The sequence below is a fragment of the Nycticebus coucang genome, chromosome 17 (assembly GCF_027406575.1).
Source record: "Nycticebus coucang isolate mNycCou1 chromosome 17, mNycCou1.pri, whole genome shotgun sequence".
NCBI lineage: Eukaryota > Metazoa > Chordata > Mammalia > Primates > Lorisidae > Nycticebus > Nycticebus coucang.
The window spans coordinates 32,218,595-32,289,604 of NC_069796.1; the positions used below are offsets into that span (position 1 = coordinate 32,218,595).

General features: G+C 45.5%; 3 protein-coding genes across 8 annotated transcripts; 1 reads left to right on the forward strand and 2 right to left on the reverse strand.

Annotated features, from left to right (window-relative positions):
- Positions 1–657: 657 nt before the first annotated feature.
- On the reverse strand, positions 658–17,816 carry C17H5orf15 (chromosome 17 C5orf15 homolog). Its single transcript, XM_053567462.1, has 3 exons — positions 17,640–17,816; positions 4,892–5,409; positions 658–2,114 (listed from the first exon to the last, which is right to left on the reverse strand). The coding sequence occupies exons 1-3, from the start codon at positions 17,773–17,775 to the stop codon at positions 1,983–1,985; spliced, it is 786 nt and encodes a 261-aa protein (XP_053423437.1). The 5' UTR covers positions 17,776–17,816; the 3' UTR covers positions 658–1,982.
- Positions 17,817–22,659: 4,843 nt separating this feature from the next.
- VDAC1 (voltage dependent anion channel 1) lies at positions 22,660–58,900 on the reverse strand. 6 transcript variants are annotated; one of them, XM_053567467.1, is made up of 9 exons: positions 58,885–58,900; positions 45,148–45,220; positions 41,820–41,869; positions 40,793–40,945; positions 40,646–40,698; positions 32,377–32,604; positions 27,233–27,383; positions 24,644–24,701; positions 22,660–23,607 (listed from the first exon to the last, which is right to left on the reverse strand). In XM_053567467.1, the coding sequence occupies exons 2-9, from the start codon at positions 45,212–45,214 to the stop codon at positions 23,516–23,518; spliced, it is 852 nt and encodes a 283-aa protein (XP_053423442.1). In that variant the 5' UTR covers positions 45,215–45,220; positions 58,885–58,900; the 3' UTR covers positions 22,660–23,515. The 6 variants fall into 6 exon arrangements, with proteins under 6 accessions (XP_053423442.1, XP_053423441.1, XP_053423438.1 ...); XM_053567466.1 differs by lacking the exon at positions 58,885–58,900 and adding an exon at positions 57,547–57,565; XM_053567463.1 differs by lacking the exon at positions 58,885–58,900 and adding an exon at positions 57,315–57,465.
- LOC128569306 (non-histone chromosomal protein HMG-17-like) lies at positions 46,524–46,926 on the forward strand. Its single transcript, XM_053567470.1, has one exon. The coding sequence runs from the start codon at positions 46,524–46,526 to the stop codon at positions 46,794–46,796; it is 273 nt and encodes a 90-aa protein (XP_053423445.1). The 3' UTR covers positions 46,797–46,926.
- Positions 58,901–71,010: the final 12,110 nt, after the last annotated feature.

Genomic DNA, 71,010 nt, shown 5'->3' on the forward strand with positions numbered 1-71,010 from the left:
TGAGGCAAGAGAATCACTGAAGCCCAAGAGTTGGAGGTTGTTGTGAGCTGTGACACCACAGCACTATACTAAGGGCGACAAAGTGAAACTCTTTTCTCTAAAAAAAAAAAAGAAAGAAAAATTTAGTATTGGGTCCCCAGTCCAGCAGCTCAAGCACCTCTAGTACCTCTGTAAGCATTTATTTTTTATTTTTTTTACAGCAACATTTTTAATCAATGTATAATCTGATGCCCCCAAAGTCTAAGACTATTTGATCATAGCACTGGGACTTAAGTGGCAAAGACTGTGCCACCAGGAAGTATCAAGAAGCCTAGATCCACTAAAGGGGATGATCCTTCAGGTTAAAGGAAGCATCCACCCAGGACAACAGGGACTCCAGGATCCTAAAAAGAACAGCTGCTGAATTAGCTGCTTTACTATTCTTTGCAATCCTACATTGATACAGTTTTTGCTAAACTTCACCTAATAGCAATTTGAATCGCAATAAGGATTTGGAAATGTAAGTGGAAGTCATAAAGGTAGAGCTCTATCTTGTTGATCCTCCATTATTTAGAGGAACAATGCAAGCTAGTCAGGTTAGCTTCCTCCCTGACTTAACACTATTCCCATTTACACCCAAATGTCATCACTGAAATGAAACACACTTGTAAAATCAGGGATTTGTCTCTTTGCCATTTATTTTTTAAAATCTTATTCAAAATATTAAATAATACAATTTCATATATGAAAAAAATTACTGCAAAAAACAGTTCAGGTCTATTTCCATTGTGCTTCCTCTCCTTATCAGGAAAGTACACTGTCCACCTGAAAGACAGGATGGACAGCCTTCTCATCCCATCTCTAAACAAAGCACAAGCCCTGGCTCACCTGGGCCTTGATTAACATATATTAGGGGTTACATTTTCTGAAAAGTTATAGTGACACTTGTAAGTCAACCATGGTTCAAATCACATATTTACACATTGATCAATTCTTTATGATAGAAATACAGACAAAAATAAAGTAAATAATTTCCAGTTCTGTTAAAAAAAAAAGAGAGAAAATAAAACAAGTATGGGGAGAAAAGGTCATTACCTTTATGTATACAAACAACTTCATTCAGGCATAAGTTTAATTTGAAAGACCTACATACAGTATTATTTAAGTGATAATGTCCCCTAAGAGTTATTCAAACTTACTATAAAATAATAAAGTGAACAAATGTGATATAATATTAAACTCTGCCCATTGCTTAAAACCTTGGAGGAACCCAGGCTACAATCAATTGCTAACTAAAAGTAACTCTGTATGTGTTTAATATTTTACCGCAGTTTCTACCTCTAAATTTAACTTAGTTAATTCAAACCAAAAAATGGTATCTCTTAACATTTTATCTATGTCTAAAGCAAACTGCAGTCTCTACTGCCAAAATTTCTAGAGTTATGTAATGGATTACCGAAAACTGGTCAGATTAAGTAATATCACTATCTTAAATTATGTTTAAAGTATCTAAAAATACCCAAAGCTGTTTTCTTGGAAGAAAAAATATGAAATGCGAAGCATTATCAACACATTTCCTTATACATTACAGTTTGGGACCACAGAGAAATGTGCACTTAAAAAAATAGTATTTGGATGGCAGGGGTGAATCTGAGTCAGCAGTAACCAGATCTGTTAGAATTTAGTTACAGGTTTGGGATCTTTTAAAAGTAGCATCACTAAATTCCATAAGTATAATAAACTAAAACAATAAAAACTAACAGTGTAAATATAAGGTAATGTTTAACTCAAAATTTTGGACACTTGATTAAATTCAACTCTAAAAGTATAGATAAAAAATTATATACTCCTTGTTTGTGACACTGAATTTCCAAAGCACCAAGGCAAAAGAGAGACCAACCTCTCATTTAAGTACCAATTGCCTAGGGCAAACATCTACACAATATCTTATAAAAAGTCAAGCAAATAAAATTACATAATAAGCAAACTCAAATCACAGTGCTTTAAAAAATATAATCATTGGTGATCTTCAAAGAAGGCATTGCCTCATTAACATTCTGGTCTAGACGATGATACTCCACTGTTTTGGAACACAGGCCATCACGCCATTTCCTACTTTGAACCAAAAGGAAAATCTGGAATAAAACAAAATTAATTAAATATACAAAATAGAAAACAAAGAATAAACATTTTTATAACAAGTGAAAAAAATTCTCTTCTATGTTCCCAGATTAAAAAAAAAAAAAAAAGTAACAACAAAAGGGTTAGTTTGTTTTCCACATTGTAAACAACGCTAGACAATGCTTCTCAAATTTTTTTTTTTTTTTTTTTTTTTTGTGGTTTTTGGCCAGGGCTAGGTTTGAACCCGCCACCTCCGGCATATGGGACCGGCGCCCTACTCCTTGAGCCACAGGCACCGCCTCAAATTTTAATGTACATAGGAACTTTTACTAAAGACTCAGATACCTGCATTCTACCTTCAAAGAGTGAGTTAGGGCTCGGTGCCCATAGCTCAGTGAGTAGGGCACTGGCCACATACACGGGGGGCTGACATGTCAATGACAACTGCAGCCAAAAAATAGCTGGGCATTGTAGCGGGCACCTGCAGTCCCAGCTATTTGGGAGGCTGAGGCAAGAGAATCACTTAGCCCAAGAGTTTAAGATTGCTGTGAGCTGTGTTGCCATGACACTCTACTGAGGGCAACACAGTAAGACTCGTCTCAAAAAAATAAATAAATAAAGGGTCAGCACCCATAGCTCAGTGAGTAGGGCACCAGCCACATACACTGAAGGTGGCGGGTTTGAGCCTGACCCAGGCCTACCAAACAACAACAACAACTGCAACCAAAAAAAGAAAAATAGCCGGGCATTGTGGCAGGTGCCTGTAGTCCCAGCTACTTGAGAGGCTGAGGCAAGAGAATTGCTTAAGCCCAAGAGTTGGACGTTGCTGTGAGCTGTGACATCATAGCACTCTACTGAGGGCAACAAAGTGAGACTCTGTCTTAAAAAAAAAAAAAAAATAGGGCAGGGCCTATGGCTCAAGGAGTAGGGCACTGGCCCCATATACCGGAGGTGGTGGGTTCAAACCCAGCCCTGGCCAAAAACTGCAAAAAAAATAAAAATTAAAATAAACATAAAATTTTTAAAAGAATGAGTTAGTATAGTCTGGTGGAGCCCAGGAACTTATTTGTTCACATTAGAGATGACCCAACACTAAATACTGGGATACAATATTATTGGCATTCAAAATTCTGTTCATCTACAAATACTTACAAAACTGGTGAACACTTAACTACAAATCACCAGAAGGGTTTGTGTGTTGGCTGTTTTCAGACTATTACTAGATTCGCAGATTCTCAAAAGCTGGAAGGCATTTTGAAATTATCTGGTCCAGTTTCACCATTTTTTTTGGTGGGGGGGCGGGGCTGGGTTTGAACCCACCACCTCTGGCATATGGGGCTAGCACCCCACTCGGTTGAGCCACAGGCACTGCCCCAGTTTCACCATTTATCAGGTAAGAAAATCAAGGCCCCAAAAGGAAAGTTGGCTTTCAGGGAATCACAAAGTTATAATATCATCAAGAAATGAGACTTCCTGACCGCTATGTATCCAAAAGGAAATTGTATATCTGATCTCCCTCTAAGTATTTTGAGAGGCTAAACTATTCAGCTGTGGGATTACACTGTACTGAGATGCACCCTTACACTAACTCATCCAGGCCTATTTTTAGCCTCTTCACTTCATGTAATCCAACAAACCCATTCCAGCATAGAAATTTTCATCACAATATTATTTCTGAAACAAAAATTAGAAACCATCTAAATGAAAAAATATATATATTAATGACATGAAAAATGCTCAAGATGTATTAGGTAAAAAGATATAAAACTCTATACCACAGCCGGGCGCTGTGGCGAGCGCCTGTAGTCCCAGCTACTCGGGAGGCTGAGGCAAGAGAATCACTTAAGCCCAGGAGTTGGAGGTTGCTGTGAGCTGTGTGAGGCCACAGCACTCTACCAAGGGCCATAAAGTGAGACTCTATCTCTACAAAAAAAAAAAAAAACTCTATACCAAATGTTAATAATGCCCTGGCTAAGAACTTCAATTTTCTTTTCTAAATGCATGTTTTCAGAATTCCCTAAAATAAACATGTAATAAATACTTTTATGTCCAGAAAAGGTTATTAACAAATCATTAAGTTGGGAGGCGCCTGTGGCTCAGTGGGTGGGGCGCTGGCCCCATTATACCGAGGGTGGTGGGTTCAAAGCCCCGGTCAAACTGCAACAACAACAACAACAAATTATTAAGTTGGCTCGGCACCTGTGGCTCAAGCGACTAAGGCGCCAGCCACATACACCTGAGCTGGCAGGTTCGAATCCAGCCTAGGCCCGCCAAACAATAATGACAGCTGCAACCAAAAAATAGCCGGGTGTTGTGGCAGGTGTCTGTAGTCCCAGCTACTTGAGAGGCTAAGGCAGGATAATCAATTGAGCCCAGGAGTTGGAGGTTGCTATGAGCTGTGATGCCATAGCACTCTACCCAGGGCAACAGCTTGAGCCTCTGTCTCAAAAGAAAAAAAAAAAAAAAATCATGAAGTTGGGCATTTCTCATAGCTCAGTTGGTAGGGTCCGGGCCGCATACACCCAGGCTGGCGGGTTCGAACCCAGCCCAGGCCAGCTAAACAGCAATGACAACTGCAACAACAAAAAAAAATAGCCGGGTGTTGTGGCGGATGCCACAACTTATTAAAATATACAACAGATTTATAAACTGATTAGACATTTCAATATTTTACCATCAATTTAAACTTAACTAAAAAAAAGAAAGCCCTGAATCATCAAAAAACATTAATTAAAAAACATGATTGAGATAGTAGAAGACAACTAGAGGGGCTGAAAAATCTCAGACTTACCTTCCTTTTGTTGTGATATGTAACATAAACAACAGCTATACAAAAAGCAAAAATAATAAGATGGAAAAAGAAATGGCTATCTTCCTCTTCTATATTTGAAGATGGGCTCTTAAAAGATTTCACTGACTGTTCAATTTCCATGTAACCCCTGTTTTCTTCCAAGGTGCCATCAGAGTCATCATCCTTGGGACTCGGGGTCCAGTCATAGTCTGTTTCTCCATAATCTCCATTGTCCAGAGTGTCCTTGGCTATGGATGGAGAACTGTTCAGCATGAGAAGATCCTCTTCCTCTATGCTAGGATCTTCATTGTTATCGGCTTCCTCTTGGAACAGAGTAGTGGGTGAGGGACGAGGGGCCACAGATACACCCCTACTTTTCTCTGTATTGGTTGTGGGAAGGAACATGGTACTGATTTGGGGTATAGATGGTTTCGTTTGGTTTTCATGTGTTAAAGCATTCACATTCAGGGTAGAAATATTTGAGTTGAGTACAGTTTGGTTTGATTTCAGTGACACAACTGAAATAAACAAAAAACATTAAACTGAAATCTCCAACTTTATCTTCACCAAGCTAAAAGCACATTTACCTAAATTTTTCACTAAGCATTTTTCTCTGCTAAATTCCTACAACTTTCTATTGAAAACCAATTATTAAATCTTAATAGCCAGCAATAAATTATATTTCTTAGTCAATTATTCATCAGATAACTACTTTGCTCTCAGATAATAACAATGTAAGGAGCATAAATGACCTACTGCATTACCATAACCTGGCACCAAAAGAAAAGAGAGGTGTCTGACCTTAGGTCACAATGGCAGAGTGACCCTTACCCATCCTGTTTTCATTTCACAAAGAGGTTGGACTTCAGTCATCCTTGTCCAGATACCACCCTAGCCTCAGAACAGAAAGATAAGTGGCTGATTCTGGCACAAGTCAGTCAAAAAAGATGGAATTTGTACCTAAATACTTTTAATACAATACAAAAAATTCCTTTTTTTTTTTTTTTGCAGCTTTTGGCCAGGGCCGGGTTTGAACCTGCCACCTCCGGTGTATGGGGCCAGCACCCCACTCCTTGAGCCACAGGTGCCACCCACAATACAACAAATTCAAGAGAAACTATAAGCAAGCTGTAGAGTCTTCTAGTTCAAGTATCACTTAGAAATACTACTGTATTAGTGAAACTCTGTACTGTATTTCTTTTCTTTTTTTTTTGAGACAGAGCCTCAAGCTGTTGCCCTGGGTAGAGTGCCATGGCATCACAGCTCACAACAACCTCCAATTCCTGGCGTAAGCAATTCTCTTGCCTCAGCCTCCCAAGTAGCTGGCACTACAGGCACCTGCCACAATGCCCGGCTACTTTTTGGTTGTAGTTGTCATTGTTGTTTGGCGGGCCCGGGCTGGATTCAAACCTACCAGCTCTGGTGTATGTGGCTGGCGCCTTAGCCGTTTGAGCTACAGGCGCCGAGCCATAAACTCTGTACTGTATTTCTAAGTGATACTTGAACTAGAAGACTCCTTTTCCTAAATATTAAAAAAAAAAAAAAAAAAAAGGCATCCTCAGGAAAAGAAAGGGAAAACAAAGGACAAAAGTCAGAAACTGTACCATTTTAAAGATTGGAAAAGGCAATGTAGGTATGGAAAATGACACCAAATACATCCAAATTCTTATGGCCTATACCTACTCAACATGTCTTACTAAAGTAAAATTATTACACAAGCAACTCTTAATACCAAGAAGAATTAATAGAGGAAGATTCAAGAGAGGAATCAGCCTCACAGAGTGCTAGGATTACAGGCATGAGCCACCATACCAGCCCATCAATTACACTTTTAAAAAAACCTCTCATGGGTGCAGTGGCTCACACCTATAATCCTAACACTCGGGAGGCCAAGGTGGGTAGACTGCCTGAGCTCAAGAGTTCAAGACCAGCCTGAGCCAGAGCGAGACCTTGTCTCTAAAAATAGCTGGGCATTGTGGCAGGCTCCTGTAGTCCCAGCTACTCAGGAGGCTGAGGCAAGAATTGCTTGAGCCCAAGAGTTGGAGGTTGCTGTGAGCTATGATGCTGTATCACTGTACCGAGGGCAACAATGTGAGACTCTGTCTGAAAAAAAAAAAAAAATCCTCTCTTGTGAGATGTAAATATATTCAGATATTTTAAAGTCTATCAAATAAAAGTAAAATATTTTGTAGGGGTAACAGTAAACCAAGTCATTCCAAGGCTTTCACAAATGTGTGCATTCACACAACAATCTAACAGAGTTCTTTATGTGAACACACTCTGGTTTGTATACCACAGCTGATATCTATTTTGTGTAGAAAAGGCAGTGCCTGGGGCTCAGTGAGTAGAGTGCCAGCCCCATATGCCAGAGGTGACAGGTTCAAACCTGGCCCCCGGCCAAAAACTGCAAAAAAAAAAAAAAAAAGATAGAAACTATTTTGTGTAGAAAAAAGAAATAGCTGATTTCAAATGGACAGAATAAGTCTCCCCCCCAAAAAAATTTAGTAAGTTAGTAAAAAAATTTAGTAAATTAGTAAAACTCTTTTCTTTTCTTTTTGATTTTGAGGGTTTTTGTTTGTTTTAGTAAAACTCTCTTAAAACATGTTTAATAGTTGGATTACTTAAAATTTTTAACTGGAAAAAAAGAAGAATAAAACAAGACCTACAAATGAGTACTCAGAAACTATTAAAAGACACTTCTGAAAAGAATTTTTGTATTTATCAACTTACAGTCACAATTCAGGAACTTGCAAATTACAATCTCTGATACATTTAATTTTCCTGCCAAAGTGTAGGAAAATGCATTTAAAATAAAATTTACAATTAAAATAACTAGAAGCCAGGCGGTGCCTGTGGCTCAAAGGGGTAGGGCGCCAGCCCCATATGCCGGAGGTGGTGGGTTCAAACCCAGCCCCGGCCAAAAACCGCAAAAAAAAAAAAAAAAACTGGAAGCCAACTAACCTTAACTTTTAAGAACTGTTTTTCTATGTTTGACTTTGGGATGTTATATCTTTAAAGAACACAAGCTGATAGGGATGAGAATGCTTGTAAAGAAACCCCTCCAAGACACACGCACAGAACCTTCTCTGAAAAAGACATGAAATAATGTTCATCATCCCTAATCGTCAGAAAAATGCAAATCAAAACCACCCTGCGATATCACCTAACCCCAGTAAGATTAGCCCACATCACAAAGTCCCAAAGCTGCAGGTGCTGGAGTTGATGTGGAGAAAAAGGAACTCTTTTACGCTGTTTTGGGATTGCAAACTAATGCAGCCTCTTGGGAAATAAGTAGAAGAATCCTCAAAAAACTCAAATTTGACTTTCCATTTGATCCTGCAATCCCATTACTAGGCATCTACCCAGAAGAAAAAAAATCATTTTATCATAAGGACATATGCACTAGATTATTTTTCACAGCTCAATTTCCAATTGCCAAGATGTGGAATCAATCCAAGTGACGATCAACCCATGAATGGATTAATAAACTGTGATATATGTATACCATGGAATACTATTTAGCCCTTTAAAAAGATGGAGACTTATCTTTTGCATTAACCTGGACAGAGTTGGAGAACATTCTCTTTAGTAAAGTATCACAAGGATAAAAAAACAAGTATCTAATGTATTCAAAACCAGTATGAAGCCAGAAGACAAACTAATACACACCTACGCAAGAGAAAAACTCAAATTAAGTTGGGGCTCAGCACCTGTAGCTCAGTGGGTAGGGCGGCAGCCACATACATTAAGGCAGACAGGTTCGAATCTGGCCCGGGCCTGTTAAACAACAATTACAACAACAACAAAAATAGCCAGGCATTGTGGCAGGTGCCTACAGTCCCAGCTACTTGGGAGGCTGAGGCAAGAGAATCGTTTAAGCCCAAGAGTTGGAGGTTGCTGTGAGCTGTGACGCCATGGCACTCTATGGAGGGTGACATAGTTAAGACTCTGTCTCAAAAAATAATAACAATAATAATAATAATAATTTAAATTGGGGGAAGGGGGAATGAGAGATGGGGAGAGAGGAAAAGGGAGGGTGCTATGCTCCCACCTAATAGGCACAATGTAAGGGTATATGGCAAGCCTCCTGGGTGCAGGACATAACTACAACAGGGACCTTTCCTAACAAATACAAACATTGTAACCTAATTCTTTGTACTCTCATGATAATCTGAATTTTAACAAAAGAAAAAAAAAAACCCTCCACCTTGCATTCATTAGCAAATCCCTTCTTTCACCCTTCCCTTTGTTATAACTAAAACCTGGCTCTCCTTAAGAACACACTTTCCCTACAGCCCTTTTAGGTAATAGCTGTTTTTTCTCCCACATCCTTGTACCCCTGAGTCTTGAGGAGACACATCTATCGTCCCTCACTGTCCCTTCCCGACTATTCTCTCACTCCTTTCACTAAACGCCTCTAGCTTTAATTCTCACATCTTTCTCCACTAACATTCATCCACCAACTCCAAGGTCATGCCCCCTAATTCTTTTTTTTTTTTTGCAGAGACAGAGTCTCACTTTATGGCCCTCAGTAGAGTGCCATGGCATCACACAGCTCACAGCAACCTCCAACTCCTGGGCTCAAGCGATTCTCTTGCCTCAGCCTCCCAAGTAGCTGGGACTACAGGCGCCCGCCACAACGCCCAGCTATTTTTTGGTTGCAGTTCAGCCGGGGCCGGGTTTGAACCCGCCACCCTCAGTATATGGGGCCGGCGCCTTACCGACTGAGCCACAGGCGCCGCCCAATGCCCCCTAATTCTTAATAATTTTGGCTCCTCGCTGTAGAGTTCACTACCTCCAAGACAAATACTCCTGTCTTGATTTCAAAATCCTTAACCTTGCACCTGCAGTCCCAGCTTCTCAGGAAGCAGAGGCAGGAAGATTGCTTGAGTGCAGGAATTCAAGGCTGTAATGAACTATTAAAATGCCACTTCACTCTAGGCTGGGCAATGGAGTGAGACCCTGTCTCAAAATTAAACTAATATAAAATTAGTTTAATGAATATTAAACTAAATAACTAAAATTAAAAATAACAAAATCCTTGACCTCCTCTGTTCTGATAAGCAAGCTCCTCTCCCTTAACTGCTTACTCCTATGATCATTACCTATTATCACAATTCCTCCAAATTCTCAATTTCATGCATTCTTGCACTACTAACATGACCTCCTCTCCTTCCAGTTCACTCCCTGGTATCCTCTATCCATCAAGACCTACAACCTCTGATCCTACCATCTTTACAATCCTTCACGGACATTACCAAACCCGGCCTGATACACTCTCTTGTTTCTTTATCCAGACTCAATACTATGATCAGCTTTTTAATTTGTTCTCTCACTTCATTTCCCTTCCCCCTCACTTACTTTGTCTCATTTGCTTGGTGAGGCTACATCCCTCCATAGTTAAATCAAGCTGACTGCTTACTTCCCATCTGGCCCAAGCAGCTTAACATGGCTGGAAATAAATATACAACCATGCCACTGTTTTCATTTCATTTCATTTTAAATTTGATGCCAAAGATTCTGGTGTATAATTAAAGTTGTTGGCAATTATACTGTATTTTCCTAGTCCATTTACCCTTCTAATCTCTTAGCAGACCATTTGCATTTGCCTCTATCTTCAAACTTCCGATATCACCTCTGTAATCTTCATTTTCTACTGATGACATCACCTCATAATTTCTCTGCGGTTCTCAACTTGTGGGTCACAACCCCTTTGGGGGTCGAACGACCCTTTCACAGGGGTCGCCTAAATACATCCTGCATGTCAGATATTTATAATACAATTCACAACAGTAACAACATTACAGTTATAAAGTAGCAACGAAAATAATTTTATGGTTGGGGGTCACCACAACATGAAGAACTGTATTAAAGGGTCACAGCATTAGGAAGATTAAGAACCCTGCTCCAAGAACTACCAGAACTCTAGACTCATAAATCCAACTGCCTACATGAAATCTCCTCTTAGATGTCTGACATTCAAATTACCAAGTTCAAAATGAATTTTAACTCATTTCCAGGAAGATGGAATTGATGTACTTTTCCCTACTTCTCTAAAAACTCTGGACATTATACATAAAGTAACATAAGACAACTCTGAAACGTGGAAAGACCAGGCAGTTAGAGACCTCATGACCTGAGAAGCGGCATGGTGGTGATTTCTCTGGGTTTTGTTTTTACCTCACGTATCCCAGACTTAGAGTTGAAGAAGCAAATAACTTAGAAATACCTGGGGAGCGCCTGTGGCTCAGTGGGTAGGGTGCCAGCCCCATATACTGAGGGTGGGGGTTTCAAACCCGGCCTCGGCCAAACTGCAACAAAAAAACAGCCAGGTCTTGTGGCGGGTGCCTGTAGTCCCAGCTACGTGGGAGGCTGAGACAAGAGAATCACCTAAGCCCAGGAGTTGGAGGTTGCTGTGAGCTGTGTGACGCCACAGCACTCTACCGAGGGCGATAAATTAAGACTCTGTCTCTACAAAAAGAAAAAAAGAAGGAAAAGAAAAGTCAGAAGAAATAATGGCAGGAAACTTCTCTAATTTGGCAAGTGAAACAGATGTACACATTCAAGAAACACAGAGAACCCCAAATAGGATAAACCCACAGAGATCCGCACCAAAACACATCACAAATAATTTTCTGAAAACTAAAGACAAAGAAAAAAATAAGACAGCTAACTTAAGCCATAAAGTATCAATAAATCATTAAATGTAAATGGCCTAAATAGATCAATTAAAAGATAGTGATTGCCAGAACCAACTACATGATGTCTATAAGAAGCTCATGTCAAATACAGCCATAAGCAGGTGGAAGTAAAAGGATGGAAAAAGATATAACATGTAAACATCAGCCTAAGGAAAGCAGAAGCCACTGACTTAATATAAGATTAAGTAGACTTCATAGCAAAGAAAATACAACACACGGAGAAAGAATCAATCATCCAAAAAGACATAGTAATCACAGGTGTGTATGCACCAAACAACAGAGCTGCAAAAATATGTGTAGCAAAAACTGAAGAGAACCAAAAAGAAAAAGACAAATCCACAATTATATTATAGTTGGAGAGTTCAACAACTATCTCTCAACGAATGATAGAACAACTTGACAGAAAAATCAGCAAAGACATAAAAGAACTCAACAATACCATCAACCAAAAGAAAATCTAATCAACATTTATAGGCTCTCCACTCTACAACAGCACAATATATATTCTTTTCATATGCCCACAGAACTTACACCAAGTTAGACCAATTCCTGGGCCTTAAGATAGACCTCAACAAATTAAAAGAACTAAAATTACACAGAGTGTGTCCTTAGACCACAATGGAATCAAAGCAGCTACTGGTAACAGAAAGGTTATTAAACAACACACTTCTAAATAGTTTATGGGTCAAAGAGGAAGAGGTTGTATTTTTTTAAATACATAAGCTGAATGCAAATGGAAATGCAACATGTCAAAATGTGTGGGATACAGCTGAGAGGAAAATTTATACTACTAAATGCAAATACTAGAAGAGAGGGAATGTCTCAAGCCAATTGTGTAAGCCCCTAGAAAAGAAGCAAAATAAACTCAAAGTCAGGAATGAAATAAAGGGTAAGAGCAGATATCAGTGAAATGGAAAACAGAAAAATGCAGAAAATCAATGAAACAAAGAATTGGTCTTTTGAAAAGATATGCATATTTGAAAGCTTTTTACTCTGCTAGTCCTCCTGGCTAATCCAAGCCACCATCACTTCACCTGAATTATTACAACAGCCTCCTCAATAATCCGCCTGCTTCCATCTCATCCCTACTGTCCATAAACACAGCAGCCAGAGCAATCCTATAAAAACTTCAATCAGATGTCACTCCTCTTACTTCCTCCACTGAGGCCAGGTACACTGGTTCATGCCTGTAATCCTAGCACTCTGGAAGGTCAAGCAGAAAGGGTCCCTGAGCTCAGGAGTTCAAGACTAGTCTGAGTGAGAACCAGACCCTGTATCTACAAAAAATAGAAAAATTAGTCCCAGCTACTTGAGAGGCTAAAGATGGGGGATCAGTTGAACCCAGGAGTTTGAAGTTGCAGTGAGCTATGAGGATGCCACTGCACTCTAGCTAGGATAAAAGAGTAAGACTACTCTGTCTCAAAACAAAAAGAAACAAAAATAAACAAACAAGAAAAACCTCCAGGGGCTCTCTGTTTCCCTCGAAAGTCAAAGTCTTGGCTTGGTGCCCTTAGCACAGTGGTTACAGTGCCACCCACATACACAAAGGCTGGCGGGTTCAAATCCAGCCCAGGCCAGCTAAACAACAATGACAACTACAACAAAAAAAATAGCCAAGTGTTGTGGTGGTGCCTGTAGTCCCAGCTACTTGGGAGACTGAGGCAAGAGAATCACTTAAACCCAAGAGTTTGAGGTTGCTGCGAGCTGTAACGCCACAGCACTCTACCGAGGGTGACAAAGTGAAGTGAGACTCTGTCTAAAAAAAAAAAAAAACAGTCAAAGCCTACATGATATGGTCCCCATTTATTCACTCTCATTATTTCTTACTAGTATATCTCCCTAAATGTTCTATCCCCTGTGCCTATTTAATATTAATAGATAGCAGACATTCAATAAATATTTACTCAATATGCTCTCGACTCAACTCTCACCACAAATTCCACACTACATCCCAAATAGCATCTCTGCACCTATGGCACTTCTTGCAAAGCCTTTCCCCTGGTTCTCAGCAAAACTCCATTCATTCTTCTAAGGATACGTCTAGTAGCATTCTTCATTGTTTAACTCCAATACCTAGCAACAAGTAGGAGTAGAATATATATTATTCAAGGAGTAAAACCTTGAAAGTAATAATACACAAATAAAACACAAGGAAATCAAGAATTTCTGAAAACTAAAGACAAAGTTTAGTTTGTCCAAATTTCTGAAACATGGGATAACAAAGTAGATCAACCTCCCTGACCTTCTCTCCTTCAAATCACAGAGTTGATCCAGTCAGATTATGAAGCGTATTCAGAACAAAGTGACAACTCTGACTGTATGGATTTAATTGTTGAGCTTCTACAAATGTATAAGTTACTTCAACTTCTAAATCTTCAATGTCTACCCTTTCCTAATTGATATTACCTCTCTCGTTATAAGTTAACATTTTAAAAATTAGAACTTTCTAAATTTAGGCTGATTGTGGTGGCTCAACCTGTAATCCTAGCACTCTAGGAGGCCAAGGTGGTGGACTACCTGAGCTCAAGAATTCCAGGCCAGCCTGAGTAAGAGCAAGACCCCGTCTCTACTAAAAATAGAAAAACTGAGGCAAAAGGATCACTTGAGCCCAAGAGTTGGAGGTTGCTGTGAGCTATGATGATGCTATGGTACTCTGTCTCAAAAAAAAAAAAAAAAAAAAACTTTCTAAATTTAATTCTCCTCTTCTATTAGTCTCTTCTTTTTAAACTACCTTTAAAAACTGCCTTAAAAGACTCAGTGCCTATAGCTCAGCGGCTAGAGCGCCAGCCACATACACAGGAGCTGGCAGGTTGGAATCCAGCCCAGGCCTGCCAAACAACAATGACAACTACAAGCAAAAAACAGCTGGGTGTTGTGGCGGGCACCTGTAGTCCCAGCTACTAGGGAGGCTGAGGTAAGAGAATCACTTAAGCCCAAGAGTGTGAGGTTGCTGTGAGCTGTGATGCCACAGCACTCTACCCAGGGCGACATAGTGAGACTCTGTCTCAAAAAATAAAAAAACCTGCCTTAAAATAAAACTGTATTGGCATTTCTCAAACTTGAGAATGGAGAGGACCTACTTACACATGGGTTTGAGAAACACCGCTGTAAAAATTAAATGCATTAGGGATTCAAGCAGGGCCTCATGCCTATAATCCTAGCACTCTGGGAGGCCAAAGTGGGTAGATCACTTGAGTGCAGAAGTTCAAGACCAGCCTGAGCAAGAATGAGACCCCTTCTCTAAAAAACAAAAAATAGTTGGGCGTTGTGGTGGATGCCTATAGTCCTAGCTACTTGGGAAGCTAAGGCAAGAGAATCACTTAACCTGAGAGTTTGAAGTTGCTGTGAGCTATGACGCCATAGCACTCTACCGAGGGCAACAAAGTAAAACTCTATCTCAAAAAAAAAAAAAAAAATTAAATGCATTAGAGCAAACAATCGCATCTATCACTGGGCAAAAAACATGAATAGAACCTTCTCTGCAGAAGACAGATGAATGGCTAACAAACATACGAAAAAATGTTCATCGTCCCTAATCATCAAAGAAATACAAATCAAAACCACCCTGAGATATCACCTAACCCCTACAAGATCATCCCACAGAACAAAGTCCCAAAGTTGCAGATAATCTTAAATTATTGGTGAGACTGCAAACTAACACAAACCTCTCTTTGGACAAAAGTATGGAGAATCCTCAAATAATTCAAAAAAGACTTCTATTTGATCCCGCAATCCCATTACTAGGCATCTACCCAGAAGAAAAAAAAATTATTTTATCATAAAGACATTTGCACTAGATTGAGTTTTTTTGTTTTTTGAGATAGTCTCAATCTGTTGCCCTCAGTAGAGTGCTGTGATGTCACAGCTCACAGCAACCTCAAACTCTTGGGTTTAAGTGATTCTCTTGCCTCAGCCTCCCAAGTAGCTGGAACTACAGGTGCCTGCCACAACATCTGGCTATTTTTTTGTTGCAGTTGTCATTGTTTAGCAGGCCCAGGCTAAACCCACCACCCTTGGTGTATGTGGCTGGCACCATAACCACTGTGCTACGGGTGCCAAGCCAACTTACATACTTTAATAACAGGAATAACTTCATGAACCAGAAAAATCATCATTACGCTTTACTAATGAAAATAAATGAAATGAAATGAAAATGGACCAAAGCTTTTTCCCACAGACTTGCAAAAACTCAGTACCAACAAGGAAGTGTTGCTGAGAAAATCTAAATACACAGTACTGTAGTCGAGGAATACAGGGCCAGACAGGTCCTGTGGGCAAGTAAGAAAACATTATCCCAGTTCACAACGTTTTGCATCTGAAAACTAAAAAAAAAAAAAAAAAATGTAAACACAGGATTGTGTCTTGGCCTGAAATTAAAATGGGACTACTTAACAAGATATCACTTAATATCATTATTAATCTTATTAGTGCATTTTCCCAAACTAGGTATCAGGCCCTGGTTTGCAGATTTCCTCATTTCTCAATAAAGCCTTCAATATCTAGATTTCACAATATAACATTTGCAAGAAAAGAAATCCTTTCTCACTCAAATCCTACAGATTCATTAAAATGAGGCAGGGTTATCCAGGTTAATCTAAGAAACAGGGGAAAGGGGAACCATGTTTGCAAAGAATCTCCTTTGTCCCCAAACTCCTCTCCCCTTTCCAAGTTCCTCAGGAGCCCAACGGCCCAGCGTTTGTTTTTGTTTGTTTGTTTGAGACAGAGCCTCAAGCTGTCGCCCTGGGTAGAGTGCTATACCATCACAGCTCACAGCAACCTCCAACTCCTGGGCTCAAGCGATTCTCCTGCCTCTGCCTCCCAAGTAGCTGGGATTACAGGCGCCTGCCACAACACCCGGCTATTTTTTGGTTGCAGCCGTCATTGTTGTCTGGCGGGCCCGGGCTGGATTCGAACCCGCCAACTCAGGTGTATGTGGCTGGCGCCCTAGCCGCGTGAGCCACAGGCGCCGGGCCGCCCCAGCTTTTTTGTTTTGTTTTGTTTTAAAGAGAGAGGGTCTCCCTCTGTTACCCAGGCTGAAATGCAGTGGCACGATGATGGCTCATTGTTAACCTGGAACTCCTGAGCTCAAGCGTTCCTCCCTCTGGGATTACAGGTTTGAGTGAGACTGCCCCAGCCGCCCCAACTATTCACCAAGCACCAGAACCCACCAGACCTCAGAGATGCGTCAGTACCTGAAGACAAATCTTCTCCCTTCACTTCCCCTCTTAGAAATATTCCATCGACTTAGTCTGATCACTGGGTCACTACCCCTGCCCACCATAGTCTTTACCACTGACCTCACTCCTTCTGGCTCTGCTAGATCTTTGACCCTAAATTCCCCACCTCAGGATCCTCTCTAGACACCACACCCCTTAATCCCCGCCCAGTGCTCGGCCCCTGTCCTCTCCGCCCTCTCCTCCTTCTAGATCCTCCTAACTTCCCACTGCAAGAAATTCTGGGGCGGCGCCTGTGGCTCAGTGGGTAGGGCGCCGGCTCCATATACCGAGGGTGGCCGGTTCAAACCACCTCCGGCCAAAACTGCAACAAAAAAGGCATAGCTAGGCGTTGTGGCGGGCGTACTCGGGATGCTGAGGCAAGAGAATAGCTTGAGCCCAAGAGTTTGACGTTGCCGTGAGCTATGATGCTACAGCTCTCTATGGAGGGCGACAAAGTGAGACTCTGTCTCTTAAAAAAAAAAAAAAGAAAAAAAGAAAAGAAATTCTGGAAACCCCCGCCACCGCCATTTCTCGAGGCTGTCCATTCTTGAAGGCTTTCTAGACACCACTCCTTCGTCCTCCGTCCTCCGCCCACTAGACGTTCTGGTCCCTGTATCACTTCCTCAGGACCCTCGGAAAGCCTACCACCTGGGACCCCTTCAGATACCATACTTTCCTCCTCGGGCCCTTGGAGACCCTGCCCCAGCTACACGTCGCTGCCTGCTCAGAACACTCGGAAGCGTCCGTTCCCAGGCCCGGTCTGTCTCCTGGACGGTGTCCGAGCCCTCCCCGCCTTCCCGCGTACCCGCCCTACCGGAGCGCCCCCTTTACCAGTGAAGGGGGCGTACGCAAGCAGGAGTGCCAGGACGAGCGGCTGCGCCAGCCCCGCAGGAACCCGGATGCCCGATTCGGGCAGCAGTTTCGCTTGCGCGATGCGCCTCATCCTTCCCAGGATGTCAGCAGCCATAACGGACCCGGTCTGGAGCCTGCGCTGTTGCTGGGGTCTACGTCATGATGTCAGACGCTGCGTAGAGCACCGCGGCCCTAGCACCTACGTCCCAGCGTGATGACGTCGCAGCTGATGCGAGGCTCCGGAGAAAGGACTAAGGAAGAAATATATAATGGGAGTTGCATTCTTTTTTTTTTTTTTTTTTGTAGAGACAGAGTCTCACTTTATGGCCCCCGGTAGAGTGCCGTGGCCTCACACAGCTCACAGCAACCTCCAACTCCTGGGCCCAAGCGATTCTCTTGCCTCAGCCTCCCAAGTAGCTGGGACTACAGGCGCCCGCCACAACGCCCGGCCATTTTTCGGTTGCAGTTCAGCCGGGGCCGGGTTTGAACCCGCCACCATCCGTATATGGGGACGGCGCCCTACCGACTGAGCCACAGGCGTTGCGGTAAAGGCCGTGTGGAGAGCGCGGCGAGGTGTCGCTGTTGGTCAGGGGTGTAGGGGGCTGGAAAGGGCCAAATTGAGCCCTTCCCGTCTCCCACGTGATGGGATATTATACAGCCAATAAAAGTATTTTTAGACACCATACTCTCCTTTAAAAGGAAGATCCAACTGTGTATAGTAGACTAATGACGAAAGCTAAATAACTGCCCTTCCATTCTCCGAAAGCAAAAGAAACAAATGTGGTCATATGTGGGTTGTGAAATTTAAGTAATTTGTGTTATCTTTCCTTACAATGATTATTTCAGCAAATATTTTGCACCTCTCTACGTTAAAGATGCAGTAGTTAATCGGGCGGCGCCTGTGGTTCAGTGGGTAGGGCGCTGGCCCCGTATACCGAGGTTGGCGGGTTCGAACCTGGCCCCGGCCAAACTGCAACAACAAAAAAATTATAGCTGGGCGGGCGCCAGTAGTCCCAGCTGCTCGGGAGGCTGAGGCAAGAGAATCGCTTAAACGCAAGAGCTGGAGGTTGCCGTGAGCTGTGATGTCACAGCACTCTACCAAGGGCGATAAAGTGAGACTCTGTCTCTAAAAAAAAATAATACAGTAGTTTAAAAAAGGAACCCCTGTGCCTTGTGGAGTTCATTTTAAGGGAGACTGTGGTGTACAACATACAGCATATAAGCCGGTATGCATGATGGAGGAAAAGCGGAGGAGTGGCTATGAAGTACGGGTAAGGAGTTGCCACGGTAAATAGCTTCCAGATTGCCTCAAATAAGCGTCTATTACTTTTTAAATTTTGTAACCTAAAACCCCCAGTCTATGAAAATAAAAATTTAAAATCTTCCAGGAAGTTCACTTAGGGCCTTGGCACTGTGCTTTGGTTTGTATGTAAGTTCTGGAAATGTTTCCTTAATAAACAGCTATAGGCATCAATGCTTTAAAGTTTCATTTGCTCGATTTTCAGGAAAATCAGTGTGGCATAAAGAGAGCCATTTATTGCACCCACAGCTTCACCACTCTGAGGGGTGTGTATAATTCCCTCGCAGAAGAGCTTGCTGCTATACCCCTGAGACACAGCTGAGCTGCCACTCTAAAAGGAGAAGAGCGAGTATTCTACTCCTGAATCTGGTTCCCCCAACTTTTATCTGACTCTCGTGACAGCTCAGAAACACACAAACTGTGTTAAGAAAAGTAAGAAGTAGGGCGGCGCCTATGGCTCAGTCGGTAGGGCGCTGGCCCCATATACCGAGGGTGGCGGGTTCAAACCCGCCCCGGCCAAACTGCAACCAAAAAATAGCCGGGCGTTGTGGCGGGCGCCTGTAGTCCCAGCTACTTGGGAGGCTGAGGCAAGAGAATCGCTTAGGCCTAGAAGTTGGAGGTTGCTGTGAGCTGGGTGAGGCCACGGCACTCTACCGAGGGCCATAAAGTGAGACTCTGTCTCTACAAAAAAAAAAAAAAAAGAAAAGTAAGAAGTTGGGGCAGCTCCTGTGGCTCAAGGAGCAGGGCGCCCGTCCCATATGCCGGAGGTGGTGGGTTCAAACCTAGCCCCGGCCAAAAAAAAAGAAAACTAAGAAGTCATCCACCTGCTCATTTTCCAAAATCCACCACAAGCCCCTACAGACTGTCCTTATTGCAAACCTTCCAGGTCAGCCGAGGTGCAAAGTCCTCCCAAGTGCCACAGGAGCTTTCACTTCTGCGAGTACAGAAAATAGCACTCAGTTTAACAAACAAGCCTCTCAATCCTAGCTTTTGCTTATTAGGAGATTGCTTCAGACTTAAAACAGTTTATCTGTAATAAAACACTGCAGTCCTCTTACCCAATTCTTTGTTCAAATTTGTCCGCATACCAGATTGTCTCAGTTTTCTTAACTGGTGAGATATTATGAACTCAAGGCAATTTGCACAATGATATTATAATTTACTGCATAGGACAGGCCGACCCTTAATAAGTAACAGTTCAGAGGAACTAGTCCCTCATACTCAGGTCGGTTATACACTTAAAAATATTTTAATACCGTATGTGGAATCTGCAACCACAATGCACCATAATCTGTGGACATAAACATTCACTTAGAAATACCTGTAACTCCTTATAAACCTCATGAAGACAGTATGACAAATAGTGAGGCCCACAATTTGGGGGTAGTTATAAAAAATGCTAAAAATAAACCTGATACCTGTTTTGAATATCATTTCCAAATATAGGAGAAAAAAAAGAATTCTGCCTAAAAACATAAATGAAAGGAGGGGGAAAGTTCCTATCTGTTAAAGTTAATGTATAGTTCATTACTTTTTTTTTTTTGTAGAGACAGAGTCTCACTTTATCGCCCTCGGTAGAGTGCTGTGGAGTCACAGTTCACATAAACCTCAAACTCCTGGGTTTAAGCAATTCTCTTGCCTCAGCCTCCCGAGTAGCTGGGACTACAGGTGCCCACCACAATGCCCAGCTATTTCTTTTTTTTTTGCAGTTTTTGGCCGGGCTGGGTTTGAACCTGCCACCTCCAGTATATGGGACCGGTGCCCTACTCCTTTGAGCCACAGGCACCGCCCTACGCCCGGCTATTTTTTGTTGCAGTTTGGCCAGGGCCGGGTTTAAACTTGCCACCTTCGGTATATGGGGCCGGCGCCCTACTCACTGAGCCACAGGCACCACCCCATTAGTATTCTTTGTATTTGAGATTTCCACAATCACTAGCCAGGCATTGTGGCAGGCACCTATAGTCCAAGCTACTCGGGAGACCGAGACAAGAAGATCACTTGAGCCCAAGAGTTTGAGGTTGCTATGATCTATGATGGCACACTACCCTAGAGTGACTGAGGTTGCCATGAGCTATAATGGCACACAACCCGGGAGTGACTGAGACTCTGTCTCAAAAAAAAAGGAAAGAAAAGAAAAATTTTCACAATCAAGTTATTAAAATATATATAAGACAGAATTTTAAAATGACCCCCCCAAAACCATGATCACAGGGAAGGACCTGTGAATATGGTGGAATATTATTCCCTTGATTAGGTTACTTTACCTGGCACGTTAAGAATGGTTAACATTGGGCGGCGCCTGTGGCTCAGTCGGTAAGGCGCCAGCCCCATATACCGAGGGTGGCGGGTTCAAACCCGGCCCCGGCCAAAATGCAAAACAACCAGAAAATAGCCGGGCGTTGTGGCGGGCGCCTGTAGTCCCAGCTGCTCGGGAGGCTGAGGCAAGAGAATCGCTTAAGCCCAAGAGTTGGAGGTTGCTGTGAGCTGTGTGAGGCCATGGCACTCTACCGAGGGCCATAAAGTGAGACTCTGTCTCTACAAAAAAAAAAAGAATGGTTAACATTAAGAATGGGAATTTATCTTTGCTACACCTAACCTAATCAAGTAAGTTCTTAAAAGCATTGGAACTCTTCCTGGAGGAGATTCCAAATATGAGAGTATAAGGTGGCGGCGCTTGTGGCTCAGTGGGTAGGGCTCCGGCCCATATACCAAGGGTGGCAGGTTCGAACCTGGCCCCAGCCAACTAAAACAGCAGTGGCAACTGCAACAAAAAATAGCCGGGCATTGTCACAGGCACCTATAGTCCCAGCTACTTGGGAGGCTGAGACAAGAGAATTGCTTAAGAGGTTGGAGGTTGCTGTGAGCTGTGACACCACGGCCCTCTACTGAGGGTAACAGAGTGAGACTCTGTCTCAAAAAAAAAAAAAAGTAAGAAAGAAAAGTATAAGGGAGTTTTTCTGTTCCTGGCTGTGGAGATGGAGGGAACCAGGTGGCGAAGAATACTAGTGGCCTCTAGGTGCTAAATGGCTCCCAGCTGACACTAGTAAGGAAGTAGGGAACTCTATCCTATAATCAAAAAGAGCTGAATTCTGCCACAACCATGTGAGAGAAGAGGACCCCAAACCTCCTAATGAAATGAGAACACAGCCTGGCCAATACCCTAATTTCAGCATTGTGAGAACCTGAGTGGAGCCCAAGCTACTGACCTGTAGAACTGTGAAATACAGCAGGGTGCAGTGGCAGGCACCTGAGGTCCTAGCTACTCAGGAGGCTGACACAAGAGGATTGCTTCGGCCCAAGAGACTGAGCTATGATGACGCCACAGCACTCTCCAGCTTTGATGCTGTGAGCTATGATGACGCCATAGCACTCTACCCAGGGTAATAGAGTGAGACTGTGTCTCAAAAAAAAAAGTAGAACTAGGAAATAAATGTTTTAAGCTGCTATGTTTATGATAATTTGTTACACAGCAAGTGAAAGATAATAGTGTATAATTCAAACATACACACAAAAAGAGGACAAAGAAAAACATCTAAATAAATGCCCTGCTTATTCACTTTATTATCAATAAAGACAACAGGGGCAGTGTCTGTGGCTCAACGGAGTAGGGCGCCGGCCCCATATGCCAGAGGTGGCGGGTTCAAACCCAGCCTTGGCCAAAAACTGCAAAATAAATAAATAAAGACAACAGAAGGAAGATGAGGTTTCAATATTTTATTCAAGTTTTAAGTGATGTTAATTACAGCATTTGAAGGGGAGGATCTAATTCCACACAAAATGGAAGACTCTAAAATATACCCATTAAACTGCTAAAAAATAAATTGAGTGGTAAGAATACAACGAAAGTCCAATTTAGATTCTGAGTGTTGTCACCATGTGATCACAATCACACAGACTTCCCAGCTTATAGCTGGGGATCCTAGAAGCTATTTCATACTCTTGTACAAGGGCAAAAAAACACAACACGAGAAGGAATTAAGTCCTGAATTATTGGCTTCACCACATCCACCCTCTCCACCCCAAAATGGCACAAAAGCAGCAGCTACCACACCCTGCAGACCTTTTGGTGTAAAAGAAGTGATAATGGACTGAGGTGGGAACAGGTCATGAATATCTGTCTATAAAAGTCCCTTTCAGGTGAGTTTGCACACACCATCAAGCAATGAGCCTCTCATTAATTAGGGTTAGAAAATCAAGGTTCAATTCTCAGGAAGTCACAATTTCATTCATTTACTCAGTATGAATTTACAAAGTGCCTACACATAATCAGCTTCCACTTGCAGCCATTTCTAGATAAAAAAGAAACCTGGCATCTCTAAGGAAGCCACCACGTTCCCCTCAAGTCTACAGCTGAGAAGACCTTTTTTGGAATCGGGTTTCTTCTGTACCTCTGAAAGGGTAACACCTTAAAGCTGAATCATCTTTAACCTGGAGGTCTAACATGATATTGAGCAATACTTGCATCCCAGACATACAACATTAAAAGATTACGCTAAATTCTGAAGGTAGCTATGCTGCAAAATAGTTTAAAATTAAACAAGTGTACAGTATTCATTTATGCTTGAAATTCCAGTCCTAGACCAAGCTTGTGGCCACCAGCATTGACATTCTTGCCATCCAGCAGAGCTGACAGTGTCAGTTTGATACCTGCAGGGAGAAAAAGCAGGGAGAAGAAAGGGAGGATGGAGGAAAGAAAAGAGAAGAAAGGTTAACGCAAATTCAGAACCTATTCCACGTGTTATCAACAGGACCAACCTACACAGCCCTTCAATCCTTCCTACTTAACACCACTTGAACAGGATCCTAGCGTGAGCGTATAAAACAACTATAATACAACCTCTGTAAGGTGACCACCCAGGGGACTGGAACAAACTTGTCAACATATGAAGGGGATCAACATGAGGAACTAGGCCTACTATACTGATACATAATGTGGCACATGTCCAGTCCGTGAAAATTCAATCAACTTAATGAGGTGGTCAACTATGGAGGTTCTACAGTATAATTATCCCACTGACCAGAGAGCCTATCCAAATCCACTCTTTCCTCTCATTGTCCCTTTGCTGCAGTTAGTGTCTCTGCCACTAGTACTGTGCAGTAAGCTGCTTCTGTGATCCTCCCCTGCAATGAACCCCAATCCTGAATCGGACCTGAGGCCTTACACTCATAGTTATAGTGTACACGTGCGCGCACACACCTAGCCTGCATGCATACCCACCGATGCACACAAGCTGACTCTCCCTGGAGTGGCCTGATTCCAGGAAATAGCCTCTAATCTTAGATTTCCAGGGTTCAAAGGAGATATTATCTCCTAGCCAATGGTGCAAAGAAAACACCACTTTTCCTATTTCTTTGTCTTTTTGAATGGGACTGATTTATAGGTTCATTTTGAGAACCTCCTAGAAATAAGGATTATGTACCCCCAGGAAAAGCGGATGGAAGAAAATAACCAAAAATGTAAAAATGCTGGACATGGCCTTTTGTTCTCCTCCTCCTACTTCCCATATTCTCCAAATGTTCTGTAATGACTTTGTACTCTTTTATAAACATTTTATTATAAACTTTACATACACTCATGTACAATGTACTACTTAACATTCCATAAGCAATGACATGAATCAGCAAACCAGCACTACAATTTTTTCAAAACAAGGAACTGATTTCACACACAACCAACACATACCTGGCTTTAGGGTCTGAGTATATCCTAAACCTATCAGGCTGGAGTTGTTCACTTTAGCCTAGTCAAGAAAAGACAAGACAGAAGGAAAATGTTATATACTTCACACTTTCATCTTCAAAACAAGTAAACTTTTTTTTTTTTTTTGTAGAGACAGAGTCTCACTTTATGGCCCTCGGTAGAGTGCCGTGGCCTCACACAGCTCACAGCAACCTCCAACTCCTGGGCTTAAGCGATTCTCTTGCCTCAGCCTCCCGAGTAGCTGGGACTACAGGCGCCCGTCACAACGCCCTGCTATTTTTTTTTTGGTTGCAGTTTGGCCGGGGCCGGGTTTGAACCCGCCACCCTCGGTATATGGGGCCGGCGCCTTACCGACTGAGCCACAGGCGCCGCCCAAAACAAGTAAACTTTTTAATCAACCAACTCTAGACTTTAGAATCAAATTATCCTTTTCCATGACCACCTTGTTTACAGGATTCATATTAAATTCAATTTGAAATATTTCAAATTTAGGTGCATGATTTCTACTCAAATGGTCTGCTGAGATCTGACATCCCTCATAAGAACAAAGCAAGGAGAAGGAAGAACTTGGCGACCAGTGTCCCTTCTGGCTGTTCCTTTTGTAGCCTTCCACCTAAATAACGGGCCCCCTTTCTCTTGTTTATAAGTGCCTAGCATTAAGGGAGCCAAATTCAGTTACCAGTTCAGGAAACTTGAAATAGACTTTCCATAAATTACACAAACCAGTACAGAATCCATTTTGCAATGTGAGAGCTCCTCATTCCATTCTATAGCCTACAATGCCCTGTGACAACATATATGAGCCCATCAGGATCCACTGAAAAAACTGTGGTGCAACTCAAGAGCCCAGGAGAAATGCTACAACTGACCACCGATTTCTTAACATGCAATGCAGCAGCTTAGACAGAAAATGAAAAATGAAGAGCAGGGTGGCACCCATAGCTCAGTCAGCAGGGAGCCAGCCACATACACTGAGCCTGGCGGGTTTGAACCCAGCCCAGGCCTGCTAAACAATGACAACTGCAACAAAAAATATAGCCAGGCGTTGTGGCGGGCACCTGTAGTCGCAGCTACTTAGGAGGCTGAGGCAAGAGAATCGCTTAAGCCCAAGAGTTTGACGTTGCTGTGAGCTGTGACGCCACAGCACTCTACCCAGGGTGACAGCTTGAGACTCTGTCTCAAAAAAAAAAGAAAGAAAAAAAAGAAAAGAAAAAAAAATGAAGGGCAAAAGGAACATTTAGGGGCAGCACCTGTGGCTCAGTGGGTAGGGCACCGGCCCCATATACCGAGGGTGGCAGGTTCGAACCCAGTCCCAGCCAAACTGCAAAAAAAAATAGCTGGGCATTGTGACGGGCACCTGTTACTCCCACCTGTTAATCCCAGTTACTCAGGAGGCTGAGGCAAAAGAATCACCTAAGCCCAGAAGTTGGAGGTTCTGTGAGCTGTGATGCCACGTCACTCTACGAAGGGTGATAAAGTGAGGTTCTGTCTCAAAAAAAAAAGGAACATTTAGAACCAAGGTTTCAGGCCCGGCACAGTGGCTCATGCCTGTAATCCCAGCACGCTAGGAGGCCAAGGCAGGTGGATTGCTTGAGCTCAGGAGTTCAAGACCAGCCCAAGCAAGAACAAGACTCCATCTCTAAAAAATAGCTGGGTGTTGTGGTGGGCACCTGTAGTCCCAGCTACTCGGGAGGCTGAGGCAAAAGGATCACTTGAGCCCAAGAGTTTGAGGTTGCTGTGAGCTATGAGAGCACAGCACTCTAACCAGAGTGACAACATGAGACTCTGTCTCAAAAAAAAAAAAAACTTGGGTTTCAGAGCACCCCTTTTTATCATTTACATCATGGAACAGGGACTGGATAAAGGAAGAGGTTCAAGAGCAGGCCAGGCTGGGTTAAATCCAGGCCCGAGCACTTAACTGCTATGTACCTTTAGGCAAGTTACTCCACCTCTTTAAGCCTCCAGCTCATTTGTAAAACTAGGGATAACTTTTAAAAACATTTTTTTAAAAAGCACACCTATCTGGCCGGGTGCAGTGGCTCACGCCTATAATCCTAGCACTCTGGGGGGTCAAGGTGGGTGGATTGCTTGAGCTCACAAGTTCAAGACCAGCCTGAGCAAAAGCGAGACCCCATCTCTACTTAAAAAAAAAAAAAAATAGAGAGAGAGAGAAAAACTGAGGCAAGAAGATTGCTTGAGCCCGAGTTGGAGGTTGCTGTGAGCTATGATGCCACAGCACTCTACCCAGAGCAACAGCTTGAGACTCTGTCTCAAAAAAAAAAAAAAAGCACACCTATCTCAAATGGGATTAAACCCAATAATGCACATATAAAAAGCTCTACACAGTGCCTGGAACCCACAGTCCATAGCAAGTATTATCACTATTATCATTGAATTCATTTGTAACTTGTTTCAAAGTAAAAAAAAATCTCTATTATTATACTCATTTAGAACTCTTCAAAGTAAGAAAATCTCTAATAATCTAAGATACGATAATACTCCAGCAATCCTGAAGAATTCCAACCGGGGGGGCAGGCAGGCCCATGGGATGAATACTCCACAGATACCCACCGAGAAGCAGGCATCAGGGTCGATCTGGTACTTGGCCGCTATTCCAAAGCGAGTGTTACTGTTTCCTGCTGTCCAGGCGAGATTGACAGCAGTCTCCAACTTCTTGTTCACTTTCTGGTAAATGGAGCCACCAAACTCTGTCCCGTCATTCCTGCAAACAAGCACAGCACAGATGCCAAGTTAGTCAGGGAGGTGGGCTGGAGCTCAGACAGAGCTGCTCAAGTCTGCCAGAAGGCAAGGATGCTAGAAACAGACCGATCCAATGACTGGTATTGAGAAGGCCAGAAGTTTGCCAAATTTCACAAAACAGGTACTAAAATACAGGAAGCCTGGTAAGACTAGAACAGACCCCAGAGCCAGAAAGGTACAGAAGGAGAGAAAAGCTACTTCAACCATCTCTGGGACACCTAGAGACAGCACGGTCAACTACCTAAGCCGCAGGGAACGTAAGTTTGCTGCCACATACTTTTTAAAACGGAACAGCAACTAGAGCCTTAGGATTCTAAATGATTTCTTTTGTCTGCTGCTAACGTTCTTACTTTCATAAATGATTCTATCAGTAAAAACAGTGTGGGAGGAAAAGCAAATGAGAGACCACATGAGAAAGGCTGGGCCACACGTGCTCCTCAGCAGACAGGTTGGAGGCATTAGCCCGGCACGCGGCAACCACGGCTGGGAGAGGCTCATCCACAGGTGCACACTGCTGCTCCATGCTGTGACCGCTAAGGTCCTGGGAGAATTGGAAAGGGAGCTTCTTGCTACATTACAAAATGTTTCTGTCTTTCAAAAATATTCAGAATGAAACCCCTACTGGCCAAACCCCCTCCTCTCTTCCAAATACACTGAATTGACTCCAGCTGCTGAGAATATCGCCCTCCCCCCAGCCACTCAAATCCTTCTCTTCCTCTTTTGGGTTCCTTACTCAAGCTCTTGGAATTTGGAAGTCTGCCCCGCCCAGCTTATCTTGCAGAACAACCAGTATACACTGCGCAGTCAATGCCACCCCAAAAAAGTACGTGAAGAGCTCCATGAGTCTACACTTTGTCCTTCTCTGCCAGGCTGCAGTCTGCACAGAGCACACACTGCCTATCACTGAAGCTTCTGAATTGTTCATGTGCACAGTGCATATTGGTGCCTGGTCAGAAGGATCCTTCCCCTTGGAGGGAACCACACAAAACAAAAATGGTTCAAGTGGCCGGGAAGCTGGGATGTGCAGGCAGAAGCAGGTTAGAATCACTTTAACCATTTTCCTAAACCCTTTGTACTGTTTGATTTTCTAACCATGGGCTCAGATTTTTTTTCATTAAAAATTGAAGAAAAATTTTAATGCTGCAATTTTTTTTAAAAAGGAATGATCATCCTTGTATCAGCTGGTCTTCAAGCTTTCCTACATCCTCTCAAACTTTTTTTTTTTTTTTTTTGTAGAGACAGAGTCTCACTTTTATAGCCCTCGGTAGAGTGCCGTGGCCTCACACAGCTCACAGCAACCTCCAACTCCTGGGCTTAAGCGATTCTCTTGCCTCAGCCTCCCGAGTAGCTGGGACTACAGGCGCCCGCCACAACACCCAGCTATTTTTGGTTGCAGTTTGGCCGGGGCTGGGTTTGAACCCACCACCCTCGGTATATGGGGTCGGCGCCTTACCGACTGAGCCATAGGCGCCGCCCCCTCTCAAACATTTTTATCATAAAATCAGTGTCAAAGTTCGGCCTTGTTATTTTGGGCATTTCCGGTAGAAATGGCACTGGTCAGAACCCATGTGCTCTGGAATCCAGCAAAGGCTTAAGGACCTAAGAACAAATTGTTGCTGTTTCATTGTCAACTCTGCTCTTCACAAAATGCTCTCCTCAAAGCAGATGCTCATAAAATATATTCTAAATTCTTAAGTTTTCCCCTGAAATTCAGCCAGACAGATACTGTGCTTTCAGGAAATACAGGGAGACTATAGGCACTGTCTGATTTACAGGTGATCCTGTCTTCTTCAGATAGCCCAGCCTGCTACCAAACAGCAGCTTATCAAAAATAATAGATTTCTGAGTGAGTAATACAAGAGGACCTCATAGTTGACCATCTCCCTACATGGACCATCTCAAGTTGACCTCATTTTCATAGACAGGACATGTACCACACATACATATCAGTACAATAGGCCTACTTCCTTATTTGACCATCTCCATATGTTCACCAGTTTGTTCCAGTCCCTGAGGTGCTCATCTTATAGAGGTTCAACTGTATATTCAAATGGGGAAGGTTTTTTAAAAGGTCAGATCTTTCAGAATATTTTAAAACCAGAAACTCAATACTGCCTTCCTGTAGTGAGCTTTCAAAACCAGAAATAGGAGACTGATTGTCCAAATTCATCTATATGAAGCTCAAAGAACATCAGTTACACATCGGGGCCTCTGCAAGCACCAAGGCAACCCAGAGGAGCTGTGTCAGCTGCCTCCATGCCAGTTCCAAAAATAAACCATGTCCACTTGTTACTTATTAGAAATATTAAAGCTCAGGTATGTGACGGAAATGCCTGACAGCTGTTGTTCTTCTTAAAGTTGGTGCCAATTCCCAATTCTAAACCAAGGAAACACTTCTCATTCCAATAAGAATTCTAAATTAAAAAACTATGCTTGTGATATTTTTCCTGTGACTTTTCTATGTTACCTTTTTTAAACTAACATACAATAAAATTGACGTTTTGTTGGTGTACATTTCTATGGTTTTTATTAACACATGTACAGATTTGTGTAATGCTACCACAATCAGCATACAGAACAGGTCCATTCCCCCAAACCCACTCAGCTACCCTGTTGCAGCCACACCATCCCCACACCTCCAGCAACCACTAGACTGTCCATCTCTATAGTTTTCCTCTGACTTTTTAGTTGTAAAAAGATTCAAAAAAATTTTTTAGTGTCAAGTTGTCCCCCTGAGTAGAACACCATGGCTTCAGAGCTCACAGCAACCTGCAACTCTTAGGCTCAAGTGATCTTCTTGCTTCAGTTTTTCTATTTTTAGTAGAGACGGGGGTCTCAATTTTTGCTCAGGCTAGTCTCGAACTCGTGAGCTCAAGCAATCCACCCACTTCGACCCGCCAGAGTGCTAAAATTACAGGTATGAGCTACTGTACCAAGCCAAGACTCCAAATTTTTAATAAATGGTAAAAATTCCTGAAAAAATTTTATAAATACAAATAGTATTCATTGGGGCGGTGCCTGGGGCTCAAAGGGGTAGGGCGCTGGCCCCATATGCCGGAGGTGGTGGGTTCAAACCCGGCCCTGGCCAAAGAAAAAAAATAGTATTCGTTTACACACTAATACCATCTACTTGCTTTAAGTTTTAAGAAGTCACTTTTTTTTTTTTTTGAGACAGAGTTTTACTTTGTCACCCTTGGTAGAGTGCTGTGACAGTCACAGCTCACAGCAACCTCAAACTCTCGGGCTTAAGTGATTCTCTTGCCTCAGCCCCCCAAGTAGCTGGAACTATAGGCGCCTGCCACAATGTCCGGCTATTTTTAGAGGCAGAGGTCTCTCTCTGGCTCAGGCTGGCCTTGAACCTGTGAGCTCAGGCAATCCACCTGCCGCAGCCTCCCAAGTGCTAGGATTACAGGCATGAGCCACCAAGCACCCTGCAAGAAGTCACTTCTTTAGTGACCTTTAGTGGAAAGAAATAAACTTGGTAAAGTTGTACCCAATTTATGCCACAGGTTAATTCCCCAGGAAATTAAAACATGATTTTTATAGATGAAAATCTGTTTTCCTTAACTTGAATCATTGCTCTACTTAAATTCTCAAGTTTCTCTCATCTTCTCTTCCCTTCACCATACTGTCCAATAGTTAAACATTCAAATGCCCCATCAGAGATCTTATCAGCTCCTAATTTGTCTACTATGTCTATAATTCATCAAGCACAAGGAGGGTAGGAAGGAGGGCGGGAAAGAAGGGGGGAGTAGGGACGGGAGGAAAGGGATCCTTAGGCATTATACAGAGAAAGAGAGCTGCGCTCCCTCAATCCCCCACTTTTTTTTTTTTTTAAAGACAGAGTCTCACTTTGTCGCTTTCAGGAGAGTGCTGTGGTGTCACAGCTCACAGCAACCTCCAGCTCTTGGGCTTAGGTGATTCTCTTGCCTCAGCCTCCCAAGTAACTGGGACTACAGGTGCCCGCCACAACACCCGGCTATTTTGTTGTTGTTGCAGTTTGGCAGGGGCCGGGTTCGAACCTGCCACCCTCAGTATATGGGGCCGGCACCCTACTCAATAAACCGCAGGCACCGCCCCCTCACTCCCTGCATTTTGTTAACTAAAACAAAAACCATAGGGAAGGGACACCCCTCTGCAATGACATCATGGCCCTGCTGTAATTAATCTACAACACAGCAGCAATATTTACTGTTCACAGAATAGAAAGAACCTAAGACACAGACTGGTGCAGTAGCTCACACCTATAATCCTAGCACTGTGCGATGCCAAGGCAGGTAGATTGCCTGAGTTCGGGAGTTCAAAACCAGCCTGAGCAAGAACAAGATCCCATCTCTAAAAAATAGCCAGGCCCTGTGGCAGGCACCTATAGTCCCAGCTACCAGGAAGCCTGAGGCAAGAGAATCAGTTTAAACCCAAGAGTTTGAGGTTGCTGTGAGCTATGATACGATAGCACTCCACCAAGGGTGACAAAGTGAAACTCTGTCTCAAAAAAAAAAAAAAAAAACCTAAGACACTTTGGGAAATAGGTAAGAGGGAAACAGAAAGCTGCAGCAGGCCATATGGCTCACTGGATGCCAACTAACTCACTTTGGAGTGGTTAAAAATTAGAGGCTTGGTGCCTGTAGCTCAGTGGCTAGGGCACCAGCCACATACACAGGAGCTGGTGGGTTCAAATCCAGCCCAGGCCTGCCACACAACAATGACAACTACAACCAAAAAATAGCCGGGCGTTATAGTGAGCACCTGTAGTCCCAGCTACTTAGGAGGCTGAGGCAAGAGAATCGCTTAAGCCCAAGAGTTTGAGGTTGCTGTGAGCTGTGACGCCACGGTGCTCTACCGAGGGCGACAAAAGTAAGACTGTCTCAAAAAAAAAAAAAATTAAGACTTAGAGAAAAATAATAAAAAACAATCTTTCCACCACACACACTTGAACCCCACACATGTACACTTACACATTAGTGTGAAGCTGGAATTCGTCGGTCTTATAGCCAACTGCAAAGTTGCTCTGGGTCACTCGGGACTTTGCAGTCTCAAAATTCATCTGGTAGCCAGCCAGCCAGCCCTCATAACCCAGCACCAGAGCACCCCGGATGGAAGGCCCAGCAATGTCGAAGTCCACGTCGCAGCCCAGATTGATGTGCTCTCGCTTGTACCCTGTCTTGATTTTAGCATTTTTTTTCCTGAAGGAAAAAAGAAAATCGTATTAAAGTCAGATGCTAACTCACCTTGATATGTATACTGTTTTTCAAAATCCCAATTTAAATGCAGGAGGGGAGGTGACGTCAGGGATCCAGTCCTCCCTTAGGCAGCAGCTGTGCCACAGTGACCAGGACACAACCTCTCTCCCAGAAATACGAACATAAGAAAGGGAAAAATAAGCACTAAGTAATTTTCTTTGACCACTTTCTCCGTATACTTAATGTAGCAGCCTATACAGGCATTTATTAGGTAGAGAGCCACCATGTGCTTATGAAACCAATGCATCTTTGCTACTTTCCAAACCTATGGAAAAGTTTTACCTGTCATGAAGGCAGCTACCAAAACAGCAGTTTTTAAGGAGATAATCATCTTTACAGCTCACACAGTAAGTAAAGAAAGAAATACTGGAGGGGCACAGTGGCTCACGCCTACAACCCCCAGCACTCTGGGAGGCTGAGGTAGGTGGATGGCTTCAGCCCAGGAGTTCGAGACCAGCCTAAACAAGCTCAAGACCCCATCTCGAAAAACAGCCTGGCATTATGGCAGGCACCTGTAGTCCCAGCTACTCGGAAGGCTGAGGCAAGAGGATCGCTTGAGCCAAGAGTCTGAGGTGTGAGGTTACTGTGAGCTATAACACCAGGGCACTGAACCCCAGGGCAACAGAGGGAGAAGAGAGGGGAGGGGAGAAGAGAAAATTCCAGATCCCTTCTAAGTGATCACAACAGTAAAATGGCTTTTAATTTTACACTCCTAAGACTACAGTGAGGATGTATTTCAAAGAACTGGATACTTATCTGGAATCTGGAACTCTACAGTCATGGAGCCAGGAAGTCCTGTGTAGCAAGACAAGACCCCAGGTCCAGCCTAAGGATCCCAGATTTGAGCATATAACCAGTTTGGTGCTTCCCCTGCCTAGATCCAGCACCCCTCAGTAAGGTAAGTGAATAGTGTCACCTGTACACATACTGTTACTAGATCTTGTTCCAAAAGTAAACACTGGATAACTAGATTACATCTATCAAATAAAACGTGGACTATTTTCACCTGTTTGTCACTCAGTTACAAAATGGACAGCTCATCTCCCTCAACAAGCTGCATTCTTGGCAGAAACCACAGAGGGGAGCAATTCTGCTCAGAGCCCCAACCCCTGTCCACTCCTCATTTCTTTCACATTGAGTTAAAGTTTGATCCATAAGGCGGAAGCCAACACTCTATAGAGTTGCTTGAGTTCAGGAGTTGCAGGCCAGCCTGAGCAATAGCAAAATAGACGGGCATTGCGGCAGGTGCCTGTAGTCCCAGCTACTTGGGAGGCTGAGGTAAGAGGATCGCTTGAGCCCAGGAGTTTGAGGTTGATGTGAGGTAAGACACCATGGCACTCTACCCAGAGAGACTGAACAAGACTTTGTCTCAAAGAAAAAAAAAGTTCCATCCACACCATCCAGTCTGTAGGCCCTATTTAAATACAATTCCCAGGGCAGCTCCTGGCTCAAAGGAGTAGGGCGCCGGCCCCTTATATCGGAGGTGGCGGGTTCAAACCCAACCCCGGCCAAAAACTGCAAAAAAATAAATAAATAATAAAAATAAGGGCGGCGCCTGTGACTCAAAGGAGTAGGACGCCGGCCCTATATGCTAGAGGTTGTAGGTTCAAACCCAGCCCCGGCCAAAACTGCAAAAAAAAAAATAATAATAATAATAAATACAATTCCCTCCTAGAAGGCCTTGGAAACATGGACTTGGTCTTGGGAAGAAAATGTACAAGATGAGCCTAAAGCATCTATCAAAACTACAGAAGATTACTAGGGCTGAGGAAAAGGACCTAAGAGCTAACCTGAAGGGGCTCTCAAGACCATCAAAGATGAGCATTATTCTCATTGTGAGCACCAATAAGAATAACATCAGCAATAGACGAAAACATATCCAATATGTTCAATTTGTTGATTCATAATGGCGCTCAAATCTCACACTCGTCATCTTTAGAGACCTTGTTGTACTGAAAACAGTAAATAAGAGCATCAAGCATTTATTCCACCTTTCCTACACGAACTATATCTGAAAGTAACCAATTAGTTGATGAGAAGTTTCTCTTTATTAAAATATTCCAGCTAATACATAAAGAAGAAATTATAAAAGCAGGATTATCATCATTTTGTAAATTTTAATGAGTTACTGGATCAAGAATGGCACTAACATCATACAAAGAGAAAACCAGGCCTGATATGTGCATCCCAGATCTGAGGAATATACTCCACCACCTGTATTTTAGCTTCCCCTCCATAATGAAATTAAACATGAATTCTCGACACTTGCCAATTCATAGAAAATGTGAGGCAGGGGAATAAGTTAAATGACACCATGGGCATCCAACAGTAAAATACTGTCTAGGGTGGCTCCCGTAACTCAATGGGTAGGGCACCAGCCACACACACCAAGGCTGGCAGGTTCGAACCCAGCCCGGGACAGCTAAAACAACAGTGACAGCTTTAACAGAAAAGTAGCCGGGTGGGTGGCGGATGTCTGTAGTCCCAGCCACTTGGGAGGCTGAGGCAAGAAAATCGCTTAAGCCCAAGAGTTTGAGATTGCTGTGAGCTGTGACACCACCACACTCTACTGGGGGTTACAAAGTGAGACTCTATCTCAAAAAAAAAAAAAAAGAAAGAAAATTGCAGATGAAATTATGCATTATTTACTTAAAATAATATGGAGGTGAAGGAGAATTATGTTTGTGTAGTTATAGATATATAAATTAAACATGATTGGCCATGGGTTGGGATTTTTTTGTTTGTTTGTTTTTTCTTTTGAGACAAGGCCTTATTCTATCACCCAACTGGAGTACAGCGACACAATCATAGCTCACTGCAACCTTGAATTCCTGGGCTCATGGACTCCTCCCACAATTGGTTGGGGGGTTTTTTTGTTTGTTTGGGGGAGGGCGGGGTTGGCAGAGATGGTGTTTGGTAGAGCAGCAGTCTCACTATATTACTCAGGCTGGTCTCAAACTCCTAGGTTCAAGCAGTCCTCCCACCTCAGCCTCTCAATGCACTGGAATTACAGGCATGAGTAATGCCTGGCCAATTGGTAATTATTAAAGCTGGGTGACAGAAATAGAGTGGGAGTTAAATATACTTTTCTGTAAAAAGTATAAAAAATAAAAAAAGAAAGTTAAACTTTCAAGTCCTAAGAATTTTAGAGTCACAGCTGAAATTAAAGGCCCTTCTCAAGTGAGAGTGGAAAAATAGCCTGTTGCATGGCAGGCGTGTGACACCATTTTGATGCAAATCACCATGACGACCCATGTGTTCCGGAGGCATAGATAACCCCTCATAAACAAAGATAACCCCTCATAAATATGCTTATCTAACTTCCCCAGTGGTCACAATTTGCAAAATTATCTGAAATGTGACCATTTGCATGTGTTTTACAAAAATAAAAAAAAATGCCTACTATATATAGAATATCTTCTGGAGGGCAGGTGTGGGGATCCACTATCTCTCAACCACAAGAGACGTCTCTTCCGTTCATGAGCCCTATCAAATGTTTCCTTCTGAGAAACTGCATTGCTCAGCCTCCTTTGGCCCCTCAGCTCCCTTGACCTCTGAGGACAGGTTTGCATAGCCTGCTCACCTCAGCACACATAACAACGAAACTTATGCCTTGGAACCTCAATTCTGTTCACATTGCTTCTATACATTTTGGCAAGCTTTGAAAGGAAGGAATAACAACCCAACAAATTATCTCTCAGTAAGAAAAATCTGAAATAAACCTATCTTTGCCTGCCTGCTTGTTGGGAGAAGGAGCCTGGGTTTTGGTCAAGTGTCCAGTCTGGCACCATCCTGGTAGGATGACTGACAAGGAGTCAGCTATTGAGAGGCTGACACTTCGAAAGTAAGGAAGACCAAGAAATATAAAAATGGGCCTCTTATAACCACTTATTTTTTTATAAAAAGCTGCTGACCACAAAGTTATGCCTGTGGCAAGGCCCCTGGCCAGTGGCATACACCACATGCCCCGGTTTATAAGGTGCCTCCACTCACTGTCTCACTGGATTCTGCCCAGGGCCTAAGATCCCCAGGAGAAAGGGCAGTGCTGGAGAGTGGCTCAGGCCTCTCTCCAGGTCTTCTTCTAACACAGCACACCACGTCTGTGGAGCCTTTCCTCTTTCAGATCATCACTGGGATTTTTTTTTAAGCTATTTAAACAGTGGTGCTAATTTGACAAGCACCAAGAGAGGCATGACTCTGATTTGTGGTTGGTTAACAAGCAGGCTTTATCTGTGGTAGACATTTAGCGTGCGTGCTGGTTCCTAATGACGTCTGCAGCCTAATCCAGATGTGGTCTCAACCCAGCTCCTTCCCAGAACCACAAGCTTTCCTTAGTTGCTTTAGAAAGCCAGCTTTCATTTCTAATCTCCAGCAGGAGTCATCAAAACTTTCCTCAAATATCCAGCACCTGCAACCTTAGATTCTAAATATCATTCCCTAATACAAGGAACTAAGGCTCCTGGGAGAAACGGCAGGACTGGGGAAGAGCAAGTATAAAAGGACGTGAAACCAGAAATAAAGACGTGCTCAAAAAACAAGACAGGAGCCTGTCAAAAAGCACACAGAACATATCCTCACGGGGGCCATATCTGGGACACTTTGTGCAATGAAACAAACGACAGTAATGGGTTATATATGTAGTTTTTTAGAGCTAGTCAAGCATGGTTGTGGGAGTAATGGCTATAAAGTATAGAATGAAATAAACGTCCATGAATCTATACTACTATAAATAAATAATGAATTAAATAAAATCAATTTCTATGGGGACAGCTCTTCTTAAAGCAGAACCCCAGTTAACAGTGAAGGAATGATGGGAACAGAAAATCACCATTTGCCAAGCATTAACTGTTACAGGCAAGAATCACCAATGGATATGACTGTTTGTGAGCAAAAAATGTGGTAAGAACTAGAATATCTGCACAGTCTCCAAGTGTCTCCACACAAGACGCTTATTAATTACAGAGTCTCTTCTGGTAAAGAGACTTGGCAAATGCCGCTTTAACTAAGTGATCAAAACTACCACCACCAGAAATGAGGTATATTGATACATCCTTCCTGATACAGCTCTGAGAAGAACACACAGCACAGTGTCACTTGGATGACGGCCAAAAAGGCATAACCTTAATTTAATCATAAGGAACCATTAGACACATTCAGACTGCAGGATATTCCACAAAATAATTGGCTACTCTTCCTTGAAAGTGTCAAGGTCATGAAAGACAGAGAAAGACTGAGAATATGTGCCAGATTAGGAACAAAGGAGACTGGACACTAAAAGCAATTTAGGATCCTGAACTGGATCACTGACCAGAAGGGAGATGTCAGTGGGACAATGGATTGGTTACCTGCATATCAATGTTAATCTGCTAGTTCTGATCATTATAGGTAGGTAAGATGTTAATGTTGGGGAAGGCAGATGGAGGATACATGTATAATGGAATTCTGCATACTATTATTATACATTTTTGTACATACAAAATTATTTTAAAATAAAAAGCTAAATTTGTTTTCAACTTTCCTAAGCATATTACTATAGGACCCGGAGACCTCTGCAAATCTCCCAAAGCTAATGTGAATCCCAAAGCATGCCACCTCAGGGCAGCAAGCAAAGTCCCAGGCAGCAAATTCAAGCATGTGGCCACATCCTCCAGCCCCTCATCCCGTTAGAGGGTCTCTCTGGATAACTTCTCTCGGATAGCATGCCAGGGTTCCCTGGGGGGAGTGCTCCTAGCACAAGAAACCACAACAGAGAGAACAGGAGCAAATCGCCATCTTCAGATCACCGTTAACCTGGTTATAAAAAGACTTAGCTCTAGAGAGTAAAAGCCTTGTCTGCCCCGTTGCCTTGTGGGCACCCTGTGGCCAGTACAGGGTCTGCGGACTTAGTAGATACTCCCTCTAATAAATATTTGTTAGAATGGGAAACAGGAAGGAGGGAGAAAGGAAAATAATATGCAATGGCAAAAAATGAAATTTATAATGCAACTGAGCTATACACTTAAAATGATACATTTTATAGGCATATTTTACCATAATTTTTAAAAACTACAATTTAATACATGCCATTGATCCCATCATCAGTGTACAAAAGAACCCTCTCCAGGTTTAGGAGACCCACCACTTGGAGTAGAGAAAAACAGGAATATATTCTAGAAAGGAATAATTCCTTCTAGGCACTGCAAAAAACACCCAGGAGTTACAGCAGAGCAACATCCCATCTTGACTTCTGATGTGTTGATGACCCAGAGAGCCTAATCTATTGGTAGCCAGAGGCCTGAGGCACAAAATATAGCCTCAGGAGCCGCCCGGCAGCTAAACCCACACACTCTCAGTGTCCCTAAGCAGGAAGCTGGGAGAAGAGTCCTCCAAACTGAAGAAATGAGGCTGGAAAGAGTGACCAGTTAGCCCTGCTTCCAAATGTCACCCCTTACCCTTTAGCCTTGACCACTTATTCAGCAGCCTAACTCACACGAAATACAGCATCACTATCCAGAAATCCTGCAGCCTCCATGGATGAGGCCAAAGAACACTAACAGTGCAGAATCTAATTATAAAATGCTGCTGAACACTGGTCCAAACTTCCATTCGAAAGGTGTGACAGCTCATACCTATAATCCTAGCCCTTTGGGAGGCTGAGCCAGGGGAATTGCTTGAAGCCAGGAGTTGAGGCTGGCCTGGGCAACACAGCAAGATCTTGTCTCTACAAATAAAAAATTAGCTGAGCATAGTGCCACACACCTGTAGTCCTTGCTACTCTAGAGACTGAGATAAGAGGATCACCTGAGCCCAGGAGTTCAAGGCTATGATTGTACTACTGCATTGCAGCCTAGGTAGCAAAGCAAAACCGTGTCTCACAAAAAACAAAAAAGGCTCGGGCACCCACCACATACACTGGAGCTGGCGGGTCAAACCCAGCCTGGGCCTGCTAAACAACAATGACAACTACAACAACAACAAAATAGCCGGGCATTGTGGCAGGTGCCTGTAGTCCCAGCTACTTGGGAGGCTAAGGCAAGAGAATAGCTTAAGCCCAAGAGTTTGAAGTTACTGTGAGATGTGACGCCATGGCACTCTACTGAAGGCCACATAGTGAAACTGTCTCAAAAAAAAAAAAAAAAAAGGGGGGGGTGCCTGCAGCTCAGTGAGTAGGGCACCAGCCCCATATACCAAGGGTGGCAGGTCTGAACCCAGACACAGCCAAATTGCAACAAAAAAATAACTGGGTGTTGTGGTGGGTGCCTGTAGTCCCAGCTACTCCGGAGGCTAAGGCAAGAGAATCGCCTGAGCCCAAGGGCTGGAGGTTGCTGTGAGCTGTGATGCCACAGCACTCTACCAAAAGTGACAAAGTGAAACTCTGTCTCTAAAAAAAAGGAAGGAAGGAAGCAAGCTAGCTCTTTGGAGGTAGCAAACATGACCTGGGCACCCTCAGATCCTCAGATGGACACAGAATCAAGCCACAGGAGGCCTCAAAATACATTTGTTGGGTAAATTCCATTCCTGAATTCAGGAGTGCTCATCATAGCTCTCCATTAATGGATGGATGTGTCCCCTGGCACTGAATCAAAACCAGAGAACTTGGCTCGGCACCTGTGGCTCAAGAGGCTAAGGCACCAGCCACATACACCTGAGCTGGCAGGTTCAACTCCAGCCCGGGGCCCACCAAACAACAATGATGGCTGCAACCAAAAAATAGGCGGGCATCATAGTGGGCGCCTGTAGTCCCAGCTACTTGGGAGGCGGAGGCAGGAGAATCGCTTGAGCCCAGGAGTTGGAGGTTGCTGTGAGCTGTGATGCCATAGCACTCTACCCAGGGCGACGGCTTGAGGCTCTGTCTCAAAAAAAACAGAGAACTTAAATCTCTAGGTGTAGGAGGCTGCCTTTTAGGTGGTGTCAGCCCTACCCCCCAAATCCTTAGTCCCAAAGGGCTTCCACTGCCTGCAACATCACAGAACGTCCTTGTGGAGAGAACACATGAGAGTCTTACCCAGTGTTAGGTGAGAAGGATGAATCGAAGGTCAGCTTCAGTCCACGTGCAAGCTGAACAGAAAAGAAATTTGCCAGCAGGTTTAGTCACAAGGCAGGCCAGCAGATGTGAATTAATAAATCCTTGTCTTTTCACGGTAGCCATTACCTGATCTTCCACGGTAATCTCAGTGCCCAGCGTGTTGTCAGTGTTCCATTTCTCTGTAAACGTCAGGCCATATTCGGTCCATCTGTACTTGGTTTCCAAACTGCCGGTCACTTTGGTGGTCTCAGTATTAGCTGAGCCTGAACTTGTAAATTCCTTCAAAGGAGAGAGAGTCACAGTCTGCCCCCCACCACTCACTTGGTTTCACTCTGTAACCTGCCTTTATGCCAGAGGCAAGATCCTAAATATGTCAGGGCAAAAGCCAATTCTACAATTCAATTAGATAATTAAAGTAGGGATGGTGGTAAAGGAGCCTGCTACTTAAAGGAACCTTATGAAGACAGCTTCCTTCCTCCCCTACAACTCTTCAGTCTGGACAGGAAAGCGATCCAGCACCACCCCCCAACTCCATCCTGTCTTCAGGCTAATACAGAGAAAAAGCATTGAGCTGAAGATGACAGAGCAGTAATTCAAACCTGAAACTTCTTTCCAACAATCACGGCATGCACAATCTAAAAGGGACTGCTAAAAATTACGTGATTAAACATAGGTCAATTTTAAAATTAAGAAGGCCAAGGAAAACTAAAGCTGAAACCTGCCCCCATTTTCCCATAAGTATTAACAGCTGCTGAATTAGAGGCCTATTGGCGGGGTGCCCCTGGAACACCCACCAACATCTAGGGCAGGGGTTCTCAAACAGTGGCCCGCAGGCCACATGAGGCGGTATGATTGTATTTGTTCCCATTTTGTTTTTTTACTTCAAAATAAGATATGTGCAGTGTGCATAGGAATTTGTTCATAGTTTGTTTTTTTAACTATAGTCCAGCCCTCCAACAGTCTGAGGGACAGTGAATTGGCCCCCTGTTTAAAAAGTTTGAGGACGCCTGATCTAGAGGATGCAGTGAATGTGACAACCACACACTGCCACACTCAAAAACCAAGCCTTCCTTTGGCTTTGTCAGCCAGGACGTGGCAGTTACTTATTGATCTACAATAAATCCCCACGTTCAATGTGGGTTAGACAACTTACCAATCCATTCTCAGATTTTGTTTTCAAATCAAGTTTTATTAAGCCAAATCCTAAAGAAAGAAGAAGACAACTGTTAATAAAGCTAACTCGAAAACAGCACTTCTGCCTCACTTAAGACTGTTTCAAAAAAATTTTTCTTCCCAGTGCCTGTAGCTCAGTCAGCAGGGCACTGGCCACATACACCTAAGGTGGTGGGTTCGAACCCAACCCAGGCCTGCTAAGCAACAATGACAACTGCAACCAGAAAACAGCCAGGCATTGTGGTGGGTGCCTATAGTCTCAGCTACTTGGAAGGCTGAGGCAAGAGAATCACTTAAGCCCAAGAGTTGGAGTTTACTGTGAGCTGTGACGCCACAGCACTCTACCGAGGGCGACAGTGAGACTCTGTCTCAAAAAAAATTTTTTTTCTTTAAGATAGAGTCTTACTTTTTGTCACCCTTGCTAGAGTACCATAGCATCACAGCTCACAGCAACCTCAAACCCCTGGGCTCAAGTGATCCCCTTGCCTCAGCCTCCCAAGTAGCTGGGACTACAGGTGCTTATCACAATATCCAGGGTCTCGCTCTTACTCAGGCTGGTCTCAAACTCCTGAGCTCAAGCAATGCACCCAACTCAGCCTCCCAGAGTGCTGGGATTACAGGTGTGAGCCACTGTACTTGGCCTTCAAAATACTTTTGTTAAAAGGAAGCATGCGCTGACCAAGTTGCTATGAACAACAGCAGACAGAAAGGGCACAGACCCCACCTGGGCCCCACCTACGCTCCCAGCGGGCTCTCAAAGATGTCTGACAGCTGGCAGACACAGTCATGGGGCCTCGTGGGCACACGCCTGAAGACAGGCTAAATTTAGAAGCCGAGCTCCATGGCAGCAGCAGCCACCATGCTGCTCCGTGCTTAGAAGAGAAAACAAGAATGACTACTCTTCAGCAGCAATTCATGAGCCTGCCACTACTGAGTGTACAATCAAAACTGCTTCACTTCTAAGAAAAGAAATAGCTAAAAATGTTAACAAATGGAAAAACATACCATGCTCATGGCTGGGAAGAATCAACATTGTTAAAATGTCCATACTACCCAAAGCAATATATAATTTCAATGCAATCCCTATTAAAGCTCCACTGTCATACTTTAAAGATCTTGAAAAAACAATACTTCGTTTTATATGGAATCAGAAAAAACCTCGAATAGCCAAGACATTACTCAGAAATAAAAACAAAGCAGGAGGAATTACGCTACCAGACCTCAGACTATACTACAAATCGATAGTGATCAAAACAGCATGGTATTGGCACAAAAACAGAGAAGTAGATGTCTGAAACAAAATAGAGAACCAAGAGATGAATCCAGCTACTTACCGTTATTTAATCTTTGACAAGCCAATTAAAAACATTCAGTGGGGAAAAGATTCCCTATTTAACAAATGGTGCTGGGTGAACTGGCTGGAAACCTGCAGAAGACTGAAACTGGACCCACACCTTTCACCATTAACTAAGATAGACTCTCACTGGATTAAAGATTTAAACTTAAGACATGAAACTATAAAAATACTAGAGGAGAGTGCAGGGAAAACCCTTGAAGAAATCAGTCTGGGCGAGGATTTTATGAGGAGGACCCCCCCCCCCCCCCGGGCAATTGAAGCAGCTTCAAAAATACATTACTGGGACTTGATCAAACTAAAAAGCTTCTGCACAGCCAAGAACACAGTAAGTAAAGCAAGCAGACAGCCATCAGAATGGGAGAAAATATTTGCAGGTTATGTCTCTGACAAAGGTTTAATTACCAGAATCCACAGAGAACTCAAACGCATTAGCAAGAAAAGAACAAGCAGGCGGCCCCTATGGCTCAGTCAGTAAGGCGCCGGCCCCAGATACCGAGGGTGACAGGTTCAAACCCGGCCCCAGCCAAAACTGCAACCAAAAAATAGCCGGGCGCCTGTAGTCCCAGCTACTCAGGAGGCTGAGGCAAGAGAATCGCTTAAGCCCAGGAGTTGGAGGTTGCTGTGAGTTGTATGAGGCCACGGCACTCTACCGAGGGCCATAAAGTGAGACTCTGTCTCTACAAAAAAAGAAAAGAAAAGAACAAGGGATCCCATCGCAGGCTGGGCAAGGGATTTGAAGAGAAACTTCTCTGAAGAAGACAGGCACGCAGCCTTCAGACATATGAAAAAATGCTCACCATTGGGCGGCACCTGTGGCTCAAAGGAGTAGGATGCCAGCCCCATATGCCGGAGGTGGTGGGTTCAAACCCAGCCCCGGCCAAAAAGTGCAAAAAAAAAAAAAAAAAAAAAAGAAAAAATGCTCATCATCTTTAATCATCAGAGAAATGCAAATCAAAACTACTTTGAGATATCATCTAACTCCAGTGAGACTAGCCTATATCACAAAATCCCAAGACCAGAGATGTTGGCGTGGATGTGGAGAAAAGGGAACACTTCTACACTGATGGTGGGAATGCAAATTAATACATTCCTTTTGGAAAGATATATGGAGAACACTTAGAGATCTAAAAATAGATCTGCCATTCAATCCTGTAATTCCTCTACTGTAATATACCCAGAAGACCAAAAATCACATCATAACAAAGATATTTGTACCAGAATGTTTATTGCAGCCCAATTCATAATTGCTAAGTCATGGAAAAAGCCCAAGTGCCCATCGATCCACGAATGGATTAATAAATTGTGGTATATGTACACCATGGACTATTATGCAGCCCTAAAGAAAGATGGAGACTTTACCTCTTTCATGTTTACATGGATGGAGCTGGAACATATTCTTCTTAGTAAAGTATCTCAAGAATGGAAGAAAAAGTACCCAATGTACTCAGCCCTACTATGAAACTAATTTAGGGTTTTCACATGAAAGCTATAACCCAGTTACAACCTAAGAATAGGGGGAAAGGGGAAAGGGAGGGGAGGGAGAGGGGAGGTGGGTAGAGGGAAGGGGATTGCTGGGATTACACCAGCGGTGCATCTTACAAGGGTATATGTGAAACTTGGTAAATGTGGAACGTAAGTGTCTTGGCACAGTAACTGAGAGAATGCCAGGAAGGCTATGTTAACCAGTGTGATGAAAGTGTGTCAAATGGTCTGTGAAGCTAGTGATTGATGCCCCATGATCATATCAATGTACACAGCTATGATTTAATAAAAATAATGATAAAAAAAAAAAAAACTGCTTCACTAGACACAGAGAGCTTATCTTTTTTTCCTGACATGTAAGTTGTAAACAGCTGCCTGACCCACGTCTCCAAAACTGTTATGGGTAAACTCTCAAACACGACAACCCAGTGTGTGAAAGGCCCCTCCCTCCCTGCAACACAACACTCACCGTAGCCCTTGGTGAAGACATCCCTGGCAGACTTGCCAAGATCAGCATACGTGGGAGGCACAGCCATCTTCTGCTATAATAAAAGAACCACCAGAATAAATGCATTGGTAATTAGGAAAATTATTAATAGTTTTCCATCGGTAAGAATTAATAGATATAGGACAGCACCTGTGGCTCAGTGACTAGGGCACCAGCCCCAAAAACCGAGGGTAACGGGTTTGAACCCAACCCCGGCCAAACTGCAACAAAAAGTAGCAGGCGTTGTGGTGGGTGCCTATAGTCCCAGCTACTTGGGAGGCTGAGGCTGAGGCAAGAGAATCGCCTAAGCCCAAGAGCCAGAGGTTGCTGTGAGCTGTGTCGCCACAGCACTCTACCGAGGGCGACAAAGTTAAACTGTCTCTAAAAAATAAAAAATTAAAAATTAATAGATATAATTAGCAACCAGTAAAAATCATCTAGTACTATGAGTTCCAGGTAGCTTATCCTCCCAGATGTGGACTAAGAAACTTGTGCTATTTTATCCTTTTTGTGGCCAGAGCTTGAGACATCCAATACATCTTTGTTGACAGGGGATCAGCCTTACTTTAGACTTCTTTTCCTTGGCATCCCCAGCACTGAGCACAGGCCAGAACATAGTAGGAGTTGGTAAATATTTGCTGAATGAATTAACTGTTAAAGACATATTCCCATGAGCCAGCTGTTTTCCTGAATTGCAGGACTCTTGCCAATAAAACATATCTTCTTACAAAATGTCGGCTGCTAGGACATTAAATGTACTGAATAGAAATCAGAACTCTTCATGGCAATGTATTTCTTAAAAGATTCTGAATTCATTAATTCAACAAATATTTATGGAATACCTACTATGCGCCAAAGTAAGCCCAACTTTTCACAAAACTTTCACCGTCTAGGGGAACCCACTTAATAGAGTTTCATATTCCTCACAGAGAATGCAGTACCCATTAGGTAACCCCTCACATGGAAAGAAATACAGGAGCAGGGCGGCGCCTGTGGCTCAGTGAGTAGGGCGCCAGCCCCATATGCTGAGGGTGGTGGGTTCAAACCCAGCCCCGGCCAAACTGAAACAAAAAAATAGCCGGGCGTTGTGGCAGGCGCCTGTAGTCCCAGCTACTCGGGAGGCTGAGGCAAGAGAATCGCTTAAGCCCAGGAGTTGGGGGTTGCTGTGAGCCGTGTGACGCCACGGCACTCTACCCGAGGGCGGTACAGTGAGACTCTTGTCTCCACAAAAAAAAAAAAAAAAAGAAATACAGGAGCAGTGTGAGGAAGAGGAGGCGAGAACGACCCCCGGACCGACCAAAGCTCGCGCGTGGCTGCATCCCTGCGTACAGCGCCTACGTCCCGCCGCCACTGCCACCATGCCCAAGAGAAAGGCTGAAGGGGAAGCTAAAGGAGATAAAGCCAAGGCAAAGGGCGAACCACAGAGAAGATCCGCAAGGTTGTCTGCTAAACCTGCTCCTCCAAAACCAGAGCCCAAGCCTAAAAAGGCCCCTGCAAAGAAGGGAGAGAAGGCACCCAAAGGGAAAAAGGGAAAAGCTGACGCTGGCGAGGAGGGGAACAACCCTGCAGAAAACGGAGATGCCAAAACAGACCAGGCCCAGAAAGCTGCAGGTGCTGGAGATGCCAAGTGAAGTGTGTGTACACAGTAACTGTGTACTTCTGGTGACTGTACAGTTTGAAATACTATTTTTTATCAAGTTTTATAAAAATGCAGAATTTTGTTTTACTTTTTTTTTTTTTTTTTAATCTATGTTGTTAGCACACAGAACACTTCATTGTTTTTGGGGGAAGGGGCATATGTCACTAATAGAATGTCTCTAAAGCTAGATTGATATGAGGGAAAATGTTTTTCCCTCTAGTTTTGAGACTTCCTCTTGGCTCCCAAGAGGAGGGATTCCCTGATGTTGACACACAGCCACCTTGGCACAAATGCCTTGTGGTATGGAAAAACTAATTTGTTTTTATGTCCTATTCTCCCTCAGTCTTCAGCATAGTCTTAACTCCCTTAAACCCAGTCACCTCTTGTGACCTGACCCCCAATAATTGGTTACCAGTATATCAAGGAATCTGGACTTTTTCAATAATACCACTGAGATGCATCCCTCAAAAGAGCAGTGGTTCCATTTGTAGATTGTTGGATCTTCAGATAAATTCTACCATTTTCATTTCATTTCCTGAAAGTTAGGGTCGGCTTGTGAAAAGTTGTTAAACAACATGCTAAATGTGAAATGTCAACCCTCACTCTAAACTTCCCTGTTCAGAGCATCAAATGAAGACTTCATTGGGTTTTATAGTGGCTTTCTGATTTTTGGTAGAACATTGAAGAAGGGAGTTTGAAAGTTGTTGTATACTGTTAACGATCGTCTGCCCATGTCCTGCCTAAAATACCATGATTGTTTATGAAAAGTATCTTTAATAAAGCTGGATACAGTTTGGCTTGGAAAAAAAAAAAAGAAAAAAGAAATACAAACACATCCTCCAAAAAAATTAATTTAAACATTTATTGAGCCACTGAGCTCCAGTGTGACTTCTATCAAAGTACTACTTGGGATTGTTGCTATTACTAAGTCAGACAACAAACATTTACTAAGGACCTCAGTGTTCAGGGAAGAATAAGTCAAATAGTATTTGCCCCAAGGACCACACTACATCCCTGATAAGCTTTGTTTTGACCTATTGTGCACGCTGTGTACACAAAATTCCAAAAATCATTGGTCTCAATGAATCAGAAGAACAGTCCTACTCACTTTTAAAATGCAGTATACCTAAATTATCAAAATGAATCTGCACACATCCCATCTGAGGTTACAGGTATGTGCACTCACACAAATAAACACGTTCCTGGTAGGTGGCAGGGAGCCTACTATAAAGTAGTTCCTGTGATCGATCCCAGGGGAACAACATCACAATTGACTTGTATTCCTGACCAAGGCTTTAATTTAAAGTGAAATTAAACTTCAAACAGTCCCCAGAATCACTGAGTACATTGTAAAATAAATAGCTATAAATTTTAGATGTTGAAATTGTGGTTCAGGTCCTATTTTACTTTTTCCAGGTACTTGGTTAGTTCTGTCCCAGCTCGCTTTTGTATCGGAGCAGAGAAGAGCAGTGAGCTGTGAGCTGTTTACTCTGTCCTATTTTTGTCACTGCTGTTGATATTTCTTGTACATGATCAGGATGGAACCATGAGCAGCCCACATTAGGGTCAGAGCAGAGGGAAGGGGGGAAATCCAATTTAGGCTGCCCCCACTTAGCTCTTTCAAGTCTAGGGACTCCCCTTTCCTTATTCCTTCTTCCCAAACTAACCCTGTAGGCATATCCACTCCAGGACACCAGGAAACCAGACACCAGGTCCCCAAGATATACCCCCTGCCTAATGGCACATGTCTCAGCCACAGATGGGCCTGGCCCCTTCCTAGGAGAAACCAACATAAAACAACTTGGGATTGAAAGTTGAGGCAATACAGCCCCAAGCAGATTTGCAGAATATATTAGCAAAAGGCCCAGAACATTCTCCACCCCTGCCAAGGTCCATCAGTGGACCGAGAACCTCTCTCCCATGCTGCCCCATTCCTGGCCTGGTGGGGAAGCAGCCTAATGGCAATATCTGTGAGTCAGCTAAGACCCCAGTCCCCTGGCCTCAGGGAGAAGGCTCCAGGATCTGCCTCCCAGACACAACAGCCTTCACATCTGGACTGGACCCTCCCTCTGGGGAAAGGCAGAGCACTCACCATTAAATGTTCCCCAAATGCCAGCTCTCAGAGCTAATCCCCCAAACCCAACAAGCAAAGCCACCTGTCAAAAAACACTCCACCCAAAGCAAACATCAGCCTGAAATACAAGGCCCCTAAGGAGATTACGATCCAAGGACAAGGGGGTTGGACAGCTGAGCTCAGATAAGGCCAGGTTCTTGTGGGGCTACAGGTGCCCTTCTTTGAAGTCCCACAACACTTTACTTATTTGGTACCAACCACTTGTAAGTGAACTTGCCAGTTAACTAAAACACATCCTTAAGTGTCAACACTTGATTTAAGCCATCCTGGATGCTGGCTTCCTCATTTTGTATGCCACACTCTCTTCCCATCTCTTTTGAACATAGACAAGACAGTCTATGTTCAAGACAGTATAGTCTCCCCTGTTCTGGGGGCTCAGGTAAGCATCATCCCCAGTGTGGGACCTGGCAGAGAGGATGCACAGAACCACTGGCTGGCCAGAGTCAAGTCCACGCCTGAGCCTGAGATAGCACCATCGAAGACAGCAATGGATGCCTCTCTCCTTCACTACAGGCCCCCACCACCTGCTGTGAGGCTGCACTTTTTCCCTGGAGTATATGGAGTACAGTTGTAATCAATGATGTGCATTAGTCTTCTCAGGCCAGGACTGGAGGAGAGAGAATTTGGCATCCTGTTTTCTCACTTAATACCCCGCCTGGGTGCTGACTTGAAGGGTGAACCCTGACCCTGGCCCTGGCCCCTCCCAGCCCCTCCTTCTGCCTGGATCTGTTCCAAATCATTCCCCATACAGTTAGTCACCAACACACAGCTGTCTCTGCAGCACCCCTGTGCGTTCAAAGCCCAACCTCCAGAGGCTGACTGTGAAGCAGGGCAGTGTGGCACAGGAAAGGCAGCCCTGGACACACAGAAATCAGAGGGCATCCTGGCGGGAGACAGGACCACAGGTCTCTCTGCCTGGCTTCAGGACAGAGCCTGGGGCTTCATTTCCATTGTGAGTGGGAAACAGGGGGACAGCGGGGCCAGGCTGAGCAGACCTGCCTGCAGTTACTGATGACTTTGAGAAGGCCCAGCAAATCACATCAGGAGACAGGAGTCTCTGGTTCCCCTCCACAGCCTGCCAGGCTACCTACCCAACCTTTCCCTGGCTGACCTTGAACAAATTATGCAAGCTCCGCTCCAGCTGAGGAATGAAAATCCTGCCCATACTGGAAGCTCAAAGGGGAAGGATAGTGTATCTATCACCCAGTATAGCCTGCATGTCACTTACGTAACCTCTGTCGTGGGGGTACAGGACCGATTGCCTTGTCTCATCAGCTGCATGGCAGCAACAGCTGCTCTGCTCACAGTGCCCTCACCCCATCCCCGCCACACCTACCCCTAAATCATATCCTTAAACTAAAAACATCCCAGAGCCTGTCATGTATAAATTTATCCAAAAACATGGAAAAAGCTATGTTTACAAAGGTGCTAAGGCCTGACACATAGTAGACATCCAATATAAATGTCTGTTTGATGAGCAAATGAGCCATGAGAAAATTATTATCATAAAAGGGGCGGGAGAATGGAAACTTAGTGTCTAATAATAGGGACTAACTACATTACAATGTAACCAGAAAGCTGGAATACCCTCTGCAGGGTGACTGCAGCACCACCCAGGTCCCACTAGCACCCCCTGCTTCAGCTCAAGAGTGCCTTCAAGGGCCAGGCATAGCACTCTGGGAAGCCCCGGCAGGTGGACTGCCTGAGCTTAGAAGTTCGAGACCAGCTTGAGCAAGAGCAAAACCTTCAATCCCCCTAAACCACCACCCCCACCACCACCGTCTCTACCAAATAAAAAATAGAAAAACTATCCTCTTGCCCAGCACCTACAGTCTCAGCTCCTCAGGAGGCTGAGGCAAGAGGATCACTTGAGCCCAGGAGATTGAGGTTGCTGTGAGCTATGATGCCACAGCACTCTACCTAGGGCAACAAAGTGAGACACTGTCTAAAAAAAAAAAGGGCCTTCAGATATAAGCTCCTGACCTCCAAACCAAGCATGGACTTTTTTTAAGGCCCACAGGGAGCCACTGCAGAGTGACTGACATCTGTGTTTAGGAAGCTCACTTAACCAGCAAATTGGCAAAAATGTAAATGACAATATGCATTGTCAATATTCATTGTAGGTGAGGGTGTGGAAAATATCCACTCCCGTGCACACCAAGTGGAAGTACCACAGGTACACTCTTTTTGAAGTATTAACTCAAGCAGCAAATTCCACTCCTCAGAAGCCACCCCATAGTAGTCCCACAAGGCACCCAAGGATGTACACACAAGGATGATCACTGCAGCACCCTTTGTGAAGCATCTGTAAAACAAACCCCAGAAGCAACCTAAATGTCCATCAATAAGGAAATGAGTGAACAAAAATTAAGGTGCCATACTTGCAAACTACAGAACACCACTTGTAGTCAAAAACAACAAGGCAGCAGAGAAAGCTATGACATTATTAACTGAAGAAAAAAGCAAGTCACAAAAAATTTGTAATTCCACATAATCAGAGGAAAACTTTTCTATGTTCATGAATTTGTCAATATATGGAAGAGCATGTGGAAGGACCCGAGCCAATCTGCAGATTGGGGCTGCCTTCAAGATGCTTCTGGAGAGGGAAGGAAGTTTTGGAGGAAGGAGTAGAATCCAAGTAAGATTTTCATTTCTTATTCTGCTTCATTATTTAAGTTTGGGTATATTGATAATTTTTTCAAGGACAGAAAATTTTAAAAGCCAACAACTATGCCTGAAATTGAGCCTTGTTATGTCAACAAGTCACATTCCAACAGGCTGTTGCAGTAGAGATGCCAGAAGGAAAAACTACCTAGATAGAGAGGAGTGTCTATGCTGGTTCCAACAACAGATTCAAACTACACTGGGATGGCAGGGCTGTTAGGCAAGGCCTGTGGGGGAATATTCCTCTCCCAGCCGACCACTGCCACCTTGTCCAGCAGGCAGGAGCAGGGCAGAGCTCCCTAACTTCAGTGTGCATGAGAACTGCCTGGGGCACTTGTCCCCAGAGGAAGTAGCATTCCTCCTGCTCTTCCTCCAGGCCTTTCACTGCCTACCAGGCAGGGGTTGTCCCTAGGTGCCACTGAGAAGAATGGGCTCAGTCCCTTCACCAAGCACCCACAACAACTTCCACCTTGAAATATGCTCTCTTCTCTGCAGAGGGTCCCTCAAAAAGAACCAACAGGGGAGCCTTCGCACCCCAAAGAGCCAACAACCACTGCAACGGTTGGTACAGGCAGCAAGGTGGCTGTGGATCCCCAAGGCTCAGCCAGTAACACCTGGGAGAAGTCTCTTGAACACAGAAACACCCAAGTGGGTTGAGATACCACCTTCAAAGACAAGGGTATGGCAGAGCCAGGACCTGAAGACCAGAAGACAACCTGTCACAGCCTTTTCCAGGTGCTCAGGCATCAGGGCACAGTGATTACTGGAGGGCTATCTACCTGGCAGAGGTCCTAGTTCTGGCTCTAGCCCTTACTGGCTATGTGACCTTGAGCAAGCCCCTTATACTTTTAGGGTCTCATTTTGCTCATGTATAAAATGAGACTAACAAGAGTGTCTTCCTGGCTCGGCGCCCGTAGCACAGTGGTACAGCACCAGCCACATACGCCAAGGGTGGTGGTTCAAACCTAGCCCGGAACAGCTAAATAACAATCACAACTTCAATAAAAAATAACCAGGTGTTGTGGCAGGCTGCACCTGTAGTCCCAGCTACTTGGGAGGCTGAGGCAAGAGAATCGCTTAAGCCCAGGAGTTTGAGGTTGCTGTGAGCTGTGACACCACAGCATTCTACTGAGGGCGACATAGTGAGACTCTGTCTCAAAAAAAAAGACAAAGAAAGAAAAATGACACTGGTTAAAAAAATAAATAAATGACACTGGTAAGATCCACTTTCCATTCCACTCTGTGAACTATTATGGACAGCCACCTGCAGAGATTAGTAGCTCAGAGAAGAGTGGGGTTGGAGTACTTTTCCCCTAGGCCCCCTCCCTACTAGGCCCATAGACAGTGACTACTTTCCTCTACCCAAGGCAATAGCTCCTGCCAGAGGCCCCCTCCCTAATAGGCCTCAGTATGTTAACAGACCCAGGCTCCCACCTGATGGATACCCTACAGCCTCCTCACATCTTTGCAAATCCCTTCATTAAACTCTCTTGGATTGCCACATGTAAGTAAGCACTGGATTCCTGAAAAGATCCTGACCAATACAACAACCACAATCCATCACCATCATCGTCATCATCCCAGGATTTCCCTCAGGAAAAGAGAACTACAGACAAGGCTTTGGCTCTACTCCTCCTTCAACACCATTCCAGGTGGTCTGCCAAGGCAAAACTGGACCAGACTATAGAAGGGCATCCCACCAGCCAGGCATTAGACCAAAAGCACCTCCCCCTAACCCTGGGGACAAGGAAAAGCATCTTCCCCAGAAGGAGGCAAGCCTAGCTCTAAAAGACAACTAGGAGAGGGGGTGAGGGAGCCTCCCACACATACACCCACAGCCCAGCACTTTCTCTTTCTTGACAGGAAGCAGCAGCCCAAGAAACAGTCCTTGGTTCAGTCTCCATGATGCTGGCAAAGCCAATGGCCCTGTGCTGCGGTGGCAGGTCTGGACTCCAAATACAGCTGCCCTCCCCTCTCCCCCTTCCACAACAGTCTCACAGGGAACAGTCAAGCTTTCCAGGGTCGCTTCTATTTTAGAACACCCTGGACGCTGGACCACAACCAGCACACCCTTCCAGGAGGCTCAGGACCATGTAACTGATGAGGGGCAGCCTGCCCACCCACCCACCAAGGGGAGATGGCCTGGGCTGGCAGCCAGCATGCCAGAGACTCGGTCCCAAGTACACCGGGGCTCCTGCAGACCCCAGGCACCTGATGTTCCCCAACCTGGCTGCCTGGCTTGGCCCTGTGGGGTTAACATAGTCTTGGGCAGGTAGCCTTGGAAGCCAAGCAGACTCGAGTGCCAATCCTACCCTTGGACAAGTCACAACCTCTCTGTACCTCATTTTTCTTCAGCTCTAATAATGGGAAAGAGCACCCAGAAGGGCATAACTGTGAGTACTGAATTAGTTCATTCATACAAAACACTTAGTACAGTGGCTGCTACAAGGTAAGCATAGAACAAACACAGCTAGTATTTTATTACAGGTTTTCATTCTGTATATTTCTTATTATAATAATGGTTGATAAGCATGTTGCCAAAAGGTCACCCTGAATCACAGGGTCCAGAGTCCACCCCGCCCCCATACATAATGAGGTATTGCTTAGCTGAATATTGTCCAGCCAGGTCCTGAACGAACATCTCCAACCTCATCCCAGGGAAAACTGACCCTTCTAATAGAAAATCAGCACCACTGTTCTTGCAACGATCAGGGGTGACTCCACTAACCATTGTCCACTGACAGCTGGCCTACACGCAGCCATGCACAAGCGCACTCTGATCGGTGTGAAAGAACGCTCTCTCCCACCTGATCAGCAATTTCTGCTTTTCACAGGCATACACATCTATTAGCTCTGTGCTCTTGGAGTTGCCAGTGCAGCATGAGAGCACCAGCAGTGCAACTAGCCAGGCCAGAACTTGAACTCCAATCCACTCCTGCCAGGTTGCTACCTCACCTCACCTCTCCTCCAGAGTAGTGGTAGACTCAGTGCCACAGTACATACTTCAAACCACAGGAGGGTCCTGAACAAGTCCTCAACAGACAATGACTGTGACGATGACAACTGCACTTATATAATAGAGAAACTGAGGCACAACAAAGCAATTTGACCGATACTAGATAAACCTACAGTTTCTGTCAGGCCTTCATTGTGGACCCAACCACAGTTCTGGATAAAGAGCTTAGAATCCCACTTGTCCTGACCTCTCTGTAAGGAGTAAAATGGCCAAATGTGCCCAGGCCTAGCTGAGGATCCCACTGGTCACATCTTCTCAGTGGCTACCCCCAGGCCTCGGCTGGCCTTTGGTCACACCTGTACCTCTACCACCAAAAACACGATACCATCATGGGCAAAGGCTTCAATGTATCAGGAGCATCTTACTGGCAAAGGTGGAAGGTGAGTGCCCTTCATCACCACCTGCTTTGAGTTAATCTAGTGTTCAGCAAGGCCAGAGGCCCACAGATACCTCTCACTGTATGGTCCACCTGAGCCCCAGCCTTCTGTGCTACAAATAAGCTGTACCCATAGCCCCATTCTAGAATAGCAGAAATAAAACTAAATAATCAACTGTGTGCTATCTCTACTTCCTGAGGCAAGCACCTTATTTAGGACAACTCCAGCACTAGCCATGGACCCACCCACCAACAGAGAAAGATGGGCACAGGCCCAATGCCTTCTATAGAATCCTATTCACCCAAGTCAACCTCCCTCCAAGCCCAGAAACACCAGTTCAACAAGTTCCCCATGGAACTTGGGAAGCCACAGAATAGAGATAATGTATTAAAGCAGGTATTTCAAATTAGAAAACAGCTTTTGCCTCTCACTGCTCTAGGGCTATATATACTGTTGTTTTTTTTTGTTTGTTTGTTTGGTTTTTTTTTTGGCTTTTGGCGGGGGCTAGGTTTGAACCCGCCACCTCCAGCATATGGGACCAGCGCCCTACTCCTTGAGCCACAGGTGCCGCCCTATATACTGTTATAGTTCTTTAAATATTTGTGACTCTGCTAGACAATGCTATTTTCTGGAAGTGAGATGTCTGTGACCCTCTAAACAACGTCCAAGATTGAGGGACTAGGGTCTGGGCTTGCAGGCCCTATATGTGCCCATTCAATAATTCCACAAATATCTAATGATCACCTACTACGTGTGCCACCTACTAACCCTGTCAATAAGGGTAGACACAAAGACTGCATTTGCCCCCAGAGAGCCTTCTCAAGCACCTAATGTGTGTCAGGCAGCACCATCCCAGGCACAGAAGACAGAGCTGCACAGGGCATAAGCCTGACCCCCTAGGAGGCAGTCCAGAGCTGAGGTGGAGAGATTGACAGCTGGCCCTGAGTAGTCTGCCCTGGCCTTGCCAACAACATAACATTAGGAGGGGAAAAAGAAGCTCTTCACTTTACCTCCTCTGGAGACAGGTGGCTGGTCAAGGGGAGAGGGTTCTCAGGTAGAACAAGCCTAGGCTAGGCCCAGATCCGACCCCGCATCCAAGGTCTGCGTGTGCAAACTGCTCTGGCCTGACCTTGTCAATTCTGTAAACTTATGGATTTTTCATGAATCATCTTCAAAGTTACTCAATACCCGGTATTCAAATGCTTGTTAATAATAGGGCAACAATAATGTTTAAAATAATAGGAGCTACATTTACTGAACCCTTTCCAGAATACCACGTGGAGCAAAATGGTTTACAGGGGATGCACTCTTATCTTCCAAAAAAAGCCCTAAGGGTAAGTGTCAGAGTTTCTACCTAGGCCTTCTCCATACCAGCACTGTTGTTATGCCTTCCTGTTAATCAGTTCATTTTAATTCTTCCCAAACCCAACAAAGGAGAGGTGTAATTGTTCCCATTCTGCAGATGACAAAGCTGAGATCTGGTATCCCTCTTGCTGTGTGACCTTGGACAAATCACTAGCACTTCGGGCCTCAAATCCATCGAGGGGCTCCAAACCAGTTCCCTGAATACACTGCCGCATCAGGTGAATGAATGAGCGACTGAACAAAAAATGCCTCCTAAGGCCAAGGAGGCCATATCGTTCCCCTAAGGGCCTCCTTTCCCCGAGGTTAACCTCCGGCCCAGGCCCAAGCCCAAGCCCGGCCCCCGCGGCCTATGTCCACTTTGGGACACCCGTTCCGCCTGAGAAGGCGCCCGCACGCGCGAGTGGTGCTGGGCATCGACTTCTCCAGGCATGGGCCGGCCAGGGCGTGTGGGGCCGGGGACACGAGGCCACGGTCTTCACCTGAGCTCATCGCCGCGACAGCAGCATGGCCCGCACAGGCCTGCGGGTCTAGCACCGCTTGGCCAGCGTGGGCGGCGGACGGGTTCCTGCCGGACAAGCGCTGATGGGATCAAGGGCCAGAGGGCGCCGCCGGGGAAGGTCACCTAGATCGGCAGCCGGCCGGGCCTCCACGCGGCGGCCAGTGCCCTTCCGCCCGCAAGTCCGGATGGCCTCTCGCCGCTCAGCCGCAGGCGGCTCTAGACCCTAGGGCCCCCGCTCCTGCGTCCTCCGCTCCGCAGACGCCCGCACGGCCTTCTCCGCCCGCAGCTCAGCAGCCAGGCCCGCGCCGGCTGCTCCTGCTCCGTCCCCGGAGCCCTGCTCCAGGGCCCCCAGCCCTCGCCGCTGCTCCCCCCGCATTCCTCCCTCTAAACTCCCCGAGGGCCCGGCCGGCGGCCCGGAGCGCGGACGGAGCTCGGGCCCTGTTCCCTGCACCTACCTGAGAGGCGGTGGCAGCGATCTCGGCGGCGGCTACGGCGGGGGTTGCAGCGCGAAGGAACCGAGAGGGGAGACCGGCGGGGCCAAGGGCGGGGCGGGGCGGAGCGGACGGCGGCGGCGCGGACCCGCCCCCCCTGCGCGCTCAGCCGGGTGAGCTCCGCCCCTAGGCACCGCCCGGGACAGCGCCCAGGCCCGGGCCGGGTCCCCATCCAGCCCGCCAGCCATGCTCTTACCCGCTCGGCCCCTCAGCGCCCGCGGCGGACGCGTGAGCCTGCTGCAGGCATGTGCTGGTGCGCGTAAGGGTCTGCGTGCGCCTGGCACGGGGCGACGGGGAGGCGTAGGGCTGACGTGTGCACTGTGTGTGCGTGCGCAGGGACACGCGGGTCCTTGCTGGAAACCTCCGAGCTGGTGGAAGCTTTCTGGAAGGGGGAGGTAGCCTTCCGTTTTAGCTGAACCGTGACCTAGAGGTCCTGGCGCTTATAGAAGGCGCGTGGGGCTCCGGAGCCTTCTCTGCCTCGGTGCTCCGGAGGCACACACACACACACACCTCCCCTTGGAACTGATGTGGCAGGTGGCGCTGTAAGCAGGCCTAACCTGGGTGGACGAGGTGGCCTCCGAGTTCCCGCATGAAAACTCGCCCCGGCCTCGAACCCCAGAGGGCAGTCCCAGCCCCAGCGCGGGCGCCGGGACGGCGCAAATAAACAGAAGCTGCAGTGAGTGGGCGCGGTGCCCTGGACACAATGTTTTCATCGCCTCCTATCAAGGCTGGAAAAATCTTGGGAGAAAACACCTGTGCGCTGAGTTTGCAGACAATTTTTCATTGTCTGCAAAGCTGCTAGTAGTCATTTAGAGAGCATTTTGAGACGTTAGCAAAAAGGAAATTTGGTTTTGTGAGACACCTATTGGGTCTCACGGCGCCAGGAAGTCAGGCCGGTTCGAGCTGGCCAGCCAGGGCCTGCTTTCCTTTGGGCTTGGTTGATAATATGTGGAGTGAACCGTCAACTTCTCCCCATTAAGCCTAAAGCCTAACGGGTGATCTCGTTCACCACTGGGTGTCCCAGCGTCCCGTAAGGCCCAGAGGAGGCAGGCTTCGAGACACAAGGGATATGGAGATAGATGAAGATTCTGCACACTCTTAGCCTTTGACCAACAAACATCCTCAAAGTCTGGAAGCACCTAAGACCCCGTGGAGGAGGGGCCGGGCTACAGAATCAGGGCACTGGCTCACAGCCATCTGTGACATAAGCTAAAGCAGTAGGCAACTGGGGCGTTGTAGGAGGAGGCAATCGGGACAGGCTGCTGGAAGGAGGCGGCAGATTAAATGGGAAAGTGCCGACTCGAGTTAGAAATGATGTTTCATGGGGTGGGGTGTTAAAGTGAAAAGGGAGCTGATAGGGGCAAGGTGGGGACCGGGCGCTCTGTGTGGGGTGGAGCACTCAGATCTGACTGAGAAGAGCCCCCTTTAAGATCCTAGGAAATGGAAGACAGATATTATGACCCTCCCAGGCTCAAGGGTTGCCCCTTTCTGACGGAGGACGGACTATGGGCTTCCCGACCTGGCCATCTCTTACCTGCACACAAAAGCCCAGCCAACTCCCAGAGACTGGTGAGCGGGGAATGGAGGCGGAGACTTCAGGGAGGCTGGAAGGGAGGTGATAGACGGGGCTCCAGGAACCTCAAGTAGTAGCCATGCCCTGGGCTAGTGTGGGCCAACAGCAAGGCCAGGGGAAAATGCAAGGGCAAATCCACTCAAGCATCAACCTCCCAACTCTCCTTTCAAGAACCTCAGCCTGGTGAGAGTCCTCCATGTCCTCCCTACCCCCCCTCCGCTGGCCAACTCCCCTAGGTGTCAGTTTCAGATTAATAACCGAGTGCCCTCTGAGCCACTTACTGGCTGTGACTCTGAGCAAGAAATCTCTGGCCTCTCAGCCTCGGCTTCAGGCTGTTGGTGTACATTTAAAAGAGTAAGCCCTCGGCTCAGTGCCTGTAGTTCAGCAGCTACGTCTCCAGCCACATACACCGGAGCTGGTGGGTTAGAATCCAGCCGGGGCCTGCCAAACAACAGTACAACAATGACAACTACAACCAAAAAGTAGCCGTACGTTGTGGTGGGCACCTGTCGTCCCAGCTGCCTAGGAGGCTGAGGTAAGAGAATCGCTTAAGCCCAAGAGTTTGAGGTTGTTGTGAGCTGTGATGCTACAGCACTCTACCGAGGGCGACATAGTGAGACTCTTTCCAAAAATAAATAAAATAAATAAACAGTGAAGAAAATCAGCTGAGACTGGCGGAGGACTTGCAAGCCCTTGGGTTGGGATCTCATCCTAGGTTAACTTCGCCCGGCCCTGCCACAGCTCCGAGGGACAGGGAAGGGAGGGCAGCTTCCCCCCATCCCCCGCCCCCGGGCGGCCCTTAGCCCCGCCCCAGCTTGGTCCCCACGCTGATTGAGCTGGGGCCGGGCACCTGACACCAGCCAGGCCAATCAGATCCTCTCTTGCAAATTTGACCTAAGAAACGAGTCCTAGTGAGGAGAGCTTCCAAGTCCCTCAGGTATTCCCGGGTCTCGCCTCCCTGTTGTCCTTGAGAAGCTAAGGAGGTCATTGCACAGAGCAGAAGATAGAGCAGTCCTGCGGATGGTGGCTGTGGGCCCGTTTCCTAGGCAGCTCTTGTCCCTCCTGCGCTTGGGTTTGTTTCTCCGTGCCACTTCAGTGACCCTGCTTGAGCTTGACCCAGCAGGAGTGATCCACTGAGAAGGACCCTCAAGTCTTGGTGGGTGGGAGAAGGGGTTTTGTGGGAAAAGGACAATCTTAATTGAAGTTTTGGTTTGGTTGGGGGTGTTGGTTTTTGTTTTTGTTGGGAGGGGGGCGGTTTGCAGGAATAACTATTCCTGCCCTCCTCTCAGACCACAATCTTTGATGACACTGTCTCCATCCCTGACTCCAGGACTGTACTTAGGGTGGCCATGTGGCCCAGCCTGACCAACTACACTGTACTCCCCACTATCAGGATGGATCAGTAAGACTGGGTGAGATTTCCTGGGGCTGTTGAAATGAAGACTGTCCATAAAGATGAAGTCAGCCCAGAGAGAGGACCAGAGATCAGCTCCTGGAGACATGCTCCTGGATGTGGACGTTTCTGAGACTACCCCCTGTGCTTGCCAGCTCTCTGTTCCCTTTTGTCTAGTCCCTTTTGGATTGGGTTTTCTTTTACATCCTAACTCAGTTTCCCTCCTCTCTTCAAGCAGGACAATGTGAAACATCCAGGATAGATAAGTTTTTTCTTCTATTTTTAATATTGGAATAGGTTACCAATATAAGATGATTTCATTTTAGGGAAATTTTTCCTTACATCTAACTTACAGCCATAAGGTTTGTACCGTAGATACTTAATCAAGATGGAAATTATCCAATCACCTTCCTAAGAACATAGGCTAAAACACTTCCCACCCTTCTCTTTCCAGGCCCAGATATCCCTGGACTTCAATGTGATTTTTTAGTATTCTTTATGCCAGTACCAGAGTTGAAGATGAAGTCCAGGAAGGTAGAAATGGTAGTAATTTATAAATTAATTTTTTTGAGACAGGATCTCACTCAGTCACCCACCCTAGAGTGCAGTAGTGTCATCACCTACTGCAACCTCAAATTTATGGGCTCGAGCAATCTTTCTGCCTCAGCCTCCCAAGCAGCTGGGACTGCAGGCACATACCACCATACCCAGCAATAACTTTATCATTAAATAAAAAAGAACTTTTTTTTTTTTTGCAGTTTTTGGCTGGGGCTGGGTTTGAACCCACCACCTCCAGCATATGGGGCCAGTGCCCTACTCCTTTGAGCCACAGGCGCCACCCATAAAAAAGAACTTTCTTATTTTAAAAAAGCCAAATAAGGGCAGCGCCTGTGGCTCGAGGAGTAGGGCGCCGGTCCCATATGCGGGAGGTGGCGGGTTCAAACCCAGCCCCGGCCAAAAACCACAAAAAAAAAAAGCCAAATAAGGCTTATCAGGAGAGTTTGGGTGAAATGATCCTATACTTCTAGAAAGTAATTAAACTGTATGTAATAAGAATCATAAGGCCCGGCATCCCTCTGAGCTCAGGAGTTCAAGACCAGCCTCTGCAAGAATGAGATCCCGACTCTACTAAAAATAGCAAAACTAGCCAAGTATTGTGGTGGGCACCCGTAGTCCTAGCTGCTCAGAGGGCTTAGGCAAGAGATCATTTGAGCCCAGGAGTTCTCACTCTACCCAGCGTGAAAGAGTGAGATTCTGTCTTTTTTTTTTTTATTTATTTTTATTTTTTTTTTTGTAGAGACAGAGTCTCACTTTATGGCCCTCCGTAGAGTGCCGTGGCCTCACACAGCTCACAGCAACCTCCAACTCCTGGGCTTAAGAGATTCTCTTGCCTCAGCCTCCCGAGTAGCTGGGACTACAGGCGCCCACAACAACGCCCGGCTATTTTTGGTTGCAGTTTGGCCAGGGCCGGGTTTGAACCCGCCACCCTCGGTAAATGGGGCCGGCGCCCTACCGACTGAGCCACAGGTGCCGCCCTGAGATTCTGTCTTTAAAAAAAATCATAAACCAGGGCGGTGCCTGTGGCTCAGTAGGTAAGGCACCGGCCCCATATACCAAGGGTGGCGGGTTCAAACCCAGCCCCAGCCAAACTGCAACCAAAAAATAGCCGGGCGTTGTGGCGGGCGCCTGTAGTCCCAGCTACTCGGGAGGCTGAGGCAAGAGAATCGCTTAAGCCCAGGAGTTGGAGGTTTCTGTGAGCTGTGTGAGGCCACGGCACTCTACAGAGGGCCATAAAGTGAGACTCTGTCTCTACAAACAAAAAAAAAACTCCAAAAAAAAAAAAAAATCATAAACCGGCTTGGCGCCTGTAGCTCAAGTGGCTAAGACACCAACCACATACACCTGAGCTGGCGGGTTCGAATCCAGCCCAGGCCCACCAAACAACAATGACGGCTGCAACCAAAAACTAGCTGGGCATTGTGACGTGCGCCTGTAGTCTCAGCTATTTGGGAGGTGGAGGCAAGAGAATCCCTTGAGCCCAGTAGTTAGTTGGAGGTTGCTGTGAGCTGTGATGTCACAGCACTCTACCCAGGGTGACAGCTTGAGGCTCTGTCTCAAAAAACAAAAAAAAAACAAACAAAAAAAATCATAAACCTATAAACCTATTCTACCCCCTTTGACCTGCTGCTGAGAACCTGCTAAGACAATGATCCTAAGTGTGGGGATGCCATGTACCGCCCAGGATGAAATACAGCCTAGACTGCAGTTTCAGCATATCCCCTTCATGGAGCATTCTGAACTTGAGGAAAGATAGCTACAAAGACTTCCTGTGGGAAAATATTTTTGTTACAATGTTAATGGAAGACAATCATATATTCAGTATTGCTGCGACTACAACATTTAAAACTAGAGACAACGGTGCCTGTGGCTCAGGGGGTAGGGCACCAGCCCCATATACCGAAGGTGGCGGGTTCAAACCCAACCCCAGCCAAACTGCAACAAAAAAATAGCCAGGCATTGTGGTGGGCGCCTGTAGTCCCAGCTACTTGGGAGGCTGAAGCAAGAGAATCACCTAAGCCCAAGAGCTGGAGATTGCTGTGAGCTGTGACACCAGAGCACTCTACTGAGGGCAACAAAATGAGACTCTGTCTCTAAAAAAAAAAAAAAAAAGAGTCTTACTTTGTTGCCCCTGGTAGAGTGCCAGTGGCCTCACAGCTCACAGCAACCTCAAACTCCTGGGCTCAAGCCATCCTCTTGCCTCAGACTCCTGAGTAGCTGGTACTACAGGTGCCTGCCATAATACTCAGCTATTTTTAAAGACAAGGTCTTATACTTGCTCAAGCTTGTCTCAAACTTGTGAGCTCAGGCCATCCACCGGCCTCAGCCTCCCAGAGTGCTAGGATTACAGGCCTGAGCCACCCTTCCAAGCACAGTTTTTTTGAGACAAGTCTCACTTTGTTGCCCCAGACCAGAGAATGCCAGAGAATCACAGCTCACAGCAACCTCAAACTCTTGGGCTCAAACAATCCTCTGGCCTCAGCCTCCTGAGTAGTTGGGACTATAGGCACCTGCCACAATGTCTGGCTATAAAGATCTTTAAAAAAAAAATGTTTTTTATTGAGGTATGATTGACATGAGTATCAAAAGCTATACATATTTAATATGTACATCTCAATAAAATATAGGAATAAGTATACAGCTGTGAAATTATTACCAGTTTCACTGCTCTAAATATATGCAAAATTTACTTCCTCCCTTTTTTTGTAAGAATACTTAAGATAAGCCCAGCACCAGTTGCACAGTGGTTATGGTGCGGGTTCAAGCCCACCCGAGCCAGCTAAATGACAATGACAATTGCATCAAAAAAATAGCCAGGCATTGTGGTGGGCACCTGTAGTCCCAGCTACTTGGGAGGCTGAGGCAAGAGAATCTCTTAAGCCCAAGAGTTGGAGCTTCCTGTGAGCTGTGACGCTACAGCACTCTACTGAGGGTGACATAGTGAGACTCTGTCTAAAAAAAAAAAAAAAAAAGAGGGCCTCGGCTGTAGCTCAGTGAGTAAGGCGCCAGCCCCATATACTGAGGGTGGCGGGTTCAAACCTGGCCTGGCCAAACCGCAACAACAAAAAAGTTGGGCATTGGCTCAGCGCCTGTGGCTCAAGCTACTAAGGCGCCAGCCACATACACCTGAGCTGGCGGGTTCTAATCCAGCCCAGGCCCGCCAAACAACAATGACGGCTGCAACCAAAAAATAGCTGGGCATTGTGGCAGGCGCCCGTAGTCCCAGCTACTTGGGAGGTGGAGGCCGGAGAATCACTTGAGCCCAGGAGTTGGAGGTTGCTGTGAGCTGTGATATCACAGCACTCTACCCAGGTGACAAATTGAGGCTCTGTCTCAAAAAAGAAAAAAAGCTGGGCATTGTGGCAGGTGCCTGTGGTCCCAGCTACTCAGGAAGCTGAGGCAAGAGAATCGCCTAGGCCCAGGAGTTGGAGGTTGCTGTGAGCTGTGACACCATGCACTCTACTGAAGGTCACAGGGTGAGACTCTGTCTCTACAAAAAACAAAAAAAAAGAAAACTTAGCTGGGTGTTGTGGCAGGCACCTGTAGTCCCAGATACTCAGGAGGCTGAGGCAGGGTACTCCTGATGGCTCAAGCCCAGGAGTTTGAGGTTGCTGTGAGTTAGGCTGATGCCATGGCCCTCTAGCTTGGGGAACAGAGTAAGACTATGTCTCAAAAAAAAAAAAAAAACATGTTGTTAACCCTAGGCCCTCTGCTGCATAGAGCTATAGTCCCCAATCCTCAGGCTGCAGACCAGTACCAGTACCAGTCCATGGCCTGTTAGGAACCAGCCACACAACAGGTAAGTGACAGCCAAGCAAGCAAAGATCATCTGCATTTATAGCCACTCCCATTGGTCACGTCACCACCTGAGTTCTGCCTCCTATCCTATCTCCCCTGCCCATGGAAAAATTGTTTTCCATCACACTGGACCCCGAAGCCAAAAAGTTATCTCCAGAACTTATTTATCTTGCATAACTGAAACTTCGTACCCTTTGAACATCAATTCCCCATTTTCCCTTCCCCTCAGCCCCTGGCAATCACTATTATATTCTCTGTCTCTATTATGAATAGGACTAGTTAAGATTCCCCATGTAAGTGAGATCATAAAGATGCTAAGGATCTTGACATGGGAAGAGTGTCCTGGATTATCCATGTGGATCCAATGTAATCATGAATGTTCTTATAGGAGGAAGAGAAGAGGGTCAGGGTAAGGAAAGGTGATGTAACGACAGAGGAAAGCGAGAGATGGCTGTGAAGGGTCTGTGAGCCAAGGAATGCAGACAGCCTGCAGAAGGACAGAGGCCTGATGACCCTTTAACTCTTGCCTAGTGAGACTGATTTTGGACTTCTGACCTCCAGAACTGTAAGAGAGTAAATTTGAGATGTTTTAAACTACTAAGTCTGTGGTAGTTGTTACAGTTGCAACAGGAAACTAATATACAAACCTCTGAAAGACCATTTTATAAATGATTTATCAGAATGATCCTATGGTCTGAATATTCGTGTCCCCCCCAAATTAATACAATGAAATCCTAAGCCCCCAAGACGATGGTATTAGGAAGTAGGACTTAGGAACGTGATTAGATCATAAAGTCAGGGCCCTCATAAACAGGATTAGTGCCCTTTCAGAAGCGGCCTGAGAGAGCTCACTCACCCCTTCCACCATGTGAGGACACAAAAAGTGCTATCTATGAACCAAGAAGCAGGTGCTCACCAGGCATCAAGTCTGCTGGCGCATTGATCTTGAACTTTCAGCCTCTAGAACTGTGAGAAATAAATTTCTGTTGTTTACAAGCCACCTAGTTTATAACATTTTGGTACAGCAGCCTGAATGGGCTGAGACATATGGCAAGGTTGTAAATGACTTTCGCTTTCCAACTTTTAAATAATGTGGTAAACATACTAAAATCAAACAATCATGAAAAGAGGCAGAGGCTCTTGATGTATAACACTGACTGTGACTTGGAGTAAATACAAACCTTCCTACCATAGCTCAGCAAATGCAGACCTCTGCCCAGCTCTGAACCCAAGAGGTCCTCTGGGAGGGAATGTGCATGCCTGTGTGCAAGGGTGTTGCTGGTGTGGTAAACAGAAGTGACTAGGGCTGGAATCCTGCCAGAGATCTCTGATCTGAGAAGGTGGCAAAGGTTCTTCCTTTTTTTTTTTTTTTGAAACAGCATCTCACTATGTTGCCCTCGGTAGAGTGCCGTGGCATCACAGCTCACAGCAACCTCAAACTTTTGGGCTTAAGCAATTCTCTTGCCTCAGCCTCCTGAGTAGCTGGGACTACAGGCACCCGCCACAACACCTGGCTATTTTTTGGTTGTAGTTGTCATTGTTTGGCAGGCCAGGGCTGGGTTCAAACCCGCCAGCTCCAATGTATGTGGCTGGCGCCCTACCCGCTGAGCTACAGACGCCATGCCAAAAGGTTCTTCCTTTGCACAGTGTGTTGTGCTTCTAGAGAAAGGATGAAGAAATCCAGGAAAAAGATTCAGCAGGGATCCCTTTCATTGCAAGGGCCATGGAACTGCTTCTCCAGACCACACCAGTGAAGGGACACCTGTAGTTCTCCCTGAAGACAAAAATGGAGCTCCCTCTTCCCTTTGACTTGCATTCACTGCTTAAGTGGCTGGGACTTGAAGACTTTCCCCATTTCTAGCACCATGGCCTCTGCTAACAGGCACAACTTTGTTTCTTATTACTTAAAATATGGATAAGGTCAGATGGAATTAAAATGGCCTGTTGATGCTGGACTGGTAAAACTGCACAGGGCTGCTGGCTTTCAGGCACTGTCTGTGCAAACCCACTGTGTAAGGCTGTGTAATTTTACACACTGCACAAGCACAGGCCACCCTTGCTTGTTTGTGGGGCTAAAATGCATGGCTCACAAAGCCTTGGGTCCTGACAGGACTGTGCCAGCCACAGCTAAAGGTGTATGTTTCTGCTTTCACAGTCTGCATGGAGCACCAATGGCAGCCACCGCCCGTGTTCCTCTCTGCTGAGCACGCTCTCCCCCAACAGCTGGTGCCTTCTCAGTCTCTGGGCCTCAGCTTAAATAGAATCTTCTCAAACTTGCCTTCCAAAAACTTGGAACTTCTGGCTTGGTGCCTGTGGCTCAAGCAGCTAAGGCGCCAGCCACATACACCTGAGCTGGCGTGTTCGAATCCAGCCTGCCAAACAACAATGGCGGCTGCAACCAAAAAACAGCTGGGCATTGTGGCAGGTGCCTGTAGTCCCAGCTACTTGGGAGGCTGAGGCAGGAGAGTCACTTAAGCCCAAGAGGTTGGAGGTTGCTGTGAGCTGTGAAGCCACAGCACTCTACCCAGGGTGACAGCTTGAGGCTCTGTCTCAAAAAAACAAAACAAAACAAAAAAAAACTTGGAACTTCCCTTCCAAAAATCAAAGGCAGATTCTTTTCTCCCCTCTATCCTTACCCCAAGCTCAGCCCTTATTTTCCTCATGGCAGGTAGCACAATTTATAATTAATTATTGGTTTGTTCTTAGTTATCTAATTTCCCCCACTAGAGTATGTGCTGCAGTGATTCTGCCCTGTCCACTCTTGTGTCCTCCCTGCCACTCTGTGAGTAAATGAGTAACTGAATAGATGATGAATGACCCAAGGCATAAAGGCAAGTAACTGACGTGGAGTGGCTTACCACCCTTCTAAGCAGGTGCCACACCCTGAGGAAAGCCAGGAATCATGCCCTGTGGATTGTCAAGCCTCCGGGGAGAATGGACTGACAAGCTCAGTGTGGGCTAAGGACTGTTTAATCACTGCCTGTGAAAAGAATTTAACCTTGCCCAGTGAGAGGTCTGGCCTTTGCCCTTAGCTTCTGGAAGGTAATCTGTTTTAGGGGTCTTCAAACTGCGGCCCGCAGGCCACATGAGATGGTGTGATTGTATTTGTTCCCGTTTTGGTTTTTTACTTCAAAATAAGATATGTGCAGTGTGCATAGGAATTTGTTCATAGTTTTTTTTTTTTTTTAAACTATAGTCCAGCCCTCCAAGGTCTGAGGGACAGTGAATTGGCCCCCTGTTTAAAAAGTTTGAGGACGCCTGATAGTCCTCCTAACATCACGCCAGATAGTATATTTAGGACAGAGGCTGGCCACACCAGATAAACTAACAACGTCTGGGTGGGGACTGGCCACGAGGGATAAACTAATACGTGATTCAGGGTGAGGTTCTAAGTCAAGTGTGAGAGGCTGGACCTCCGGAGGACTGGAGGCTTATGTCAGCCGTGTGGGTATTTGTCCGTGGAGCCCCAGTAAAAATTCTACATACTAAGGCTCGGGTGAGCTTTCCTGGGTGGCAACACGGTGTGTGTATTGTCACACGTCATTGGTGGAAGAAGACAACTGGAATCTCTGTGCATGGAACCCTCCTAGACTGCTCACACATCTCCTGCACAGCTGATTTTAATCCACAGTCTTCCCCTGAAATAAACTAACTGTGAGTATAAAAGAGTTCTCAGTGAATTTTGTGAGCCTTTCTAGTGAATTATCAAATATGTGAACGTGTCAGAATCAAAATGGAGGTGGGGGCCGGGTTTCACGCCTATAATCCTAGCACTCTGGAAGGGTGAGGTGGGAGGATCCCTTGAGCTGAGAAGTTCAAGACCAGCCTGAGCAAGAGATGAGACTCCATCTCTACTAAAAATAAGAAAATTGGGGCGGCGCCTGTGGCTCAGTCGGTAAGGCGCTGGCCCCATATACCGAGGGTGGCGGGTTCAAACCCAGCCCCGGCCAAACTGCAACCAAAAATAGTCAGGCGTTGTGGCAGCGCCTGTAGTCCCAGCTACTTGGGAGGCTGAGGCAAGAGAATCGCTTAAGCCCAGGAGTTGGAGGTTGCTGTGAGCTGTGTGATGCCATGGCACTCTACCGAGGGCTATAAAGTGAGACTCTGTGTCTACAAAAAAAATAAGAAGAAGAAGAAGAAAATTAGGGCGGTGCCTATGGCTCAGTCAGTAGGGCACCGGTCCCATATACCGAGGGTGGCGGGTTCAAACCCGGCCCCGGCTGAACTGCAACCAAAAAATAGCCGGGCGTTGTGGCGGGCGCCTGTAGTCCCAGCTACTCGGGAGGCTGAGGCAAGAGAATCGCTTAAGCCCAGGAGTTGGAGGTTGCTGTGAGCTGTGTGATGCCACGGCACTCTACCGAGGGCCATAAAGTGAGACTCTGTCTCTACCAAAAAAAAAAAGAAAATTAGCCAAGTGTTGTGTCTGGAACTTGTAGTCCCAGCTGCTTGGGAGGCTGAGGCAGGAGGATCACTTGAGCCCAGGAGTTTGAGGTTGCTGTGAACCACACCATGGCACTCTAGCCTGTGGCAACAGAGTGAGACGCTGTCTCAAAAAAGAAAAAAAATAAATAAAAATACTCCGGAGGCTGAGGCAAGAGAATTGCCTGAGCCCAAGAGTTGGAGGTTGCTGTGAGCTGTGATGACACAGCACTCTACTAAGGACAACAAAATGAGACTCTGTCTCTAAAAAAATAAAATAAAAATGGAGTCCCTTATGTTAAAAAAAAAAAAAAACTCACAAATGGAACAAAGGAAGGTAGGGCACCTGAGCCTTATAACAAGAACTATCTCAAAAAACTGAAAAAGCTGCAACCTCACATAATGGCCATGACAACCTTATACAAAAAAAAAAAAATCTGTAAAGACATCTGCCCACAAATGGCCTGTCCAACCTCAGACTGGTGGCACACTTATTATCAATCATTGTAGCCATGGATAGCTATCTCAGAACAAGTATGGACTCCTCCTCAATTGTCCTTTAAAAACCTGTGTCTTGGCTTAACGCCATAGCACAGTGGTTACAGCACCAGCCACATACACTGAAGCTGGCAAGTTTGAACCTGGCCTGGGCCAGCTAAACAACAATGACGACTGCAAAATAAACTGTAACTGTAAGTATAAAAGAGTTCTCAGTGGGGGGCGGCGCCTGTGGCTCAAGGAGTAGGGTGCCGGTCCCATATGCCAGAGGTGGCGGGTTCAAACCTAGCCCCGGCCAAAAAAACAAAAAAAAAAAAGAGTTCTCAGTGGGGCGGCGCCTGTGGCTCAGTGAGTAGGGCGCTGGCCCCATATACCGAGAGTAGCGGGTTCAAACTCAGCCCCGGCCAAACTGCAACAAAAAAATAGCCAGGCGCTGTAGCGAGTGCTTGTAGTCCCAGCTGCTCAGGAGACTGAGGCAAGAGAATCACCTAAGCCCAAGTGCTGGAGGTTGCTGTGAGCCATGTGACGTCACGGCACTCTACCGAGGGTGATAAAGTGAGACTCTGTCTCTACAAAAAAAAAAAAAAAGAGTTCTCAGTATTGTGTGCACCAGTGTTGTGGCAGGCACCTGTAGTCCCAGCTACTTGGGAGGCTGAGGCAAGAGAATCGCTTAAACTGGGGCGGCGCCCGTGGCTCAAAGGGGTAGGGCGCCGGCCCCATATGCTGGAGGTGGCAGGTTCAGGCCCAGCCCCAGCCAAAAACTGCAAAAAAAAAAAAGAGAATCGCTTAAGCCCAAGAGTTTGAGGTTGCTGGGAGCTGAGACGCCACAGCACTCTCCCGAGGGTGAGATAGTGCAACTCTGTCTCAAAAAAAAAAAAAAAGACTCGGCAACTGTAGCACAGTTGTAACAGTGCCAGCCACATACAGCAAGGGTGGCAGGTTCCAATCCAGCCCAGGCCAGCTAAACAACTGCTGCAACAACAACAACAAAAAAAAAAAACCTGTGGCTCAGTGAGTAGGGTGCTGGCCCCATATACTGAGGGTGGTGAGTTGAAACCCAACCCTGGCCAAACTGCAAACAATAAAAAAACTGAAAAAAAAAAAAAATAGCTGGGCCTTGTTGCAGGTGTCTGTAGTCCTACCTACTTAGGAGGCTGAGGCAAGAGAATTGCTTAAGCCTCCTAAGAGTTGGAGGTTGCTGTGAGCTGTGACACCATAGCACTCTACCAAGGGCAACATAGTGAGACTTTGTCTAAAAATACAAAACAAAACAGGCTCGGCGCCTGTGGCTCAAGCGGCTAAGGCACCCTCCACAAACACCTGAAGGTGGCAGGTTTGAATCCAGCCTGAGCCCGCCAAACAACAATGACAGCTGCAGCCAAAATATAGCTGGGCATTGTGGTGGGTGCCTGTAGTCCCAG

What these genes read in the sequence shown, in the direction of transcription:
- VDAC1 (XM_053567467.1), bottom strand. Translation starts at nt 45,214, where the DNA reads ATGGCTGTGCCTCCCACGTATGCTGATCTTGGCAAGTCTGCCAGGGAT. An exon ending in CAAAATCTGAGAATGGATTG is followed by an intron (nt 40,946 to 41,819) that starts GTAAGTTGTCTA and finishes TCTCCTTTGAAG; the next exon opens with GAATTTACAAGTTCAGGCTC. An exon ending in TACTCAGACCCTAAAGCCAG is followed by an intron (nt 23,608 to 24,643) that starts GTATGTGTTGGT and finishes TTCTCCCTGCAG; the next exon opens with GTATCAAACTGACACTGTCA.
- LOC128569306 (XM_053567470.1), top strand. Translation starts at nt 46,524, where the DNA reads ATGCCCAAGAGAAAGGCTGAAGGGGAAGCTAAAGGAGATAAAGCCAAG.
- C17H5orf15 (XM_053567462.1), bottom strand. Translation starts at nt 17,775, where the DNA reads ATGGCTGCTGACATCCTGGGAAGGATGAGGCGCATCGCGCAAGCGAAA. An exon ending in TGCGTACGCCCCCTTCACTG is followed by an intron (nt 5,410 to 17,639) that starts GTAAAGGGGGCG and finishes TGTTTATTTCAG; the next exon opens with TTGTGTCACTGAAATCAAAC. An exon ending in CATATCACAACAAAAGGAAG is followed by an intron (nt 2,115 to 4,891) that starts GTAAGTCTGAGA and finishes GTTTTATTCCAG; the next exon opens with ATTTTCCTTTTGGTTCAAAG.